Below are 72,089 nucleotides of genomic sequence, written 5' to 3' on the forward strand. Positions count from 1 at the left end.
TTTTTTGCCTTGAATTCTTGTCAGCTCTTGACAGAGATTGGTTGAAGCTTCTAGGGAAAGAAGTGTCCTGTATTGTGACTGGCCAAAGATCATCAGCCCAGCTTGGAAAATGTCTTTCAAACGCAGCAAGGTCTCTCCCACCCTCGATTCAGTCACTGTATGATGGTGGGAGAAATGCTAGTACAAAGCAAAATGCCAACCCTTGTATGGGGACTATAGCTATGGTGCCCTTACAATGACCTTAAGGGGATGCGTTAGTGCATCTGCCCTCTGATTGGGTTCACTCACTAGTTATACCTTTTCCTTCAGTGCGAATATCATAAGATCTTACATTTCTTCAATAACTACAATAAGTATTCATGCATTTTAAAACTTTCAGTTTTCTGATTAAGCTTTTACATAACCTAGTACTGAGTTTAATGCCTACATGAATTGTAACTTCCAATTTACTGAAATAAAATGCCTGTACTAAACCCCTATGGTGAAGCCAAATGGAAAGTTATTGGTCTTGAATGAATTAGCAAGTTTTGCTGGTCTCTTAATGAATTCTGGTGTTCTCAGATGGCCTCTTAATTACTACTAATGTTATCATGGGCTATATTTTGTCATTCATATGTGATATTCATGCCTGTGATCAGCCAGTTCACTTCCTAACATTATTTTATTCTTGCAGCTACCTGATCATTTTATTCAGCTTAAATGAGCCTCATGGAAAAAAAAGGGGTTAATGAAGACTTTACTGAACTCCTCCTGCTTGAAAAGTTGGTCTCTTGCTGAATAAATCTCTGTGGTGGCAGCAGACACAGAAACAGATGTTTGATTGAAAGTCAATAAAATATAGATTATAAAACAGTTGTTTATTTGTAAATACAATCTGGTTAGAACAGAAATTTCCTAACAGGAACCACAAAGATATGTGGCTTTGAAAGTGTCCCTAATGAGTGAAGGTAGGGTTTGGAAACTTCTGGTACTGTTACAGTACTGGCTAATGATGCAGTATTGTTAGTGAAGGTGAATGCGAGAAGCAAAAGCTTTGCGAATAAGTCTGGAAGTGTATGTAAGAAACAGAATCTAAAAGTGAATGTAGATAAAAAATAATGTTCTGAAAGTCACAGAACGTACAGTAAGCCTGGATGGTGACAAAATGGAGAATGTATGTGCACTCAGGTAGTGTAAAGCAGGGAAGAAAGTTTGATAGTTCACTGAAAACAGTGATATGGAAAACAGAAAATACTCTGCAATGATTTGTCCCTTGTGGAGAGAATAGAGAATAAGAGAATGACTCGAAGAGTGTGAGCAAGGAGGAGGTGGGAGAACAAGGATGAAGTGGGGAAATGGTGTGTGGACACACAGTATGAGAGAGAGAGGGTAATGAGTAGGAGGGAGGGTAGCCAAATGGCAAAAGACAGGACTACATTATGGTGACCTGTTTGTGCCAACTGCTTACAGGATTAAGGCACCTTGTTATAAGCAGACTGACAGACAGATAACTTATATTAGAAAGTTTTACAGATTTATGAATAAAGCAGGACTAGCAGGGGCGTGTGGAGGCAAAACACTGCAGCAAGGAGGTGCCACCTTAACCACTATCTGCAACTGAAAAGAAATAGGGCTGTGGCTACACAAGAACAGTAAGTGAGTTTCGTATCACTAACTCATATAGGCAGCCCCTCAAGTAGCAGGTTGGTGTGCATAAGAACACAAGAATGCATGAGTCCAAGTGAGAGGAGTTTACAGTTAACTTTATGTGCTTCAAACTGCACTGGCAATAACAAGCAATGGACAATGTGCAGCTTGTATCTGATATTTTATTCAAACCCTCTGCTTGTGATATGTCCCATACCAAACAAAATGGTCTCCTGTAACCAAGATTGCTGCTGGTATTTACTACACTGGGTGTTTACCATACAGCTACATATTACCAACTGATACCTGATGATCTAATGGATTAACATGCTTGAACTAGAAGGGTCCCATAGGGGCTTACATCAAAAGCGTGGTTACTGATCAAATAAAGCCACTCAGGGGCAACTGAGGTTGGTGACCATCGCTTTAAATGTACCGGTACAGACGTGTAGCCTAGCACATGGCCCTTGTGTTCCTGATGGGGCAAAAAAGGATTAGATTACAGACAGAATGAGCGACAATAAAACCCATATGTGAATGGGATATAAAACAAAGACCAAAGAGCAACATGTACTACGAGTAGCTAAACTGAGTCAGATGAATTAAGACAAAGTTCATAATGGATTGAAGGCAACAGTTACATCTATTAAACCAACCTATGCTATCATGAAATTGATAAATTAAATACATATACAGTACTGTGAATACCAAACTTTATTATCACCACTTCTGACAAATACGATGACAAAAATTTGCAATAAAAACATTGCTGACCTGTTTACCATGCAGCATAGGTACCAAATAATAATATTTAGGATGCATGAAATGATGATGATTCTTGGAGTGAAAGACCTTTAGTGAAACACTCACAGCTGTGTATAATCATACTGATTTAGAATTCAACTCATGGATATGTTTTTCTATTTTCTTTTTAAATTCTAGTTAATGCCAGACTGTTTTATGCAGTCTAAGTAGGTGACAACAGATAATTTTACTCAGTTTAAGACAAATTCCTTGGACCATGCTAGTACAACATGAGTGATTTCCACTACTGGGGGAAAAAAAGAAAAATACTGCCAGATCATGTACTGTACTTGGTATGACAAGAAAGACATTAAACTTGTGCAATAAAGTGGCAACCCAGAGATGGAGTGAGATGAAGTGGTACAGAGAACCAGATGAACAAACAGGGTATCTAAATTGCGACCCTATGATGGAATGAAAGGACAATATAGAGAACCACATGAACATCTGATGTAACAGCTTATACGTATCACATAACCACCTACCTAAACTGATCTATTTCCAACACATCAAATATGCACAACTTAATCACAACACTTTTTTTTATGATAACTTGATACTATCTTTGCTACCTCCTGAGGATTTTATTCAACTTGGGAAGCTGCAGCTATAAACAGAAATACCCTCCAAATCTGTGCCGATAGCCAGACTTGTGAGGTATAGCAAATATGTAACGAATCTTGTGGCACCTTATTGGTATAATTGAGAATGCTCTCTGGTCAGAGAAAAACATACACTGACTAGCCATGGTTTCAGTTTAAGAAGTGGCCAGAGGGTTTTCTTTCATCAAAGCACAGTCAACGAAGTAGGGTAGTCACCGAAAGCATAATCCAGACTTTGGTAGCCAAGCCTCAGGACCTCTGTAGCTCCTAAAGGAGTAATAGACGACTGGCTGTTTATACTGCTACCACATGCTTCTTCTCTTATGTGACTTCACTTTACTTTCAGATGAGGTCTGCAACTAAAGAAGTGTTATATTAATAAAGTAACTAAGATAGTACCGTACATGAAGCTCTTATTTTAAAAAATCTACTATCTTCTTCCCCAGCAGTATTAGCCCACTTCCAAGGGGGGTTGCTAGTACAGAACTTCTGCCTCCACTCCCGTCTACCTTTGCACCACTTGCTACTCCAGTCCCTTCACTCTCAATTCTTTCTTTAATGTATCTTTAATGTATGACAGAATAGATAGGCAAGGTATGTGGAAGGTATTAAGAATATATGGAGTGGAGGGGAAATTGTTGAGTGCTGTGAAGAGTATGTACGAGGGAGCTAGGGCTACGGTGCGAGTGGATGGTGAGCTGAGTGAGTTCTTTGATCTCAATGTGGGACTGAAACAGGGGTGTGTGATGTCTCCATGGCTGTTTAATATATATATGGATGGGGTTGTAAAGGAGGTGCAAGGTAGGGCAGTGGATGTGGGGGTGGCCCTAATGAATGAGGGTGAGATTTGGAAGCTTCCGGTGTTGCTGTTTGCTGATGATACAGTATTGTTGAGTGAAGATGAATGGGAGTTGCAAGGTTTGGTGAATGAATTTGGGACAGTGTGTAGGAGGAGGAAGCTGAAAGTTAATGTAAACAAAAGTAAAGTTATGGTGTTTGAGAGGAATGAAGCCACAGAGTGTGCAGTGAGGTTGGATGGTGAGGATATGGAGAATGTGAGTGCATTCAAGTACTTGGGTAGTGTGATGAGTAAGGATGGAACTTTGGGGGATGAAGTACGTGAAAGGGTACAGCAGGGAAGAAAGGTTGTTGGTACACTGAAAGCAGTGATGAGAAATAGGGAGGTGAGTATGGAAGTTAAGAAGTCACTGCATGATGGTATTGTGATCCCTACCCTGACGTATGGAAGCGAGGCATGGACCTTGCAAGAGGGGAACAAGTCAAGAGTGAGAGCAGTGGAAATGAGTTACTTGAGAGGAGCATGTGGAGTGACGTGGAGGGACAGGTTAACGAATGAAGAAGTGAAGGAACGTTGTGGTGTAGATGTGGATGTGGTTGAAAAGATTAGGAGAAATACACTGAGGTGGTTTGGACATGTGGAGAGAATGGAGAATGAAAGACTGACTAAGAGGGTGTATGTAGGTGAGGTGGAGGGAGGGAGAGGGAGGGGTAGACCGAGGATGAGGTGGAGGGATGGAGTTGAGAGATATATGAGGGAGGGGGGGGTGAGTTGGGGGGAGGGGAGTCAAATGGTGGGTGACAGAGTGACTTGGAGGCGTTTTGTCTGCGGCCACCCTTTGCGGGATTAGGGCGTCGGGCTATAGATAGATAGATAGATAGATCTTTTTATCTCATCTATGATTTGCCTCTTCTGCTGTCCAGTATCTTTATTTCCAACATATGACCATCCAAATTATCCTCTTCCCTTCTCTGAAAATGGCCAAAACATTTTAATCTACTTTTTTGTGCTTTCTCTGACATTTCAGAGACCTTCACAAAATTATTGAACACAGCGACTAAAAATCAACTCTGATGTCACTTATTTGGTGTCATGTGGTGCCAAGTCCCTATATCTGCAAGAACAAGGCAGAAAATGAGATACTCAGAACCAGACAAAAACGATACTCGTATCAAGCAACAGCATTCATATTACTTGATATCAATGACTGCTTGGTATATCACTTCCATCTTAAAGACTATATATCACTTCCTGACACAAAATACTTTTAGTCTGTTCTGAATCAGCCTCTTATCAACATAAAGTTAAACTTTGTCATTACACAACTTATTTACACAGAACACTACTTGGACATTTCACATCTCATACCTAAACCCCAAATCTCATTTTCCTATATTTTCTAATGAAATTTCAAAAACAAGGCACTACAATTTCTTACCTTGCATCTATTTCAGTGATAACAATATTTTTAAAATCATGATTCAAAATACTTTTAGAGTATGATATGGTAATCCTAATCTGTGCTCCATGACTAATAACCAAGCTACCTCCAGTCTTATTTAGTCCAGTTGTGGATAAAAGTTTGACTACTGTCCTACTACAACTACTTCACACATCAAGCATTAGTCACTTTCCTCCCTGATGTTATCACAGTGAATCATCTATGGGTAGAGAAACATACCAAGCCCTTCTCAGCTTAAGATTAGTAGCTGCCTAAGGAAAATTAGCTTACATGAACTTCTGCATCTCATCATATATCAACACAGGCTTAATGAAGATAGCTTCTAGAGTTTGCTGTTATTAACATAGACTTAAGGAAGATAGCTTTTACAGTCTGCTGTATCCTTTCTTTATTCTGGATTCTACCCAATCCTTTATAATAAGGGAAAACTGGATTAGGGTGCTGCTAGCAATAAGGGTAAATACCTACTATTTGCAACCTCACGCAAAGTGAAAATGCAGCAGACTTGTTCCAACCTCAGAACTACCAGTCTCTTACAAAGCCCTTCAGCAAGCAACTTCCTCCACACTCAAGCTTGCTGGAATACAGAGGGTAATGTAAAGGTATGCTTAATATCTAGAAAGTTTTGTTAGTGAACTGCATATACCGTATACTAAACACACGGCAATTTTAATATGATAACGAGCATGTATCAGTATTTCCATATAACTACCCTGCTCATGTGTAAATACTTTAACTAAAATCCTGCTCCACTAACTTCCTTGCACATTTGTAAATGTTTTAACTCTGGACCACTTTACCAACCCACTCAATCTGTCATATTTTTTTTTTAATTAGTCATGCTAACTTGTTAAATTTAATCAACACATGGGAAATTTTTGGCTAATGAAGGCACCGTTAAACTCTCCCTGCTTGAAAAATCTCTCAATCTGTGTAAAAAAAAAAAAAAAAAAAAAAAAAAAAGGTGAAAGGGTTAGTGTTTTTTTGCACGTACAATTTTTCCATGCCAAACATGATCCTCTACATGTACAGAGGGGAAAAAAATTACTAGAGAATTTCAGAAACATGTAGCAAGAGGAAGCCAAGGAGTGTGAAGGGTATGGAAGAGCATGTGTGTTTAATAAATTAAATTAAGGATCATGATACTACATGAATTTGCCTTTTATAACAACACTTGGTAAATATTTACAGTGAATAATCATGGTTCACCATTATTTCACAGCCAACTACAAGAGGAAAACAAGAGGTTCAAGAAATGGCTCCTATATGTGTTAATATGCTTAAAAGAGGGTTCGTAATATCTGCTGAAAAAAGGGAATGATGAAGAAAAAATGAGAGAATCTACAAAACAGATCAATATATGTCAGCACATACATTACCTTGAATGAAGACCAAGTGATGAGTTCTTAGCCTTGTGGGTCCCAGGCCTCGTAGAATGGGTGTTGTGTTGCATCTCCTTGCTGCTCAGCCTAACTTCTACCCTAATGCATTAGCTTAATATTATAGGACACTTTTGCATTTTTCCATTTGGCTGCAACAATCACTTTTTCAGGTGGAATGACAAGCTGAAGAAGTTTGTTATGCGACTTATGCGGGACTAGAAAAGCTTGTATGTGACTTACGTGGGATTATAGACTGCACACTGTTATCAAAGTGTGAAGTATGATGTAATGATAAGACGCCCATCTTCAACGAAAGTGGTGTAGTGGAGTGCCATAGCTGTCATCAGGTGGATTTTCAGATGCAGTTGGTACAGTAGGTATTTGTCAGAGTGAATGGAATGAGGGGCAGTCTTCAAAACTCATTGTCCCTGGTGTTTTTATCAAAGCAGGTATAATGAAATGGCTTATGAAGTGATAGATGCTAAGTATTAGTCCTCCATGACAAGTCTGAGACTGATTATGCTTACACTTCTAATAGGTTTCATAATCTTTGTCAGATGGAGGGGGCAGTGGAGCAATTACTTTCTGCCCAGAGGAGGGGTAGTGGAGCAATTACTTTCTGCCCAGAGGAGGGGTAGTGGAGCAATTACTTTCTGCCCAGAGGAGGGGTAGTGGAGCAATTACTTTCTGCCAGGGGGAGAAAGCATTTTTTAGTTCTGTACTATTAAGTTAAGCATTAACAAAAAACATAAAGACAACTTTGGTTTTCAATCTCCCATGGTTGACTGGAATTCTCTTGATAATTTAATTCAGTGGCCTCAGATCCAGTACGATAATTAGATAGGAGAACACTGCTGTACTGATTAATTTTGTACTGGACAATAAACCTTATAAGGTAAATTACTTAAATCAGACAAGCCTCTCATTTAAGGTACAGTACCCTCACGTCCAACACGGGAATTATGTCACACGGGTGTCATGTTGGACCAAAACCGACTGCCAGACACCATGTATCCCAAACGGGGTGGCCAAGGGCTTAGAGTTAATTGTTTTACAGGGAGGGGCACTAATCCTCCACCAACCCCACTTGACGTAGGGATGCCAACAGCATCTGGTGTTCCCAGGCGGTCACCCATCCAAGTACTAACCAGACCCAACGTTGCTTAACTTCGCTGATCGAACGGGAAGCGGTGTACTCAACGTGGTATGGCCGTGGGAAAAAATATTGTCAATATGCCTTGGAAAAGTGCCCCTAAAAAATTAACTCCAAAATATTTTGATCCTATGAATAATTTACTGACCTTTAAGGTGAGTGTTGGTGAGCTTGTTGGGAAGGACAGGTGTTTTCCAAGGCTGTAGGTAGTCCCACTAACTCCCTGGAGGAGGGTCTTTGGAGTCACTAGGCAGTAGTGGTTGCTCCTCCTCCTCAACTTCACTCATAAAGCCTTCAAAATCACCCACTGAAGCATTATCTTTGTCTGGGAAAGGTGCTCTTCCTGCCTGTTGTTCAGCTTCCTCTACCACTCTTCTCTCGTCCTGGTGACGCTGGAAAAACTTAGTGATGAGTGACTGACTACTCCGGTTGATGTGCTTCCTGTGCAGATCAGCATAATAACACACACAGTTCTCCACATTACTGAGCACTTCCTGATGACGAATTTTGTTGGGATCCTTGTTGACTGCTTCCTTCAGGATCTCGGCAGCGAGTTTTGATTAGTTGGCATTACTAGCACAGGCAAAGGGTACCGTGTTGGCCTAAGTATCACCACGCACAGGAAGAACTCCTCAGATTTCAGCCACTTCTGGGGGTTGGTTCCATGTTAACTGCGAGGCACCATGTTACAATAAAATGTTAATATTTTTCTGGTGACCGTGTTGGACCCAAAACAAATTGGGCAAACACGTGCTGGACGCGAGGGTACTGTATAAATATCCCTAAATGTTGTAAACAATGATGGGCAAACACACAAAATTGTATTTTGGCATGATGAATAGGGGGAGCAGGGGAATAAATTTATTGTCCAACATGCTATTATGGTGTTAGCATGCAAGCAAGCACAAGGAGACTGACGCTTATCAATGTCGCTTCACCTAGCCAATATATATTCTCTTTGTTTACTGACAATTTTGAATGTCCACTATACTAAAGGCAATTCATACTAAAGAAATGTGAGTTGGACACAAGGCCAATGTACAAAAAATGAGCATAGGGTAGTCTTCAACCATAAAATATCCTGGACTATGACTGCCTAGACTCAGATTCTAAAATCTCAAGGGAGGTAATATAGAATCAACCATTACTGTTATTGTGACAATTCTAAAAGTAACACCGGTGATACGTAACTTTCTCTGATATAGCAGATGATTTCCACAAATGACTGGCAAGCAACTAACATAAAAAAGATTATCACATCAGAACCATATTTCTGTAACTGTCAAATTATCATACTCAAAATTACAAACTGAAAATATCTAACCTTTCTACCCCCACACAGAAAGTGCACACACTCTCTCTGTTAAAAGCATCAATTTATAAATAAAAATTATGCAAACTTTTAGAAACATATTATTGAGGAATTCTTCAGATATATCACTTAATGGACTTCCTGAACTACTACTCTAATATGTAATATAGGTAAACACTGTTAAGACTGCACCCCATCCCATCAATTTAAAAAGTCAAGCCCCTTCTCTACTCTATACTTCCTCTTGGTGACAGCTCTGGGCCCTGATTTATAAACCAATTTATTACCAACTCTCTCATATACATTTTTTTACAAGGATGACAATGTTAAACCTTCCCAAGTGTTTCACTTTCTGCATAAACAAATCTTAGTTGTGAGAAAAGCTATTACCATTACTCCTACTGCAGAAAGAACAAGGTAAGAGTGGTGGAGAAACTTCCAAAGTCTCTCATTCCTCTTGAAAATCAAAAATTTTAGTTTTCTGAGAGTTAATTGCAAGTCGATTTGCAAGTCCAAGTTCTCAACTGCACTCACTCACTCTCTATAACCTTGGTGGAGCTGGGCATCTCATTATCCTAATCTCTCCACTATTGCTAATGCAAGGATCACCACTGGAAAAAAAAATTACAATAAAACCTCACTATAACGGACTAATTGGGGACCAAGCCATTCCGAAAAACGCGAAATTCTGATGAAGGCGACATCTGGACTTCCCCCTGCTAACCTGGACTTCAACCGATATACTGTATCAGACATTAGTCCGGATCACACTAACGGTTTTTAAACTGTTTTCACTACCACTGCAGTACAGTACTGTATTATACATTCACTAAAATAATCAAATGGTATAATATATATAATCATACTGTACTGTTCACTGATAAACACGTCTTTTATTTACCTTATTGTGGTGAACGTAGCTGAAGTAGTCAGGCAGTCTTGACTACTTCTGACTTTATTGGACTTTTTCCGATACATAAGAAATTAGTCCGGTAGTTCTTCGATTCCAATAATAGCGAATTCAAGTATATTGAAGTCCGTTATATCGAGGTTTTACTGTTGTGAATACTGTAATTTAATTGGAACATAATTTATGTTTGCATATTCTGCACTATAATTTAAGACTGCTTATATAAACAAAGCAATGTTAAAGATGTCCACAGCATACCCTTTCTCAAATCACATTTTCACTTGTTTTTCTAAATACACGTAGTATCACATTAATGTTCAGTAAAATTTGAAGTTAATAACCAAAGATGTATTTCTGACTGACATTCTTCGAGCTGGTGATTCACGAGATAACGAAGGTAATACCAGAGATGTATTTCAGACATTCTTCATGCTGATGATTCACGAGATAACTATCTTCAGGTGATTTGCACAAAGAGAATATCTGAAAAGAATGATAAAGATTACTTCTTCCTCTTTGATGACAGATTTCCATTGTCTATGAAGCTCATGGTATTGTTATTATGATTATTACTATTATTATTATTATTATTATTACCATTATGTAAATGTTATTGTAAATAAAGAGGGTACAAGGGACAGCAGTGATGTCGTATAATTTTCATGTAAATAATTATAAACCGCTTTTCAACAAAAAACGTACAAAAGGATTCTTTAACTTCCAGTTAAATAAAATATTAAGTTACGATAAAGCTTTCTGCAGGGCCCCTTCCAACATGCTCACAATAGTTTAGTTATTAAAGAGACGAGACAAAATTCAATTGTCTGTGGGAGCAACAATTTTTTTTTTCCCCCAATGCAGTTAGTGATAAAAAGGTTGTTTGATTATTATTCTGATATTAATCCCTTGAATCCAGCAATGTATTCTTTGTTATATTTCTATTACCTCCAAATGATTTCAATCAGTTTAGGAAAATCTTTTTGAACTAGAGGGATTAGACATAACTTTCAATGGCCCCTTAATTACAAAAGGTCTTCCTATGATGAAGAAAACCATCTGGAATTAGCAAAAATAAATCAATTGAATGCATTGCCAGATTCACAGGGTTAAACAGGTTATTATTAAATGACTCCATTGTCCCTTTGTAAACAACTGAAAATGAACAAAAAGAAAAAATTTAGGGCGGGTGTTCAGCTGATAGGGGCGTATATTACTGTGAGGGTGTCAACAGAATGGTGTTACCTCTGTGGCGCTCTCTCGGCTGCACCCATTAATTCTTCAGAAATCTTGAACCGGATATTGAACCGTGTGCTTCAAGACAACTTCCCTCCTTTTTCTTTTCTTCAAGACAACTTCCCTCCTTTTTCCTTCTTCAAGACAACTTCCCATCCTTCCCTTCTCTTGCATGTAACCCTCTCACTCTCACTCTCTCTCTCCCACTCGCCTTTTCTTTCTTCCGCCTGCTTCGCCCACTCGGTAAATTCGCAATCTTCGACTCTAGCTTGCAAACGATCCAGGCTCTGTTCAATCTTCACGAAAAACTTCCTTCTTCTCCCTACTGACCCCTGGGTGAACTTCTAATCTTCACTAATGATTCTCCCTCTCATCTTCCAATTTTCACCAATACTCCATTCTTCAAGCCTTTGGAATGACAAAGGGAAATATGCATTAAAGTCTATTTATTGGTTGCAGAACCACCATAACTCAACTCTCTCCTTCAGCGATTATAAATATAATATATAATTAGAGGAATATGTTGCCTGTCAGAAAGTTTATCCTAAACTACAGAGTATTAAAAACACTTCAAAATCCTGACTGTGCAAAACAAAATAAAATACAGAACTACTGTAAAATTACAATGAGTAACAAGCAATTTTGGGGGATGGCCAAAGCTAGACAACTTAAAAAAAAAAAAGTGGGAGGGAAGGGCAGTGCTGCAAGGAGAGAAAAGAGCACCGACCTCTTGTCCACAGATACTTGGAACCAAAGCATTAAATGCCACTTACAGCTTTGTTTAATGGCTTAGGTGTATCAGTTGACATCAAACACTATAATTATCTACAATACTATATGAAGATTGCTGTAAGTAAATATCTTAAATTACAAAGAGAAAAAAGGGACCCCAGTTAATGACTTCCTCATATTTCTACAACAGTGGACAACTTAAAAACGTGATCCTCACTACAGTCATGCTGATAAGATAGTCATGAGAATGGCACCATAAACATGACCAAACATTTAAATCCTATGTTCTAACTTGTCCTATAGTGCACCAGTGAGGTGCACACTGTCAATGCTAGGTCTGTTTAACCTCTTACATCCAGTAATATATTTCAGTTTATTCTTGCTACTTTCAGACAAGATTATTCAACTCCAGACTTCATGTACTGTGGGGACTAATGGTGGTTATATCTAATCCCATCAGTTCAGTACATCTCCCCAAAGCTTAATGAAGCTGTCTGGAAGCAGCATGAATAGAATTCAAAAATATATTATCAGATTAAACAGGTTAAGGGTTAAACCACATCCCTGTTACTATATTTTGATAGTAATGACCACTCAGTGGCACCTCATTTTCTCTCTCTAATAGCTTGAATACCTCTAGAATGAAAGCTTGAAAATTAGTAATCTGAGAATACAAGGTGCTACACACACACACACACACACATACTCAAAGAAAATATATATATATATATATATATATATATATATTTGAGGTCAAGGAGGTAAAAAGTTGTTGACTAATATCATTTTGCATGATGGCATATTTGTACATCTAACAGCTTTAAACCTTTAGTCCATGGATGTGCTTTGAAATTTATTCTAGCTATCAACGGACAATTTTATTAGACTTAGAAAGGATCTGTAGTACTAAAAAGGTTCACTGAGGATATATACAGTATGTCCATTCCAGGCCAAAGTCTTTCTGAAACTGAATAAAATGGTCTGGAGATAGTAAGAGTAAATAATACATCATCAAACAAAGGATTTAAACAACTTAAATCATTCTAGTGGCATCTTCCATATAACCAATCCCACTTTTTGAGATTATGCAATATCCTTCATACTTGAAAGTCTTGACTGAGTAAACAGTAAACACTACAGGATACATCTCCCTTTTTACAGTTACAACACCTGTCTAAACTATCAAACAATGCCATTTAAGTTGAGCAGTCCGAGAAAAAGCAATTATTACATCAAGTACAAACTCAAACTTAACATAAAGCCGAATGTTTATCCACTATTACTATAGCTACTTACTTAAATCTATGATAGAAAGGTTCAACCTTTTTACTCTGTTCCATTGCTGAACAGAGTCTAGGGGTTTTATTGTGTCTTTGGAGACTTTATAAAATCTATGCCTTAGCTATTTATTTTTCAAATTACACCCACACATACTCTGGTATGTTACTCATGTTGCTTTATTAGCCACAAAATTCAAAATAACATACAAAATAATACTATACTCAAGTGTTACATGCAAACCACTATGGAAGTATGTTACAAAATCTCCAAAGGCAGAATGCAAACCCAGATCATATACCAACCTCAGTGTGGGAGCTTACCTACCTGACCATGGATACATACATTATGGGTTATATTCGTGTGTGGGCAAAGGAAGCTTTCTTGAACATTTTCCTTCAATATTTATTTTGCAAATTACTGTGCACCTTTTGGGTCTCTTGCATGTTGCTGATAGCTCTAATATCAAATTTTTGCATAATTAACAATGAAAACATTACAAGTATTAACTTACTATGTGCAGAAATAAAATGGTAATATTACTAACTGATCACATGCAGAAACAAAATGGCAAGAAAGAGATGCCAAAAAGCCTCCAAGACCATGAGAATACACCCTGAGAGAGCTATTGTAACGACTGACTGAAATATGCCTTTAATAAACACCAACTGCATAACTGTCACTGCACCTGTTAATACTGTCAGCCTGGCATCTGACAATGTGTTCATTTAATCAATAAAATTCAAAACCTATTCAACAATTCACTCTGCCTGACTGATCATCCCTATACATACTAACAAAGAATCTAATTACCAGGATACATATGCTGTATTTAAGCATTTTATTTTTTTTTCAGTTATGAAGAATACTTATTATTCAACAGCCAAAAGTTTAAAACAAATGGTATATCATCATGGTATACATCTTGTCAAATTAACTACCTAAAATCAATTACGAAGAGAGAAGACTCAAAGTTAAATCAAATGGAATACATCTAATCAACTATTTAAAATCAGTTATGAAGAGAAAAGAGTCCCATACAAGCCTATCTAACCCTCCTGTATTAAGTGAGCAGGGAAGCTCAAGAAGTGGCTCATAAGTAGATGAACACAAGTCTAACTTTACTTCAACCTGCCAACCTGTCTCATTTCGTTGTTAAGTCACTGGATTTTCAGAGATGCCATTTTAAGTTTATTCTTGAAATCTCCTGATGATGTTATCCAGCTTAGGAGAGGCTTTCTGATGTGTATGGGTCACAATACAGCTGTAAACCCAATCAATTTAAGAGGCCTTTCCCAAGCAGAATAACCGTCTGCTACCAGCAGCAGTAAGAATAAACTAAAAAGGACCCAGAATCAGTGAGTTAATCCTGCCTACCTGTCTCCTTCCATTATGAACCCTGTCTACCTGGCTATTGCTTTAGGAGTGAGCAGGTACAGAGCTAATCCTATATACTGCTAATATTAATATTCACCAACACCTCAATACCGGCTGTAGCGACCTGAAAAAGGATAAAATTATGCACAATATACAAAATAACAAGTAACTCTACAGAAACATCAACTACAAATTAGACAGCATAATAAGAATGAACATCAATTACAAGCTAGGCACCATAATATAAATATATGCACTTATCAATTACTTTATAAACACACACACACTACCATTAACTGGTGTCAAATAATGTTCCATAAAAATAAAAAACAAAGCCATAGAACTTTTTCTGATATCAGAGTGCTGTGAATAAAGAATATCTGGACTTGGTAACTTATCAAGAATACTAAAACCATCCATCCCTTCAACCCAATAATATACTGTACTCTTTCACTCTGCTCTCCCCAGATTGTTTTAATTTGCTTAGAAAAGGCCTACAGTAGTAAACGGATTAATGAAAGCTATCTATAACCTCTAAGCTTTGCAAAACTCCTCAAAGCTTGATAAAACTGTCTAATAGCAACAAAAATAAAATGCATATATACAACTGAACTGAAGAGGTCATCCCATTTATTCAATTTTACTGTTCAGTTACACATAAAAACAATAACAAACTCACCGGGACGACTGAAAAAGTGTGAGTAATTGTACTACTTTCTCATATTTTTAAAAGTTTTCCATGTTCCCTTAACTTCATTCCTTCTCAGGTCTGTAACCCCACAGAAGAGCAATATATCTAATAATGAAGAAAACAATATACTGAAGATGGGAGGGAAAATGATATAACAAAATATTATCAAAAACATTCCCAAACAAATATTAACCAAAGGAAGGTTCCAAATTCAAAACTAAAAACTGCAAAAATGGTGCCGGAAAAGTAAATATAATATAAGGGCCAATGGAAATATTATCAGAAACAAATGATCAACCAGAAAAAAAAAAAAAAAAAAAAAAAAAAAAAATTAAGGACTGTGAACTAGGTTTACAAGAAATATTACATATACAATCAAGATTCACTAACAAATATATGATAACACACCTCCTACTCATAGCCTGACTTGCTACTGCTAGAGAGACAAGCAGTGTACAGTCAGCATCAAAAGTTCTGTTGCCTCTCTTGCTTCTCCATGAACTATGGAAATCAGTGTGGTATATTTGCAGCAACTGACACTGATTACATTGTTCTTTGACTAAACAGAATCATCAGTGTTAGGTGCTGCACATTCACCACACTGATTTTCAAAGTCCATGGAGAGAAGACAAGAGAGACAAGAATTCTGCAGTAATTGTACAATCTTCCCTTGTCTCTTGTTCTTTAAGAAAGAAGAGCCCAGATATTGTCTATGTACAGGTGAATGCAAAAGAAACAGAGACACTGCTTTAGTCTGGGCACACAAGAACTGGGTCATTTCTGATTCATGAGTTACAGTGAGGTGGGTGGGAAAGTAGTATCACCTTCCCCTCCCTTACCCCCACCTGGCGCAATACTAGTCCCCTACTCTCCCCACTGTAGCTCATTCACCAGAAATTACCAGTCTTGTGCATCTGGCCTAAGACAGTGTCTTTGTGAGATTTATCCCCATCTGTACCTTGTTTTGTTTGCATATGTAAATCTGTGTTACAAAAGGGAGTCAAAGTACATTGCTGAATCTGGGCCCAGAATGGTTAGGAAGGTGTACTGGAGGAGGAAGGAAAGAAAGGGTGGTTGTTACAAGAGAAGAGCTATGAGAATGTACGACTAAATCTGATGGAAGGAAAAGATGGTATTTCTTTTTGCTTCATGCTTTCTCTTTCCATGTATTCTAGGTCCCTAACTCATTCCATCCTTATATTGGGAAAAGAATGACAATGATGACGACAATGATGATGGCAATTGCAAAGCTGTACTGTGTTTTTAACTAATCTGGTCTAATGCAAATGAGAATACAAGCAAGTAAAACACGAAATAATTTAAGTCCTAACTGAACCTTCCAAATTAAGGTGAAATTACACACGAGATGTGACACAATAAACTAATCACCTTCAACCAGTTACTAATATCTATTTATTTATTTACTGCAAGACACCTTAACCCTGGAGGGGTGGCTGGAAACCCACTGCATCCAAGTCACCCTGTCTAAACTCATCAACTTACCAAGCTAAAAATCTGTACACATACTGTAGGACAGAGGTCGGCAACCTTTTGAACATGGTGTGCCAATTTATAATTAATGCCAATTTTTTGCCACTTTGCGTGTCAGGTAAGATTTTTTAACACTGTAGCGACAGTGTTAATTGATTTAGTAAGGAAGGATGTGCCCACCTCTCTCTCTCTCTCTTTGCATTTTCAATATTTTCTTTGTTACACTGCATCACGTTGAGTGCCATCGTATAGCACTTCATGTGCCAAGTCTGGTACGCGTGCCTAGGGTTGCCAACCCCTGCTGTAGGATCTCACCACTAACGTCTAACTGGTGCCAGAAAAACGCCGTTATTACCAAAAATGTTATTGGCGTGACATTCAAGTACATGTATGAAGGGTTTATTGGTGCCACCACTTCTGGACTTTTACCCATTTTTCCCACCTGAAGCCCTCCTATCACTACTTTTGTTTTACCTGAAATAATAAGATTTGTTATTGTCATGAGTAATATAAAACTCAGCTGAAAAGAGTTAATAAGGTGTCTGGTGTAATGATTTTTCTTTATCCTTGACTGAGTATGCACGCTTCTTGTGGCTTTGTCTTTTACCTTTGAGTTCTTTTTTGGTAGTCACTTTAGAAGTTCCCGGGCATTTTGGCAACTGATCATTTCTTCCACTCCCACCCCTAGTCCTCACAGGTACAGCGGAGGCAATTATTGACCACCACCACTTGCAACCATTGATTATAGTAATGAAAATAACACATGCAGCACTGCACAATACAGCTGTACTCTCCTGAGCGTGGTAAACTTGTGACACATGTGACTGTGTGTGAGCATTTGGGCAAGTTTGAGCAAGGGGGCAACTATGTCATCAAGATGGGAGCCAACAAACGTTATCCATGAGGCCCTCGGACATTTCCCACGAAATAACCGTTATTCAAGTGAATCCAAATGTTATTATACAAACTGGGTATCTATTCTAATTTAGTGTTATAGAGGAAAAGGTTATTGTCAAAGTCGTTATTGGTGAGATCCGACTGTACTAGCACTGTATCAAACTGCATGATTATTGGTGTGGAAGGGAATGTCAGAAAATGTATTTATGTACCTGGGAAAATAAAATACAGTACATGATGAAAAAGCAAGGAGATGGACAGCTACAAACAGATAACAGAAAATGCAACAAAGAGAAGTGTAGCAAATTAAAAAACTAGAAAGCACTCAGAAAGTGCATACCACCACCAATGCCACTGCCATTAAAAAGGATTCGGATCCAGATCCGCTCCAAATTTAATCAATTCTTTCATGGTCATTGGCTCACCTTTCCAAAAAAATTTCACTTAAATTCACAGATAACTTTTGGAGATACTGTGCAGGATACTCCAGATCCATCCCAAAATTTAACCATTTCTTCCTTGGCCCATGGCCCACCATTCCACAAAATTTCATCAAAATCCATTTATAACTTTTCTAGTAAAGTTGCTAACAGACAGTCAAACAAACAACCAACACAGGCAAAAACATAAACTCCTTGGTGGAGGTAATAAATAAAAGAAGCAGATAACTGAAAACTGTAAAACTGAGAAAGTGCAGCAAAACAAAATAAAAGTGAAAAACAAAAGTCAGTTAAGAACCTTGCTTACTGTATCTCCTTGAATGTTTTGGGGGGCCTGTGTGTGAAAGCTGCTTTGAGTGGCTCCCTTCATCCACTAAAAGAAAACACTGAAATTACCACCCAACCCAGAATGTACCATCATTATTATCATCATCATCACCACCATCATCCCAACCTCTTTTCCCACCCAAAGATGGGGTAAGAGTGTTCAACAGTACATAAGTATATATATATATATATATATATATATATGTATATATATATATATACAGGTGTAAGGTGTATAGATATATACACATGAGATTACAGGCAGTCCTCATGGTAAGTCAAAAGTGTTGCAAATTGCATAACTTGTTTCCACACAAACGGTAGTGAACAGTGGGAGCAACCTGCAAATCAGCCATATACAGTACTGTAAAATAGGTAGAAATGTAACTTTAATAAGTACTCACGCCAGAATACTGAAAAAGCTGACTTATGGCAAGAACCTGCTGATACAATTGTAATATACAAAATAAACTGGTAAGGATCAGGCTTGAATGGTTCTCAAACTCATGAGGATACAACAAAGTTCTAAGTGCCTGAAGTACTTACGTGGTGAATAAGAGCGTGAGCGAGAGCGGTAGGAACGTCTGGAAGGTGGGCTGCTGCGGTGGTAAGGGGATGGTGAGCGTCGCCTGCTGCCATAGCCACCACTGCCACTGCCACCACTACTGCCACTGTACCGCCCTCCACCACCGCCACCACCACCACCACCACCACTGCCACCACCACTGCGGCGCCCATAACTCGAGCTGTGGGGTAACAATGTGGTTCCAAGACGTTAATGTCCAGGATGTTATAGGTACTTATTACTCTTTACAATGATCCAGATTTCCAATTGCTGGATAAAATAATATGGCATTAAGCAGATGAAATTACTTAAGTATCAAAATATTTGAGAAGCAAGACACCAAAATCAGCCAAATTTCTGACAATTTATAGACAGGCCTGTTGGGTCAACAACATTCTTCACTGGTTACAAACATTTACATTTATCAAGGACAGTGAGTAATTTACCAGGTGCAAAAAACAAATTCAGTACACCATGAAACCACTAACGGTATCTGATACTTTTCTGAAATGGACAGATACTTTAACAGTTACAACCTTATCCCTCATCCCAGTGCTGGAAAGTGACCACACTTTCTTTTAAAATTTTCAATGCTTTCGAACCACTACTATAGCTTACCATACCTTACTCTCAGCACTTAAAAAACATGGTATGATGTAAAAACTGAGGACACTTGACTATACAATAATCAACTAGCAGTAAAACCTGGGGAAGACAAATGTGACAAATAAAAATTATGTACTGAAAATTATTTCTGGAAAATTAAGCCTAGTTTGGCTTTGTTTTCCTTTCTTCTGCAAACAATGCAACAAAATGACATCAACTCACTATGTGGGTCTGCCCATGTAAATGCCAGGCGTGGGTGTATGGGCACGCTCAGTGATGGAAAAGTCAACTCGGATGCGTCTACCATCAATTTCCATCCCTGTGCACTGATCTTTAGCTTCTGTAGCATCATCCACGTTTTCAAAGTACACAAAGGCAAATCCACGAGATCGACCAGTCTGAGGAATGATAATTTTGAGACTGAGCTAATATCATCATCATCATCATCATCCGGACCTCCTTTCCCAACCTAGGGCAGTGGGAGGAGTATCAACATCCAGACAGCCCAAGTTTGCCTAATTCAATGGGCCATGCTTCCATTTACTCATCATTCAAGCCCATAGAATCCTGGCTCTATCGGATACACCAGAAACATTCACCACATTGTATAGCTTCACATCAATGTATCCAATAGAGTCAATCCGGACGCTGCCACGTTAAAAAGGGGTGCGAAATCCTTGATCATGCACACTTCTCACAACATTCATCCGGCAAGCTCGATCTCTTGTCAGTCCCCTCAAGCCTCACCGACTTCCAAACCTCCCTTCCTCACAAACTCATCCACCGTATCCCTCCACCTTCTCCTTGGCATACCTCATCTCCTCCCTCCTTCAAATTCACTCAGATATACCTTTTTCACCACCCTATTGTTATTATTCCCTCAACATGACCATACCATCTCAGTACACCCTCTTCGATTCTGGTTTCCACAGACTTCCTCACTCCGCACCTTTCACAACTCACATTATTTTGTATCCTATCCACTCTCTGTGGTACTCCACATACATTCCTCACCAGTCCCATCTCCACTGCTCTCACTCTTGACTTTTCGTTTTCATACCACACCATAGTCTCACATCCTTATGTTAAAGATGGCACTAACACTTCTTCATGTAAGCCTCATGCTACTGCAACACTCAAGCCTCTGTTTCTTATCAAGGCCTTCATAGCACCACCTACTTTCTTTGCTTGTGTCACTACTTTCCACTTCTTTTGCACTTTTTCCTCTCTTTTCTATCACTGTACCCTGGTATCTGAACTCTCTCACCAATTCCAGTCTCTCTCCATTCACTGTAACATCACAATGGGAAGTACCTTCTCTCTGGATTACCATCACCTTACTCTTTTCTATATTTACTTTCAAGGCACAATGCTCACAGACATCAGCAAAACTCTGCACTGGTCTACCGAGTTCTTGTCTGATATTTGCAAGCAGTACTGCATCATCAGCATACACCAAATTTGAGATATTCCATCCAACACCATTCGTTACAAACACCATCCCTCTCTCCATTACTCACGTTTTTACTTCTCTCATCAACCCATCCATATATATTCTGAACAACTCATCACCCCATCCATATATAGATATATTGAACAACTATGGGGACATCACACAACCCGAACTGCATCTCTCTGGAATTCGCTTCACCAGAGTTGTTTCCCTCCAAATTTCAACCCACAGCTGTTCAAGTCTAACTGTTACAGATATTTTATGAACGGAAGACGCCAGTAATCTGGTGTATGGATTGTTTTTTTTTACTCATTTGTTCTTCCTTCCTCCATAAAAAAAAAAAAAAAAGCTTACACTGATTGTGAACCATTCACTTAGATGTCCATTTACCCTCACATATGCCTCACTACCATCATAAAAACTCTTGATCGTGAACCATTCACTTAGATGTCCATTTACCCCAACACATGCCTCACTACCATCATAAAAACTCTTGACAGCACTTAGCAGCTAATCTACACCGTACATCCGCAAAACCTTCCACAATCCTTCTCTGTCTACTTTGTCGTATGCTTTTTCCAGATCCATAAATGCCATACACACCTTGCAGTCCTTCTCACAAGCCTTCTCCACTATCTGTCTCACTGCAAATATTTGATCCATACATCCTCTGCCACTCCTAAAGCCACCATGTTCATCACTCACTAGGACTTCTGAAATCTCTCTTACTTTTCTCTATTATAATTCTTCCACATAACTTCCCTACGACACTCAATAAATGTATGCCAGATAATTCTTGCACTCACTTCACTGACCTTTATTTTTGTACAGGGGTACAATCACAGCCTTTTTCCACTCTACTGGCACAGTTCCACTCATCCATGCCTTCTTACGTATCTCCAATAAGCACTTCATTCAGCTCTCTCCACTACACTTAATCTCTGCATACACCTCAACCCCAGCTGCATTCCCATTTTTTTGCCACTTCACAGTGTTCTTCACCTGTGTGAGTGTCATGTTTCCTGGCACTGCATACCTTCTCTATACACCCCCCAAATCAATCATGTTAACAGTCACTTTACTCTCTTCATTCCCATACATCAGACTTTCAAAATATTCTTTCCATCTGGTCCTTACTTCATCCTCATGGGTTAATAATCTACCACTTACATCCTTTACACTTTTACATTGCTTTCTGCTGCCACTTCTACATTTCTGTACCTCTTTCCAAAATAGTTAAATATAATCAAATTAATTATAAAATCAAACAAAATACCCAAAAAAAAAAAAAAAATCAGAAGACTTCTATCTATCTATTGCCAGACCCCTCAATCCCATCTGGGGTGGCCACAAACCCATATATGCAATTTTTTTTCCTGGACTTTTCTTAAATGTGGGCACAGTTCTTCCCACTGGAGCATTTCACAGTACTGTACTGTGACACTATGCTATGTATCAATACATCTACCATTGCCCCCCAAGGAGCACAGGGGCTCAAGGCTAGGCTACGTAGCCCCGACATCTAAGGAGCAAGTGACCAGCTAGCATTCTGATAGCTATCATCTACCGAGTTCTAGATCTCCAAATACAATGAAGCAAGCCAAATAATTTCTAAGCTTCAAAAAGGTATAAAGTATTAACAGATTTATTCTTAGGCCGATTTACCCATATCCAGCAATTCCTGAGTTTGCACCAAGTTCTGAAACACACTGTAGCTATGTATAAACTGGGCACATGTGTAATGCTATACATGCATATACATAAATATGTACACAAGCTGATGGTCATGTTTGTGAGGTGGTGGCAGGATTCCAGAGGTTTCAATGCTGTGCTGTCCAATTCAGTGAGTATTCTGTTGAGTTTTCCCATAATAATACCGGTAATTATTTTTGTCAACAAATCCAACCTCATCCCATTTTTGTGTGGGGGGATGGGAGGTTCAATATGATAATGGTGATGAATGATTATTATAAGCTCAGACATGACCTACAATGAACAAATTATAATCTTAACATACCTTAGCATCCAGCACTACTTGAACTTTGTTGATGGGACCATATTTGTTGAAAATATGGTGCAGCTGTGGAAGAAGAAAAAAAATATGCAGTTAAGTATCTGTCTTATGTAAAGGGTTACTTACTATATCTGAGAGCAGTCATTAAGTTAATTTTTAAAAATCATCAGACAGAAAAGCTATGAAGCAGCTACTGGTAAGAGGCATCCCCAGGCAAAATCATTTGTCCAAAAGATCTACACCATGTCCCTGAGGTTAGGGACCAGTGCTGTATGCTATATCTATCTACTACCGAACTCTGGTTCAAAAAATCCCTGAAGTTTATTATAAATGAATAAAATGGATACGTTTATGTGAAGCTATGGAAAGTAATGAATGTTTTGGTGTATCCGATAGAGCCAGGATTCCGGGGGCTTGAATGATGAGTGAATGGAAGTGTGGCCTACTGGATACGGCAAATTTGGGCTGTCTGGACATTGCTACTCCTCACCCTAGTACAGGTCTGGATGATGATGATGATGATGATGATGACTAAAAGTTGTAAATATGAAACACATAAAGTACATCACTTGATTCAAGGTATCAGGTTAGATCTCTGTCATTCAAAATTTTATACAATGAGCCAGACTGCCACCTACCTGTCGTTCAGTGGTGTACAGACTAAGACCAAAGACACCCAGGCAGGTGCTTGGGTTGGGATCCTCACGGCTGCCGTGGTGGCGTCGTCGGCCTGACATAGGAGACCTTGAGCGGGACCGGGACCTGGGGTTTAGAGACATCACGCCACATGATAAATGCCCCTAAGCTAATATTCTGACTGTCTGGAGGTTCTTTTTGTTATTAAAATACTGTAACTACAATAAATCCTGTGAGGATCTCTCAAAACCTTTTTTTTTTTTTTGTCCGACTCTGGGCATAGGCTTCGCAGCCTGCTCTCAAGGCCCAGTAGTCCTCCTACATACCAAGCACCTCTACATATCACAAGAGGTATCTTCTAAAACAAAAAACTACATAAGCATGTATGGTTAAATGCTAACTGCTTGACTGAAATAGAATAAATGTCTGGTAACTGCAGGAATAAACTAAAAATGTTATCATCTAGATTCAATATAAAACTGCCTGGTAACAGCAAGAATGATCTAAAAAGGACATAACCCATACTCAAATGGTAAAATCCACCCTCCCATGTCATCACCCCCATAGCTACCTTCCCCGACGTCCCTTGGAATATGATGGTGACGGTGAGCGTGAGTAGTGTCGGCGGGAGGAGGAGTTGGAGGTATACTTGTCATAGCTTTTGTAACGATCCTCTCGGTACCTGGGAGAGGATGACCGTCGCGAGGAGCGCTTGTAGTCACGCCGCTCTGTTGACCGGGATCTGAAAACAGGAAGGTTTGCTATGCCACCGAGTCTGGGGATGGACTTTCTGGACCAGGATGGTAATAGCAAGATACAAGGTGTGTTCAGAAATTATCCAACCTTAGGCTCTAAAATAATAAATAGCTAAACTGTTGAGCTACGACACTAATCCCCCTCAATGTGGGCCCCTTCTGACCTGACACGTAGCCTATCTTTCTTTCCACTGGTGAAACATTTTTAAAAGTCGTTTATTGGTATCTCCTGCAGGTGCTTCGTCGCATTCGTCATGATCACTTCTCTCATCTCAAATCAGGAACCCTTCAGCAGAGTTTTGAGTTTGGGGAATAACCAAATGTAGCACGGAGCCATGTCTGGTGAGTAGGGAGCCTGCCGGCCCTGAAAGATGTTGTGCCTGGCCAAAAATGTCTGAATCTGTCAAGAAGAATGGGCAGGGGCATTGTCATGGTGCAGCTTCCAACTTGCCACTTTCCAAAGGTCTGGTCTCTTCCAAAGAAATGCATCTCAAAGATGAAGGATAATGTCAAGGTAGTAATGTTTGTTGACAGTCTAACCTTCTGTGTGTATTCATGATGCACATCACCACGGTGCTGGGTAGCTGAAAAAGACTGTCAAAATGCATTTCACTTTGCTGTGGACCTGTCCTGCTTTTTTTTGGCCAAGGTGATCCTGCAAGCTTCCACTGGGATGACTGTGCTTTGGTTTCTGGGTGGTATGGTACCATACACCCAAGTCTCGTCTCATCTGTGATAACAGTTTTTAGAAAGTTGGGATTGCAATTTGCACCCTCCAGCATGTCTTGAGCAACATTCATCTGAGAGAAAAGATCATGACAAATGCGATGAAGCACCTGCAGGAGATACCGAAAAATGATACCAAAAAATGTTTCAGGCAGTGGAAAGAAAGCTGGGGAATGTGTGTCAAGTCAGTTGGGGCCTACTTTGAAGGGGATTAGTGTGTATCTCTCTCTCTCTCTCTCTCTCTCTCTCTTTTTTTTTTTTTTTTTTTTTTTTTTTTTTAAGCCTACGGTCGGATACTTTCTGAACAGACCTCACAGCTATAGTAAACCCTCTGTATGACAGTCTAAATGAGGGGGGAAATGTGTCACATGAAATCTAAAAGGTCTATAATACTGATGTTTGACAATCATTTTAAATCTAAGAATTCAGGTTTGTTCTACATGGTACCAACCCTAGTTCATTTGATACATTATGGTACTGTATGACTCAATGCTGTAAATCATTACCAGAAATTTTCAAAATCAATCATAAACTGCAGTACAAGAGAGCAGATTAGTGATGGAAGTGCTTACACAATGTCAGGCAATGCTAGACTGATGTCAGTTATTTACATTTGTACTTGACAAACTGGTATATTAATGCTTTTCTTTCCTTTACAGGTGGCTTTACATTGAGTGACAAGCCTAATGGTTTCCTGTAAGCCAACAAACCGTTTACATCGTTGGGTGGTAACAATATAACCAAACCATATGTGGTCCCTAAGTGTCAACAAGTGGGTTGGTGGAGGGTTAGTGCCCCTCCCCGTAAAACAAATAACTCAACGGTAAATGGCCACCCCTTACAGGATTATGGCATCTGGCAATAGACAAACTGGTATATAAGATACATAGCTGGTCTGATCACAATTCTTTAATGCTGAAATGGCAGAAAAAGGTTTGTTATAACAAGGGTTTGTTGTAAAGTCAAAGGTGCATTACTGGGTTGAACAGGTTAACACTGCAATAATGCGTTTATATGTATATATATACCAGTATAGAGAGAGAGAGAGAGAGAGAGAGAGTAAAATCTCGATATAATGGACTTCAATAGACTGCAATTTGCTTTTATAGGAATCGAGGAGCTACCGGACTAAATTCCTATATATCGGAAAAAGTCCGATAAAGCCAGAAGCGGTCTGGACTGCCTGACCACTTAAGTTATGTTCACCACAAAGAGATAAATAAGACATGGTTATCAGTGTACAGTACAGTATTATTCTATATATTATACCATTTTATTCATGTAATGAAGTTATAACACAGTACAGTAACGGCAATCAAACAGTTAAAAACTGTTCGTGCCACCCAGACTAATGTCTTATGTATCGGAAAGTGTCCAGTTTATCAGGGAGAAGTCCGGATGTCGTTTTTATCAGAATTTCACATTTTTCGGAATGGCTTGGGCCCCAATTAGTCCATTACAGTGAGGTCTTATTGTAATATATATATATATATATTACTCTGGCTTGGACTAAAACTGCTTTCTCTCCATTTGGAAGGCTCAGTTGTAACAACAGATTAACCCTAGAATATGTAATTATTATTATTATTATTATTATTATTATTATTTTTTTTTATGTGTCCGACTCTGGGCAAAGGCTCAGGGCCTATTTCTTGGGGGCAGTTGCCTATCCCAAGGCCCAGTAGTCCTCCTACACCTCCACATGTCACCACTTCGGCGCTAACACCCACCGTCCATATTGAATACATGCTAGGGCTGTCTCATACAGGACTGGTGTATTGGTATTAGCGGGGGTACTTTTACGACATGTCGGCGGGTCATCTGGTAGATCAGGAAAGTCTGCTTTTAGGAAATTCAAATCCTTAAGCTGTTCCCTGCCCCAGCCGAGATTCGATCTTGGGTCCATTAGGACTGCAAGCCGCCTCTCTACCGATTCAGCCACAGCTTCCCCCAAACGAACAAGTAGCTATATGGAAAGAAGGCAGTAGACATAATATTCTGCTATCATGCTGTTATAAACACAAGAAAAAAAAAAAGGAGGAGGGAGAAGCTATGGTGAAACTCAGAGAAATATAGTATGAAATGTACCTTGAGCGCGAAAAAGATGGGTCTCTGGAGCGCTCATGCAGTGGTGATGTCCCATTGACACTGTGGCGTGGAGATTCACTCATTGTGTATCTTCTGCTGAGTAAACACAAATACAGTACACCAACAATAAGTACAAGAGGAGATCTCTTGGGGATAGGAAAGATGGCTTAAATTACACATTCCTTACATGTCATAAAAAAGGAACAGAAAGATTTCATAATAAAGTTCTTGGACTTGACTAAGTTATTCTTATCTCAACAGAAAAATCACCTTACATACAATAGGTCTAAGTATACTGTATATATACTTATACCATAAATACTTACTGGTATATATTACTGTACAGACTATTATATATATATATATATATATATATACTGTACTCTCATGCTCTGTTAGAAACTGATCATCAAAATTACTGCACTCACATTAAAATACCATTCCTTATAAAAAGAAGTGGTAAACATATGCTATACCAGTACTTTTAACAGCAGAAGCACTTTACCAAATCAGTTCTTCTAGATGGGCTTTAGTTTTACTGGTTATTTTTGGGGTGGTTAATGAACGTTTTACATGAAATTTCGGTAAATATTTACAAGTGGACAATACACCCCCCAGGTAGTGCAATATATTTTTCTGGCAGTTTTGATGCGATTCAAATGTTTCTGACCTTCATTTTTGTTGGAAATGCCCCTCACCGAACACAATAAAACTAACCAAACCAAACCCAACATACCTAACCTATCTTAGGGGAGTAATAATCAATTTCCGAATGGGGTAATGGGGGTTATTTGTGATCCTTAGGGACTATACTATATGATAATGGTGCTAAAATTCCAAAACTGCATATTGTCCACTTGAAAAATAATACCGGAATCTCCTTCGCTGTTTTTCTTGCCATGTTCCTTCTGCTGAATCAACGGTGGACATTTCCAACATACGTCCCAGTCACCCTTCAGTACCACTTCCTAACTTTACATTTAAACCTAACCTACCTCAACAGAGATTTAAGTAAGTTTTATTGTCCGCCATTACAAACATCAGTGAGGAAGGAGAAACATGCTGATAACAAGGGAAAAAAAAGAAACTCAGAAAACAACTGTTTGTCACCATGAAAATAGAAAAAAAAAAAAATGGAGTAGCAACAATTGAACTGGTAAGGTGCTTCTGCTGCTTAGTGAAACATACATTTATCAAAGACGTAATGACAAATTTGCAGTTTCGGACAGTCTGGGTTTCACACGTATTTTCTACCCTCACTCAAACGAAGTAAAACCTACGCTAACTACCTAAACAATCCACACAGCGGGCCATATAACTGTCTGAAACTGCAGCGACATCGTAAGTACACAAAACTCAATAAACAACGGAAAATACAACATTAATGAGCTATTACGAAACAAACATGAAGTTGGCCGTTTTGCTCAAGGACTGGCATAACCTATCAACTGATATATTGCAAAATTATACTAGACACTGCTCTACAAACATTCATTACGCTTCATCTTACATGTCTGGGTGGTAAACAAGTTGATAAATCACTGAGAGGCCCCCCAAAACAACGAAGTATGGTAATATAAATTTACGTGCGACTACACAGGACTTTGTTGTCGATTATGGCGCAGACGCCAACACCTTCCTGCCGCTGAAGTTTTAATAATCCTTCTACTTACCCATTATGAAGGAAAAATATATGAAAAATAATTCATGTGCATTTATTTAACTCAAGAGCTGTTGACGAAATAACAGACTACGGACTATACTGTACATTACCGCACTTAAATGCTAGAGTTTATCCCAGAATATAGCGTTGTCGCATTACTGTTCTAAACATCCCGCAAACCCTGAAAATTGTATATTGGAAAATGAGTAAAGAAAATTATCAAAATGTCGGTAAATAGGTTAAAATGTGCCTGTCAATACATTTATTTGCATTTTAAATCGATATCCATGCAAACTTTCTACCCGCATACATACGCTCCAAATGTAAATTCTTTGCTGATGACATGAAGATTTACCTTAAGTTGCGCCAAAACACCTGTTCCACATTAGCTGCAGACATAAGTACATGCCAGAAGGACATTGATATGGTCTACAATGTCGCTGAGTCCTGGGGTTTACGTTTTAATCTTGACAAGTGTACTGTTCTGCGATGTCAGAGAGGTCCAGTAGACTGGAATTCTATTGGCGCACTTCAGTACTATCACATGAACAACACCAGGCTCTCCGTAGAAACTACACACAAAGACCTAGGTATCTTGGTTGACAGTTCACTAAAATTTCATTCGCACATAAGAAATACGGTAAAAAAGGCAGCAGGCCTGTCAAATAATTTACTTAGGTCCACCCTCTGTCGAGACCGAGATTTTATGTTGACTTTATACAAATCTCACATCAGACCCATCACGGAGTTTGGCTCCACTGTATGGAACACAGGCTACCACGGAGATCAGAGGCTCCTGGAGTCTGTACAGCGCAGATGGACTAAGCAAATCAATGGCCTGTCTGAACTCAGCTATGCTGACCGTCTGAAAAACCTGGGCCTGTATTCTGTAAAAGGGAGACTGATCAGAGCTGACCTCATTAAATGCTGGAAAATCTTCCATCGCCAGTCCCCAATTGCACCGCCTGAGCTCTTTTCTCTTCCTTCATTAACTCACACCAGGGGCCATAGATTCAAGGTGGCCAAGTCCCGCACTTCAGTTGAGTGTAGACGCAGGTTTTTCAGCATCAGATGTATAGACCTCTGGAACTCTCTTTCAGATGATGCTGTTAGTGCTGACTCAGTTGCATCATTTAAAAAGTCCCTCCACTCACAACTAGGTCACATCCTGTTCGACTATATAGAATAACTACGACTCTTAATTCGAAGTCCTTCAAGTAGTGCAACTACCGTGCATATGGCACAAAACTCAGCCTCTAATCACTAGTCTATTCTGATGATGATGTATATAGGAAACGAGGCTGGCGTGCCAGCAGGTATGGGCTGCCCTACTTCTTGTAATGCAGATTCCTACCGAGCCATACTGTTAATTGTAGTAGGGTAGCCAACCAGGTGAGTAAACCAGGTGAGAGTTGGCGATCTAGCGAAACACTTCCGCTAACTTGTTTGTCGCTCGAGTCCTGATTAAAAACAAAATGACCGGATTTCTGATAATTAGGTGTGTATGAACCTGAATGTTGATAAAATTAATATTCTCCAAATAAAAGTGCCGATTCGGTTAATGAATGCCGATTTGGTAATTCGTCGCACCGCAGAAATGATCTTTACAGTAGCTATCACTGCAGTGCATCGAGAGCTGCATAATCTGATCGTGATTTCTACAGAAGTTGACATTGTCAGTCTACGCAGAGCTTGCAGCCACTACCATGAGTGCCATCAGGACTAGCAAAGCTGCTCTACGTACAGAAATAAAGGCGATGCTAAACAGCCTGAGCTCAGAAGAAAAGGCTAGGCAGTCCAAGCTCGTACGATTGGAAATTATTTGTTCGAATTTGCAATATCGAGCCTTTTAAGTCATTGTTCACTAATATTACCTTCTCCAGTCATTCAACTGTCACACTTCACAATCACATTTTACCCCCATTTGATGTATAGATCGAAGGCAAGCTGTTGGTAACCGACCCTAGTAACAGTGTGCCCAGTGTCCTTGAGAACAGAAACTGACCAGTCCACTAATGGAATCCTGTTTTAACTGGAAAGCAACTTAAGGGCACAAAATTTTAATTCATAATCGACAAAAAAGACAGAGATATTCGTTGGCTGAAAATTACTTATAAAACTTTTTTTTTTCTTAGTACAGGGTAGTTGCATTGTTATTATATATCTCTTAACTTTTAAGGGAGGGTGACTACTGTACTTCCTTTGTGGAATTACACGTTTGAAAGCCACCAATCACCCCATGGGGACTGAACCAGTGGAAGAATGTTGCACTGATGAGAATTTCAAAACACTAAACAGTCCTACATCAGTGTGAAGAGATGAAATAGGAACACTAAACAGTCCTACATCAGTGTGAAGAGATGAAATAGCTTTTTTCCTCGACTACCACTTTGTATATGAAATGTGAGCTTCCCATCCTCAGGTAAAGGAGCGACTACTGCAGCACGAGGTGTACCAGAAGAGCCAGCGGTTGTCAATATTCCTGAGCATGCCAGATGAGGTGCACACAGAACCCATCCTCCGCCATGCTCTGGAGGCAGGCAAGGCATGTTTTATACCAAGGTCAGTTGATAATGTCGATTCATTTATCATCATCGGTGTCATCGCCATAGTCACTGTCATCATCATCATAAATGTGCCATCTCTCCATTTTTAATGCAGAGCTGTAACATTAGATTAATTCCAGAATATGATGTACTATAGGTCATGAAGCAATGCAGTGGAAAGGATGTAGACACAGTATTGTCATAGTCTGCCTTTCAACTTTGGGAAATAGGTTGCAGTATGATAAAATCTCCACTTAGTTGAGGTGAACAAACTATAAAATTCCTCTACAGGTATTATAGCAAGTCTTCAGACATGGATATGGTTCGGCTATCCTCATGGGAGGAGTATGAGGCCCTGCCTGCGACACGTTGGGGCATCAAGCAGCCACCACTGAGCCAGGAGTGTGAGACAGCCCTGGCTACCGGTGGACTCGACCTGATCCTTGTCCCAGGCCTGGCGTTTACCAAGGAAGGGCACAGGTGGGGCTGAGGGTGGGGTGGTGGGTGTTTGTGAGGGACTGATAGTAGTTAGAGGGTGGTGGTTTATTAAGGCTCTGCACGTAAAAAACTCCTGGGTCAGCATTGGACATCATCCATCATCTGGTCTTCTATTGCGCTGCACAGGAGAATTGGGATCCAGGGCTATACAACTTAGTCTAGCTGTTTATTGAGTCAAAGACCTTAACAAAGTGAAAGGGAGAGGGGGGAAAGGTAATTGGGAGAGTGAAGAGGGTGTCTGGGTTGGGATGGGTGGAGTTTGGGAGGAAGGGGTCATAATAAAGGACTGCTGTCGAATCAGGATTAGGCTGCAAGGGGAAGAGTGGTATGGAATCAGGGACTTTAGGGGTCAAATTTATGAGATCACCTAAGCTTAAATAATAATGCTTGGATATACTGTGCCACGTGTACTTGTCTTCACTTGTAGAGCTATCAAGCTCTTTACAATCACATTAGAGAGAATATCAAGCTGACAGACTATGAAAAATGGAGGGAGCAATGATGAAAGTTAACTTAAGGATTATTCATTGAATTAAATGTTAGGTTCTTTTATAAATACAATCAGATATCTAGCAAAACTCACAGGTATTGTTACAGAGGGAGGTTGTTATGAAACCTATGCCATGTAGAATATGACCTTTATAGAGATGTTTGTCCCCAGGCTTGGTCGAGGTCGTGGCTATTACGACCGGTTCTTGGCCAAGTGCCGAGCAGCCCAACAGGCACCTCCACACACTCTGGCCCTCACCTTCACACAGCAAGTCCTTCCCAGTGTGCCCACTGATGACACTGACATGCTTGTTGATGTGGTTATTACTGCTTAGCCCCTTCGAACCTTCCTGTCAAATTCCTTCCAGCCTTCCCTTCTAACCCTTCCAAGCTTTCCCATTTAATCCCTTCAAGCCTTCCTGTCAACCCCTCTCCAAGCCTTTTCATCTAACCCCCTTCAAGCCATCCCATCTACAAGCAGTTCTTTTTGAAACTCAGGGATTTTGTCCAGATTATCATAACTTTTTCCATATGGTTGGTACTGTGAGTTTTGGGAACTGTAAAATCAGCTGATCCAGTAGGCAGTGTTTTGATAATTTAGTGTGGACTTAATAGCAAAAAACAAGTTTCAGGAGATACAACTTATTACTAGGTCTCATAGAAATTTATTAATTCTATAACCCAATTAAGAAAATTCTCTCTTAAGCTGAAGAGAATTGTCAGGAGATGGCAAGAATAAAATGAAAAGGATGTCTCAATTCCCAGTTGGTTAAATGACCAGTTGATGGAAGAGGCTGGGGTGGGGTGGAGTGAAAGAGAGGTAACAGCCAATCTCATTTTACTCCCTTTGAAGGGAGGTTTCTGTAGTCCAGTACTGCATATCTAGACCATGGAACCCAGGAAGGTGCTTTTCATTTTATTCCTGCCATCTCCTGACAGTTCTGTTCATTTAAGGATTTTTTTTTTTCTTTCTTTCTTTTTTTACCATAAGGTTAGTTAATCATGGAGATGTACACCTTCCTAATCATCAGTTCATGTTTTTTTTTTTTTTTTCTTACCATTCCACATACTACTTCTTGAAAGATGGCTAAGAGAAACACATAAATCATCCTATATTTTTAATAAAAATAAAATAATACATATCACATTTTAGAGAGAGTGAGACAGTAGGGGAAAGACAGGGTGTAGAAGGGAGGGCATGACATGGCGACAGCCCTCTGATGGTTCACCTCACGACTGACAACACTGATAATAAAACACTACCACAGTCATAATATGTTTCCTTCTTCAAGAACAACTATGAAACTTTGTGTATATGATGATAATTTCAAAGTGAAAGGATATTTGATCCACTCTACCGAAACCATTGATCTACCATGGCATGTTCTGTTCCTGTTTCTGAATCCTAGCCACCTCTTTTAAATTACCTGTAATTGGAAAATCAATTGGAATAATGATCAAGGTGATAAAATTTTGCTACATTATCATCAGAATTCTGTCCCAGTTTTTCATACCGTACTTATATGAGGCAGGTAAGGTTCAGAAACAAGAAAGTAATTTAATAAATTAAAAGCTATTAACATTGTTTTGTTACAAGCTGCGTAAAAACCAATATTACACTCAGAAGAGCTTTGGTTCTTCTCAACTCATGTTTCTTGATAAAAATGAATTTCACTCCCACCACTTTTGACATTTTCAGTCATTTTCTCATTACTCCATATGCACAGAAAACTTTTGACAATTAAGCCACCCTGATTAAAATATCAGCCTTAGCTTACAGTAACTAATACACTGAAACTGAAGCAAAATCTGATATTAGGGGGACTTTAAATAGCTAGGATATAATACTATAAGCTCTGCCGGCAAAAGCAATACCATATATGACATTAGCTCGAATTTACTTGGATGAATTGTTCCTGGTGATACAGTGGTGACTGTGATGAGTGCATAAGTGTGCGAACTAGGGTAAGGTTGAGCTAGAGACAGTAATTGTTATAGCAATTCCCTCGCTCCTCCTCGTCACCATTTTCACTACTGTATATCTTACCATTAATACTGTACACAATAAATTTATGGGCCTTTACTGACCAACCATGTTCTGTCCTTTCTTTAAATGCAGTAAATTAACCAGACAGAACATTAGCTGCTCAACTAAATTAAACAAAGTTAAAATATGACATACATTGAGAAAAAAAATCTTTAAAATGTGTGCAATAAAGTATGATAACAGGTTTTACATGGAAGTCTTACATTATCTGAGAGTACAGTATCGCACTTCACTAAATTACATGTTAACTTTGAATTGAAGGTGAGGCAGGTGAAGGGGAATGAATGAGGGAGCAGTGGATAAGGAGTTACCATTGGGCACCACCCAACTTCACCTACAGCCCATTCCAAATTACAGTATAATTAAACTCTGCCATGACTGACACCCTTCTACACTTGTCCACACTTCCTCAATCTAATTCCATCATCTGTAACTATAATAAATTTGCAATGGAGTATCATTACAGATGGTGGAGTCAGTGTGATGGAGTAAGGGGCAGGTGTGGAAGTGTGATGTTGCAGCCAAAATTAATTTACCGTACTCGAATGGACTACAGTATAATATATTGCAACCCATCTAACTAACCTCATAGCTTGGAAGTAAGGTGAATTTCAGGTCAGGTAAGGTCAGATGGTGCCACATTAATAACAGCCATTGATAGGTGCTGTACATAACACAGTGGACAACCTTGCTGTCATATAATACATCATACACGGAGAGAAACACTAAATTACATAACATTCTAGTATTGTACATGCTTGCCAGATCTAAACTGGTTTTTAAAAATTTTATTTCTTCTGATGTCTGGGTTCCTAGACTGGCAGAATGTGTGAATCACGAAACAATTTAATCAGAAGCTCTATAATCAAGCAAAATCAGTAAAACAAATCTCTATTAATGTACTGTATAACATACACATAAAAACAGGTAGTTCATAAAAGTGGAGAAGAACTTGATACCTTTCATTAAATGAATAATAAGCTTAAAAGAAAATGGCATTAACAAATCTACTATAAACTAGTGTACCTAACATTTCAGTACCATAACTACTGTTCAATTGGCCTTCAGTTGATCCTGCATGCACTGAATAACTGTGATATTGACCTTAACTACATATAACAGATGGCTGGCGAAGCCCAAAGACCAGACAGGACGGAACAAGCTAAATCATCATCAATGGACAGTCCAGGTTAATCATATCAAATTCAATAACAATTAAGTAAAAGGTACATACTTTTTTAATACTGTATACCGGATAAACTTTTTATGGATTTCCTACATCAAATAAGCACACACCGCAGGTAAATGCATGAGAACTAAGATGGCACACAAATAATATCAGCCACAATCACAGAAGTACAAAAAGAATGAAATACTTTAGGCTACTGATATTTTTGTCAGGCTAATCAGAATCATTCTCACGCTGAGTGTAAGATATTTCTGGTGCTAAGTTTCATACTCAGAATTGAGTACTGAAATTACCAATACATAATTTAACCCAATAAATCATGACCCAAACTGGACTGCCTCCTCAGAACAACATGCAAAACAAAGTATAGAATGTTTACCCCCTTCAATCTGATTGTTTTTTCTTTTTAATTCAAGCTACCACCAGACAATTTTATTAAATTTTGGGAGGACCTCTAGCTGTAGATGGGAAGGCTATATTTATCCCTTCCAGTCTGAAAAGTTCTAGGATGAATAAAAACAGTCTGGATGCAGAACAATAAACTTGGAAATATATGAACTAATTTGATGAGGTTAACTCAGGAAATGCTATTGCAAGATGAACTTCACGATAAGTAAACCGCCATTTGGAAAATACACCTTACACAAAGCAGATACAAAAATACAAATATTTTTACACAGGAAAAATATTCAGTGTTTTCCCCTGACAGCAGAGTAATGAATAAGCTAGGCCTGTACTCTATGCATGGTGTGCTTCATAACAGTTTGCTGTCTGCACTGAAACTCCAACTACACCACAACTAATCTGAGTTAACATCTGATATATACATTACAGTATGTTTTGAGTATTTCACAGTGTATTCAGTAGATATCTGAACTGTAATCCCAATTAGCATTTAGCATCTATTATAATAACTCCAAAGAACTGGCAGTTTTCAATACCTTTTTGGAGTGCTTTAATATACTGAACATCCATGATCATCTTCCAGCACTGTGACCAGTAACTTTTACATTTTATGCGAGGCTCCAAAATTTATGACAAATGCAAATCTTCTGGTCGTCAACTTATTTTCATTTACTTGATACTCAAGAGCATAGTGTAACTTTTTAATATGCTACCCATATTTAACTTTCAGTTCTAAAATTGTTTTCAGGCTTATATATTACACTTTTTTGTCTTGGACAAGAGACTTACTAATGTTAATAAATTTAAACTTGGCAGTCTAACCTAATAATTTTTTAAAGCATTTCTCGTTTTTATCTTCATGGATTGTTCTTAACAGAGGGAATTATTTTGTACAATTTTTTTTTATTAAAATACTTCATGTAATTTAATCAATTAACTTCTATCATTTATCAACTGACATTTACTCTCCATCAAATCATGCATGTATGTTCATATATCAAACAAATTTTAACCACTTCACTCTATTCCCGTCTGATCAACTGTTGAAGCCCAGCTTGTTGGAGTCATGTGCTGCCACCTTGGGAAAAGCTCGAAATGCAAAGGCACACTGGACCTTGCACACGTGGTCATTGAGGATAGATTCTCGACTGAATGTCTGGGCCAAATGGAAGCAGTTGTCGATCTTCAGGCTCTGGCAGACAGGCTATGAAAGAAACAGAAAAATTGTTATATATATACAGTAGCCCTCTTTACATGCCCCCCACCCCCCATTGTTTTTCTGCTCTTAAGTCCAAAGTAAATTACAGAAAAATTGTTTCATGCCACTCCCCCTTAATTTATAGCATTGTACCAGTCATATGGATAGAAGTGTATGATGTTTGAAAAACATAGCATTATAAAAGGAATGAAGCCATGACAGTAAGGATGGTGATGACGATGATGATAATGATGATGATGCCTTCTCCTACCATACCCTTTGAAAGATGGATGAGTGGCATAAAGTGAAAATAAGATGATAATGGGATCTCTGCTGTTCATCATTCCATTCCTCCATGGTGCACCCACGGTGGCTTCAACTCACCCCCTCCTTGGTGCAGGTACACATAACGCAGGGAGAGATGCGCTGAGCTGCTCCAATGTCAATGTTGGTCGGTCCCACACCACAGGACACTCGCTCCTTCCACAGTTCAAGGTTGATGGCAGGCAGGTCACGGCATGACACACGAGGGTTCCTGTTGGCACGAATTACAAATCACTGTGATTCTTGTTCTTGTCATTAAGGTGGCCCCTGGCCCAATTGCACATGAACCTGGTGGACAGCAGGAAACCACTTCAGCTGAATCCTCCCACTGATCTGATGAGGTTATGTCAATTGATTGTTTGTGTTATGATAAGGAGGTGCATGAGTTACTGAGGTGTTGATGAAATAAACCATTATGTCAATTTACTGTAATGCTATATATAAGTGGTACAGCTGATGCGGTTAAGAATGTATAAAACTTGAACAAAGACTTAGTAGATGTATGGTTCATATCACTGGGAACTCTGTTGATATCTTCAGTTTTTGTGCTATTCCCATTTCTGAATCCTGTGCACTGAAACACACATAACAGGAAACTTGGTTAGTATGCAGATGCTTGACACATGTAATCAAATAGAATGATAAAGATGAGAAGTAGATAAGGATGGTCAGCCTGAGGTGGTAAGGAGGCATAGTGACATATTCCCCTCACCTTAGGAAGCTTTATAGCATCTCTCTTCCTTAATTTATTTTAAGAGTTACAGCTTATTATTATCTATTTTGTTATTATCCATCCATCCATCATCCAATCCTACATTGCCCCATGAGGAGCGTAGGAGACCGGGGCTAAGCAGTTGGTCTCAACATTTACGATGAGAGTGACCAGCCTCACTCATCCCTGAGTGACATTACATGAGCAATCAACCCCAACCACCCCTTGGATATAAACCTTCATCGGCTCAATCCGACTGGAATGCAATAATTACCCAATAAACCACCAGGTGCCAAAATTTGGTTATATGGTTACCACCCAGCATAGTAAATGGTTTCCTGGTGTACAGGAAACCATTTGGCTTGTCACTCAGTGTAGAGTCACCCACAGGCAGAAGGAAGAGGAAAGAATGAAGGAAAGAAAGACAGAAGAGGGAGTGTAGAGTTACCCGTAGGCAGAAGGATAAGGAAAGAATGAAGGAAAGGAAGACAGAAGAGGATGGAGAAGAGGAAAATATCTTTTTCATATCTTAACAAACTGCATTAATAACATACAAGAGAATACCACCCAGCCATATGCAGAGATATACTGTACTGTACTAGCAAGGAAGATGTGCTAGAAAGTGTCCTAGGTCGACTAGAATTCAGTCCATAGAGTGGCAGGAGGGAGGATGGTCAATAGTGGCAGGTGGGAATAAGCAGAAAACAGCTGCAATGTGGAAAAATTGGAGGTATTTTTGTCATAAATCATCTCACATAAACTCTCAGGGGCTGGTATTGTCTGGCAAGAGGTAAGATATATTCTGTACAAAACATTTACCAAATATGTTTCTGGCTCTTTCTTATAACTGACAGAAATATGGATCAATTATCACAATAACAAGCATTTTAAAATAATTACTGTTAGCAAAGACATTAAATAAAAAACAATAAAAAGAGTAATCAACTCACAGGAAGGGGTCAGGGAGATCAAAGGAAGATTGCTGTGCTGATTCCAGACTGTCACAGTTGTCACAGAGAAGCCGAGCCAGTGTCATCTTGCGTATCTCTGTCAACTGTGGGTCTGTGAAGCGCACCAGAGGGTCAGCATTCTCATACCAGAAGCGATCACAACGGCGCAAATTACGGAACTGGATACCCAAAATGCAACCAAATGTAGGTCCAACTAAGCCTCCATGTAGAGGAGTCTCCACAAGGCCTCCAGTAAACAGGTCAATATCATCAACATGAGCATATGTTCGCTTCAGTCTCTCAATGACTGGCTGAGTGATTTCCCTGTGCAGGTCATCAAATGTGCGTGCACGAGTGAGGTTACACAGGGCTCTGTATTCATTGTATGGCTGCAACCCGTGATCACGACCTCTTTGGATATTCAACGCTGCAAGATCCAATCCAGAAAATGGTGTCCGTTTGTCTTCAAAGAGGTGGTTGGTTACTTCATCAGTCAAGAATTGATCAAGAGTCTCCATGGATACAGTGGTGAGACCTCTGACAATTTCATCAATCATGCCAGCCTCATACAGCAGATCTGGATTGAAGAAATGTTCACTCAGCTTGACTGGCTGGCCACGTTTGGCAAAAACACTGTCCATTCTCTCGAAAGACGGCTTGAGCAGTGAGTGGCCAAAACGGAAAGCAATGCCGCACTCATTGAGGACGGTGGGATTGCAGTATGGGTCATAACCTGTGGGAAGAACACAATAATATGAAGTTTTAATTAGTCTTTGCATAGATAATAATGATGACATCTTAGTAACATGAAGTTTTAATTAGGCTTTACATAGATGATAAGAGGCTATCATCAATTGCAGTTGTATCATAACTGAGCTACACCTATCACAATCATAGTACTGTACAGAGGTTCTCCTGAAAACCTAGTTTGCCCGATTCATAAGGTGATGAAGAGATACTTTCACATGATGGTGCTGATATAGCTTGGCATCTCCACTGCCTGAATTTTCAAATATGCCTAAACTCCCTCCCTAACCCTTAGAAAAAGGATGGTGGACTGCTGGAGGCGGACTTCAGCCAGCAGTCCACCAGGTTCACATCCACAAGAGCCTGAGGTTGCAACAACAACAGATTTATAAACTAACTTTTATCCCACTAAAAAACTCTTTTGAAGTTCAAGCTGATGAAACATCTTCCAGTTTATTCATGTCACACCTAGACCATTTTATTAAGTTTACAACTTTTCAAAAGAGTGGGGCTACACACTGCATCCAATGACTTACTCTCCTAGAGGCTGTCCTATGCTGGGAGAGAGAGAAAAAAAAAAATCATCTGGTGGCAGCAAAAAAGGCAAAAGAGGAGGAAGACATCATAAGGCACTTACCTGCAGTGTTCATCACCATAATTTGGGCCTTAAGCCCACTATCCTAAGATACATGGCCACTGCATCATTCATTTTACCACAGTTAACTACAATAAGTGCCACCATCAGTACTTACTTACCTACTAACCTACACAGGTTTTGTGGACACAAAAAACGATGTTCTTTGGCTGAACTGGTTAACCCATCTTCTGCCACTAACTCACCCTCATAATAACCCTCCCGAAGAAGATTCAGCCCGTAGAGGTTAATGGCATTCCACCCTAACACCCTGGGTAGCCATTCATGATAGGTGATGTGCTGGTTCACCGCAGTCACGATTCTTCGACCGTTCTGGAAAAGCTGCTCATCTGTCCAGTGTGGGTTGAGGCGTTTGAGTTCCCGTGCTACTCGGTTATGTTCACGCATCATCAAGGTGTGCAGGACTGCTAATCCAGGCTGTTCTGATGCTCGAGTGTCACCTGAAGGGGTAAGGTAGATTAGGGTGAGGGAAGGATGTATGCCATATGAAGAAAAATTATGAATGACAGTGATATATACAAGAGATGTAACAGTTGTGGGAAAGGGTGGTATAAATAAAGATATGCTTGGTGCGGGAGATTTATGGATGACAATGAAAGATAAAAATGTGATAGTTAAGGGAGAGGATTCATGCTTTACCTCCTGTGAAGCACTGGCCACGTTCAGACTGACACTCATGGTTCTCCGCGTCAGTAGGCAGAAGCTGCTTACCACGGAATGGGTTTGGTGTCCCCTTCAACTGACCATCCTAAAGATTACAAAGCATAAAGTTACATTCCAACCCAAACTAAAATACAGTTCACATTGTAAGTTAGGAATGTATTCCAAAATCTCTGTAGTGTAAATTAGGGAAGTGGGCAAATAAAATTTCATAAGTGACAGTGGAACTGTCCCCTTTCTGTAAATTACTGTGGATATAACAAGAAAAAAAAAGTACAAACAAAGGACAACTAATGACTTTTTATATCATAACAATGATAATTTCATTTCAAACTGGAACAAGAAAAGAGCAAAAATCCATGTCTTCAATGAAAACTGAAATTGTCAACTTGATCTACATAATACAAAACTGGATAGTACTGCAATGTCCAAAACTTTACAGTATGTTCTCTCTACATCATTACCTTCCTAGCCTCATTTGCTACCATACCTTAATTTTTCACATTCTCATATATATAGTATCCACCCAACTTCTTGGCTTACCATACCATTTTCCACCTTCAGACTCACTCACCTATACCCATTTCAAAATCCCATCTAACCACCTAAACATAAACTCTTTCACCATATTCTCAACAAATTCTAACAATCAAACCTACCATAGGTGTATAAAGCAGTCATCACATGCTGTTTGCTATCACCAATGCAGTCTTATTACTGTTTTACAACTGCTCTAATACTGTGGCCATTTAATTTTATTTTAATGACCTATCAACCCATTTGGTGACAAAATAATAGGATATTATCATAGACTATTCTCTGGCCTTCTTTATCCACTTCCGAATAATACATTAGGATCTTTCCACACTTGATGTAGTGCTGCTTTGGGTGTCTGCCCTTTCCTCTCTTTCATCATTCCTCTGCTGTTTTTCCTTCCTTCATTCTTTCCTCTTTCTTCTGCCCACAGGTGACTTTACACTCCTTCTTCTATCTCTCTTCGTTTCATTTTTTCCTCTTCCTTCTGCCTATGGGTGACTCTACAATGACAAGCCAAATGGCTTCCTGTACACTAGGAAACCATTTACTACACTGGGTGGTAACCATATAACCAAATTATGGCACCTGGTAGTTTAGTGGGTAATTAAGATGCTCCAGTTGGATTAAGCCTGTGTAGGTTTATATCCAAGGGGTGGTTGGGGTTCACTGCTCATTTAATTTCACTCGAGGATGAGTGAGGCTGGTCAATCTCATCTTAAACGTCAGGACCAAACTGCCTAGTCCTGGGTTTCTATGCTCCTCTATGGGGCAACATAGGATTGGATGATGGATGGATGGATGGATGTCTTATCATGCAAGTAAACAATACTACCATTATCTCTTCCAAAATGGCCACACAGAGTAGCCACAAGAAATTATAAAGTAAGCAAAGAACTGGTTGCTTGCCTTACCTTCAAGGATCGCAGTGAACGCTGTTCACATTTGTCTGACCCATATGTATGTGATGCATCAACAAAGGCTGTCACCTGGTTCATCTGCTCTCGGTAACCTGACACAGAAATTAAAACACGGTACAGTTAGAATGTCTCAGTCAAAGTGACAGCTGTGCAAAGGTTGGATCCCCAAGAGGTTACTGAAGGCTTACCAGTCACTTAATGCCAATAGGAGAAGTAGACTGGTTATTTGCCATTTAATGTACTGGGTTACAAAAGTCTAGCCTTGGGACATTACATCTCAATATGGGCAATACAGGATTGACTTTTTTTAGTTCCACTTAAATGTTTGTGCATAAACCCAGTACAGGCAAATGCTTACAGAGGAAAAAAAGTCAGCCATTCCCATATTACCCCCTTTGAGGTGAAAGGGCACAAGGCTAGGCTACCACAGTCCAGTGCAATTAAGGACGATGATCATCCTTCTTTGTATTACATGACCAAAAAGCATACAATCACTGTATATACAGCAAGGGCATCATTCCATCAGGGTTGTTGCTGGGCTCAAAGGTGAATCAGAATGGCTGCAATAAGCATCCATCTGAGCATCAACAAATACAGTAATCTCTCTATTATCTAGAAATCCAGTACCCGGACACTGTGATCTGGCTGTTCCAAATCATTATTCATACAGTTTTTCTCATTTCCAGACAAATTGCTTGCGTCTGTTTCAAAATTATGGTCACATGAAAAATTTCTCACCAGAAGGGTGAGTATAGCCTGGTGGTGCTGCTGTGTCAGGCCGGTTTATTTACCCTACATCCGCTAGGCATCCCCATTGCTTGCTCTCAGTTCATGCGCATTGCTTGTGTAGTGAGCAGCTCTTCCCGGACTGCTGTTTTGGTGGCAAATGTGGTAGCTTTCGTGGTTGTTCCCTACCTGCTTCAGGCCTTCCTATTCCTTGCATGTCTCTTCCCAAGGTGTGTGTGATGATGGCCACTTCACCAGCAAAAAGGAAATGGGTAGTGCTGACACTTTAGAAGTTGGAGATCCTGGGTAAGACTGATGCAGGATGGTCGAATCGCAAGTGTTAGCATTGATTTTATTCTTGCTTACTGTACTGTACCATGGTTTTAATCTATTTTACCATGATTTTACTCCATTTTACCATTATGTATGGCCACTGCATTTTTCTTGTGCAGCCATTTTTTTCATTTTTTTTCATGTCACTGCAGGGAATGGCCCTGCAGTGGTGACTGCTAGTCTGTGGCTGATGGGTCTGCTTGACCATGGTAATTACTTGGCTGTGGTTTATAGGTATGCTTGACCAGACAAAGTAGTATTAACCAACAGGAACAAATGTTGAACGATGTACTGCAGCGGCCTTTTACACTGGCTTTCGAAGTTAGGTTATGTACAAATGGGAACCAGGGGAGAAATCCACTGTCTGGACAGAGCCACTACCTGGATATGGCTTTGGCTCTATTATGTTGGATAATTGAGGGATTACTTATTACAATAAATGACATTCTACAAAGTATACAATCATCACTCACCCCGGAAACATTCTGCCACAAGTACTTTTAAGCTTCAACTCTATCATGTTCAAGCTGGAAACATTCAGCCATAAGTACTTAAGAGTCAAAGTTCAAGTTCAAACACAAACATTTTTACAAACTCATTGGACATTTCAGATTACTTTTTTTCTCAACAATTTCCTGCAACTGTTGGGAAACTTAGGTGGTTTTGGCACCTAAGTTAGTTCCAGTCGAATGAAATCTTCAGCTGTACCAAGGCCTACCTTCGTGTGGGGATTCCTTAAGAGGAAGAAACATACTATTTTTATGTACGTATGTCATACAGTGCTGTAAAAGAAATCAAATGACTATACAGTTTTAAAGTACTGTGGCATTAGGTGCGGTCATTTCTAGAGATCTATATACTCGTAGTCTTACATCCATTAATATCACAAAATATATCAAATTAAATGACAAGTTTCCTCTTTTCTCTTTAGTGGCACTGAATTTCTAGAAGCTGAATATAATTGTCACATGAAGGCATAACATACAACATTCTTTATTTGTGGCCAAAAAGGTAGGTGTAATTATTTATTATATTTGGTGTATCAGGTTTCTCAAGCATAGTGAAACTCTGATGTTAGAATGAATAAAATGCTAAATCCATACTTTGGATCCAAGTGGGTTAAGAATCCCCATACTTTTACTAATATAAATTTTTTTTCTCTTTAATACCTATAGGTAAAGGACATATCAAATAATATCTAACTGCTATTACTGTGACCTACCTAGAGTAAGCTGGCCTGGCATGGACCGTGTGAGGGGGATGCAGAAGGGCTGTCCAGATGAGATGTTGACGGGAGGGAAGAAGGGGTCATTGGAGGGGATGGTGATGGGGAAGCATTCTGGGTGAACTGTCTGGGGGGAATCGCACCGCCGGCAGTCCAAGATGGAGTCCTGGAATCCTGCAAAAGGCACATTCATTTGCTGTACAGTTATAAAATTATGACTGGCAATACTTTACTGTTGGATAGGACTGGCTAAATGTAACAAATCTTGTAAAAACTATACTATCATTACCTTGACTCTCTGCACCTAAAGTTGGGGTCTATTTCTTACTGAGGGAAAAACAAACAAACAAAAAAAAAGCAAGTACGATCCTTAGCTGGGAAAAGGAAAATATAAAAGTATGAAAATTATGAACAAAGCTCACTGAAATGGGCCTTTCAAGCATTATATGTTACATTAATGCACTGGATGATAATTTAACAGTATTTCACTTGATCATGCACTGGTTTAGCTGCTTTATCACCTGTGACCCACATTTTACCCCACTGAACATTCTATGAATTATGCAGTCTTCAGGAAGGAAAATATTACTGTATTTAATTTGGCAGTGCCAGCTCTAGGTTCTGGGAGGCCCTGTGGAAGATAATGCTTGGGAGCCCCTTTACTTGACTAACCTTCACCAGGCTTCCCTTACTGTGCTCAATCCCTCATCCACAAATCTGATCTTCCATAAAATCATCCTCATCCCATTCATGCAGACACCTAGTGACATTCTCACTATACATAACGTCACAGCTACACCCAAAGAGTCTGCCCATACTCCAGCCTGTTAGTTCTTCTTAGTCTTACTAGTCAAAGACATTAAGAGCAATCCTGGACTACACACATACACTTGTCCTTCATATGAAACACATATCACACTGACACTGATCAATTCTCTGTTAACAGCATAAACACAAACACTACAGGATTATTTGCTAAATTCCAACATTTCATCTGTTTTATGGAGGTTGTCATACCTCAGAAAAATGCAAAATTGGCCTTCCCATACACCCTTTCCCCTAAATCAATTAGTATGGTTTTATGCTGTGATTACCATAGCACATATGCATTAATCCACTACATGTTACTACCTTTGTTGACAGGTGTGAAGGTAATGTCATGATCAATAAACTGTCCCCACTGCATGACCATGAGTGTATAGCGAACATGTGGGGCTGAGACATCGTTGTGCATGTTGGTGGAGATGAGGCGGGGTGATGGCAAAGGACCACGGTCAGTGACAGAGTTGACGCGGGGCTTTGAAAGACCTGCATAAATTCAAAGAGAGGCAAGGGTCAGTCAAAAGCAAATGTGCATGATTTTGTACATTAATACAGGATACAATACAAATCTATCACCATAATTATGCTGCATTAGTTAATTAATGGAACACAAATATCTCTTTTTAACTCTCTATCTCACCCCTTAAAAAATATATTTATATACAATATGTATGGTGTAGATTGTAAGCTGGTAGGTGCTGTTAAGAGTTTTTATGAAGGTAGTGGAGCATGTGTAAGGGTAAATGGGCATCTAAGTGAATGGTTCACGATCAATGTGGGTATGTGACAAGGTTGTGTCATGTCCCTATGGGTGTTCAATATAATTTATATAAGGATAGGGTGATGAAAGAAGTAAAAACATGCGTAATGGGAGAGGGATGGCGTTGCTAATGAATGGTGATGGATGGAGTATCTCAAATTTGATGTATGATGATGATGCAGTACTATTTGCAAATACTGAATGAGAGCTTGGTGGACTTGTGCAGAGTTCTGTAGATGTCTGTGAGTGTTGTGCCTTAACAGCTGATGTAGAAAACAGTAGTGATGGTTACTGAGAGAGAAGGTGACTCCCAGTGTGATTTTACAATGAATGGAGAGAGACTGGAATTGGTGAGAGAATACAAATACCAAGGTACAGTGACAGACAAGAGAGGAAAATGTGGAAAAGAAGTGGAAAGTAGAGTGACACAAGGAAGGAAAGAGCTGGTGCAATGAAGGCCTTGATAAGAAACAGAGGCTTGAGTGTTGCAGCTGCGTGAGGCTTACATGAAGGAGTGTTAGCACCAACTTTAACACATGGGTGTGGGACTATGGTGTGGCATGAAAATGAAAAGTCAAGAGTGACAGCAGTGGAGATGGGACTGTTGAGGAATGTATGTGGAGTACAGAGAGTGGACTGGATACGGAATAATGTGATTCATAAAAGACACGGAGTGAGGAAGTCTGTGGACACCACAATCGAAGAGAGTGTACTGAGATGGTATGGTCATGTGGAGAGAATGAATGACAACAGAGTGGTGAAAAAGGTATATCTGAGTGAATCTGAAGCAGAGAGGAGGCGAGGTAGGTCAAGAAGGTGGAGAGATATGGTGGGTGAGTATGTAAGGAAGAGAGGTATGGAAGTTCGTGAGGCTAAGGGATCGACAAAAGATCGAGCTGGCTGCATGAATTCTGTGCAGAGATGTGCATGACCAGGGATTTGGCACCCCTTTTTAATGTGACAGCATTTGGACTGATTCGATCAGATAGGCATATGTGAATAGGAAGTACTTGGTGAAACTGTTTGGCCTATCAGATGAAGCCAAGATTCCATGGACTTGAATGACCAGGGATTTGGCACCCTTTTTTAATGTGACAGCATTCGGACTGATTCGATTGGATAGGTATATGTGAAGTGGGAGTACGTGGTGAAACTGTTTAGCCTATCAGATGGAGCCAAGATTCTATGGAACTGAATGATGAGTGAATGGAAGTGTGGCCTATTGGACTGGGCAAACTTTGGCTGTCTGAAAGCTGCTACTCCTCACCCAGCCCTAGGGTAGGAAAGGAGGTCTGGATGATGATGACAATCCAATGGTGCCCCAAGAGGAGCGTAGGAGCCCGGGGCTAGGCAAGTTGGTCCTGATATTTAAGATTAGAGTGACCAGCCTCACTCATCCCTGAATGACATTACATGAGCAATAAACCCCAGCCATCCCTTGGATCTAAACCTACACAGGCTCAATCTGATTGGAGCACCTTAATTACTCACTGAACCACCAGGTGCCATATTTTGGCTATATGGTTACCATCCAGCAGAGTAAATGGTTTCCTGGTATACAGGAAACCATTTGGCTTCTCACTCAGTGTAGTCACCCATAGGCAGATGGAAGGGGAAAGAATGAAAGAAAGAAAGACAGAAGGGGGAGTGTAAAGTCACCCATAGGCAGAAGGATGAGGAGAGAATGAAGGAAAGAAAGAGAGAAGATGATGGAAGGAAGAGAGGAAAGGGCAGACACCCATGAGCTGCACTACATCAAGTGAGTGGATGGTGAGTGCCCCCATGATGATTTAAAAAAAAAAAAATCTGTAATCATCATCACCATTATCATTGTCATCCTGACCCTCAGTCCCATCTAAAAATGGGATGAGGTGGCATACAGAAACAAGGAAAGAGAATGTAGGAAACAAAGAGAACTATCAACAACATGACCAGTAAAATCAGTCACACAACCTGGCTTAAACTCACAAGCCTCATCATCAGCACAAATTGTATTTTATTTTCTATTTACAGATGCACTTCAAAAGTACCTGCCAGACTCATTTCTGTTGACTCTCAACTTAAAAAATGAGTGCCAAAACCTTTGTTATGTGCTTCTTGGTACATACTGTACTTCATTCAACCAACTCAATCCTCTGCCAATTCCTTAGCTTCATAATTTTTCCCACCTCTCTTCTACACACACCCACCTATCACATCCATCCACTCTACTCCTACAGTAGTCTACCACATAAACACTCATATATCCACTTTATTATGCCTGCTGCATCTATTTCCTCCACATGACCACAACTTTCATGTACACTCTCTTCTACACTTTTATCAACATATATTGTTCCGATCAAAATCAAATGTCACTGTGCTTTGTTTTATGAAATCCCCATATTGAGGTTGCCAAACATACCTAGTTATTCTACACACTCTAAACACACTTACCATCATCATATGCAGGTCTAAGCAGCCTGGTGTTGGCCCTGAAGGACTTTCCAAAGGCAGGGAAGTTAAGATTATTGCACCACCCCGTGGCAGTGCGGAACCTGGATGTATGATCACATGGCAGTGTCTGGTCATCACACTCAAACACACTGGGGATCTCCATGATGTCACTGACATCAATGTTGGGGAGGACTTCCATGAGGTCAAGGATATTGTTCGGGGAGCCAGACTCGATATCCTTGAGCTGTCTGTTGACGGTGCGGGTTTTACGTTGACCTGGTTGTCTGTGTGTGATACCCGGCCAGCCAGAGGTGGTGATCCAGATCAGTTAATGTGCTTGGTTAACAATAACAGGGAGGATAGGCTGTAGAAATTGTGGAAAGAGAACCAAAAGCAAAACAAGACATCAGGAAAAACCACATCATGTGAAGAGAAAGTGTAAGCAGCATGAGAAATCTGCAGAACTATAGAGATTTGGTATTGAGCAAATGGACAGAACAGCCAAGATCAGTTGCAGCACAGCAAAAGCATTAAGAAGAGAAGAGGAAAACTTTGAGACAGAAAAAAAAAAAGGCATACATGAAGACAGTACAGTCTGTCAGAAAGGCAGCCAGAAATCTGGGAACTGAAGAGATAAGAAGTGGTACTGAAAGCAAGCAACAAAATGATAACAAAACAAAAAAACAACAAATGAAAAAATTATAACTTGCAAAACTGTCGGCTGCAGTCTCTTGTGCAAAGCTGGCTAATGAATGCAGCAGTGACAATGAGATGGGATGCAAGGTACTTAAGATGTATTCACACATTCATGAAATAAACAGTCACTCTGGGCATCTTTTATACACAACTTAATGTTACCATTAATATCCAACTTAATATTACCATTAATACATAGCTTACGACAAGGTGTTTGAAAAGTAATGCAACCCTATGGGCATACTGCATTTATTACAACAAATGTTGGAAATGTCCACCATTTTGCATTTTGCACAAATGTACACAACGAAGCATGTTTGTTAACACCCTCTGCAATGTTGTGGTCAATAACTTGTCCACACAGCGTTGAATGCTGGCCTGCAGCTGTTGAGCTGTGTTGGGATGACCTGATTATGTGGCATCCTTGAGATATCCCCAAAGGAAGAAGTCTGGGTATCATGAGGGTATAAACAAACATGATTCATTATGTACATTTGTGTGAAATGCAAAATGGTGGACATTTCCAACATTTGTTATAATAAATGCAATGTCCCCATGGGCCGTGTTACTTTCTGAACACCCTACATTATCATTAATAATTCTGTATTACATATGTACAATTCTGCAATTTATGTAATAAGAAAGCATAAACTACTGTACTACATTAATATTAACAATTACTAAACTTATGGGATGATGGCCAAATCTTAAAACAGAATTAAAAATATCCTGCACCCAAACTCATTACAAGGCAACAAAGCTCACTCATAATGATACTGCACATGAAAGCACTGCACTGTGTCCTATCTGGAAATGAAGGCTCACTGCATATGCTAATAGACATGACAGAAATAAAAACTATACACTTTAAATACAAACTATGTACAGATTTTAACATAATTCATAAGACTGGCTAATTAGCAGTACAGCCACAAGGCTCACTTGCGAGGTTAGTGAGACTCATTCAAGCATACACCTTACAACATGCAAACACCAATGTGAAGTTTTATGTCAGTGTCATTCTTCCTAGCCCCGGGTTTTTACGTTCCTCACACGACAACACAGTAATGGATGGTGGTGGTGGTGATGATGATGATGATGATGATGATGATGATGTCACTATTCAAAACCAAGTTGTTGCTGCTGTGGGTCCAGGTTCATCTGGATGTGAACCTGGTGAACTGCAGAGCTATCCTGCATCATCTCCCTTTTGGGGGACTGGGAGGGAGCTGAGGGACATTTATACCGGTACTATCACATGATGGAATCCCTCTCCAGCACCCTCAAAAACATAGAGATAATAAACAAGGAACCACTAAATTAAAATATACCTGTATTTAGTTCTACCAGCACCACCTGTAGTATATCACTTAAAAGGTTTATACTGTACAATACTGTAGAATTTACTGTACAACTGATCACTAAAGAAAGAATTATCCAGTCATTTCTTTTGTCCACTGTCCCTGTCCAACTGTTGATATCCAGTGAATCATCAACTGTCCATTTCTTGTGCTTTAATATGTAGAACTAAATGGCAAAAGTCAGATCATAAGTCAGATGTCACACATTTTAGTAAACACACTACGAATTTGTTAAGAGAGAAAAGATCTTATTTAAGTGAGGATCACATTAATAATCCAAGACAGCACTATGAGGGGAGATGTTATGTCCTTTGTAAATGATGGCAGAAAGGGGTAAACATATAAAAGCGCTTACAAAAAGTGCATCATGGGTTACTATATCACACCAAAGCACCTTCTAAAATACACACATGGACAGCCTGTTAATGATCACTAAGGTAAGCTGGGTTAGGTTATGTACAACAATCGGATCTTTATTGGCTGGCATGGGTACCAACACAAGTAGGGTATGTGTACACACACAAACACACATGTATATACAAAACAGTAAAAATTTCTTAGACACCACTGTAAAAATTTTGCTTAGATGTGCATTTACCTGACAGAATCTGAAGGAATGGAAGTTTTGTTCTATGTAACAGACAATATCACAGCAATAAGTCTTGTACTATTTTCAATACGGATGGTTTACAATGCAAATTAATTCCACAGGTAGTTTAATACAAAGATGTGCAAACCATTTCATATGGTTACTTTTGTGACTGGATTCTTCATGTCAAGTACACTCTGTCTTACCGACATACAGTATTTCAGAAAAAATGCTTGACTACAGTACTGTACTGCAATAAATACACACCTGAATGCAAATTAATCCACATGTGTCTAAGGTATTTTAGCCACATTTAGACAATGAACAGAGGGACATGCACAAACAGACAAATGCTTCACATCTAGCATAATGGGTGGACCCAGCGGTGTTGCCCATGTTAACTGCACAACATCCATGGCTCACTGGGAAAAGCATATTTTATGAATACAAAATATATCTTTCCCAGGTTATGATGTATATTTAATTCTTGTTTTGTTTTATTATGCGTACTTCTCCCACAATAATAAGATACCGTAGAATATAATTTTTAACTGACAAATTACAGGTTTAACGTTCATGTTCACAGCCTGTAATTCTCAGGTCAAGAGAGAGAGAGAGAGCATACTACAATATCAAATGTTATTTAGCTGGCTAAGAGAAAGGGGTGCTGAGCATCCAATACCCTGGAAAATTGTATGGGCAACACCTCAGATATACTCCTGGATCCTCTTCTGGAAATGGTAATTTCACAGATACACAAGAAGCACCAATCTATAAACTGCTTTTATTGGTGATTCTTGGTCTTTTTTTTACATTTAATTCACCTTGTCTCCTTTTCACATTGTGAAAGCTGACTAAACTAATTCCCATTAGAATGACAACACAGACGTACAGTAACTCCAGACAGCCAGCATTATGATGTTCTTGAGTTTCATCCTTGTGTCAGAGAATATAATAAAATTAAAGAAAATTCACATCTATGTAATAATACAATTTAAAGAAATGAACATCTACTCTGGATAATCAGACGAACTGTTGAAACAATAGTAAACTATAAATACAAATAAATTCCTTAAGCACTTTGTACCAGTCTGAACATCTTATTCTGGATATTGCAGGATAATTTAATTCACTTGAGAAACCCCACCAACAATCAAAGAGTTAAAATAAAACAAATGTAGACAATTAGACAAGATATAAATCCCTGTGATGTGCTCTGAACATTCCACAAAAATGCACAATGGCATTTCCAAATTTTATGACCCACTGACAAGGAGTGAAACTGGAGCATTTGATTCTGGCTAACTGAATACAAAACATGAAGAGCACAAGACGCAACAGATAGGGGTGTACAGCCACACAGAACAACACTGCAACAAAACATAAGAGGCTTGGCATATCAGATTATCAACACAAATTGAAAGAACACATAATCAATGCTAAGTTTTTGATGTGAAGTAAGACTCCTCTATTTTGCTCTTCTATTGTGTTCCAGCATTCCATTATTTTTTATCTCATTCAGCAAAATCATATATTAAAACCTGGGTGAATTATTAAGTTAAGCCTACACAAATACTGGGAAAAGTACTTTAAAAATATATGTATTTGAGGGTCATACAAGGGTAAATTAGGAAAAGCAATACAGGCACCAGTAGTTCGAAATCTGCAATATTTTATCTTATATGAAAAATAGCTCAGATATTCTATCTGTTCCAATACCACAGCACAGTTGTGAGGCAAAAGTTTCTTTTCACTCTTTACCTTTCCTCTGTGGCTGATGGAAAGTTAAAGTCAGAGATTCACATCAAGGACTTGTTGCAGGTATTCCAAAGCATTTCCATACTGCATTAGTGACAGTGTAATCACAAACTGTTCCTCTTGCAGCATTACAAAGCTCTGAGCTGCAGTGCTACAATAAATTTCTACAATAAGTCTTGGTGCTGAGGAGGGATGCCATCACATGGTGGCACCAATATAACTGGATGATGGAGCTGCCTTGTTATACAAACATCCCTTAATCATGTTCCTATCCTCCAAAAGGATGGTGGGCTGTAGAAGATGGACAAATTCATTCTGCTGTCCACCTGCTTTACATTTTCGATGTACTTACAGCTACAACAGGTCTTCATTTGGTGTGAATCCCTGGTTATGATTTCCAGCTATTCAGGACTTGGGGTGGAGAGTGAGCAGGAACTATGCACAATTACTCTGCAGTCCCCAATTAGGCATGAGGAAAAGAAGTCTTACTGTACACAGACAAATACTTGCATTTATTCAAGAAGAGTCATGACTTGGTTGTGGGTCTCTATACTGTACAGTCAAACTAGCACAAACACAATGGATGGTAATGGATAACATGAGAAAAGTTATGCATGTGATGATTACTTATTTGTGATGCAGACACACACAACTGAATGTCCAGGTGATCTGAAAAGCATTTGAATTGGTGGAAGATTTTAAGAATCTTAGTGCCATGATAGACAAGAGTGGTAGAAGTGCAAAGAAAAATATTGAAAACTGTGGTTCAAGGGAAAAGTGGCTGGTACTATGAAGTCCTTGACAGGTAATGCAACAAACACCAAGATCCATTGATACAGATACATTTATCCATCCATCCATCATCTAATCATACATTGCCCCATGAGAAGCGCAGGATCCCGGGGCTAGGCAGTTGGTCCCGACATTTAAGATGACAGTGACCAGCTTCACTCATCCCTGAGTGGCATTACATGAGCAATCAACCCCTTGGATATAAGCCTTCACCAGCTCAATCCGACTGGAGTGCAATAATTACCCATTAAACCACCAGGTGCCAAAATTTGGCTATATGGTTACCACCCAGCGTAGTAAATAGTTTCCTGGTGTACAGGCAACCATTTGGCTTGTCACTTGTATAGAGTCACCCACAGGCAGAAGGAAGAGGAAAGAATGAAGGAAAGACAGAAGAGGGAGTGTAAAGTTACCCGTAGGCAGAAGGAAAAGGAAAGAATGAAGGAAAGGAAGACAGAAGAGGATGGAAGGAAAGAAGGACGGAGGAGAGGAAAGGGCAGACACCTGACAGCAGAACTACATAGAGTGAGTGGATGGTGAGCGCTCCCACCTGCCACTATATTCTATATTAACCCTTTCAATCCAACGACATACTTTTTACTTCATTCATGCTATTTTCAGACAATTTTATTCAGCTTGTGGAAGAGTTTTGAATGGGAGAGGTTAGACACCACCTTCAATAACACCTTCAGCTATGAGAGGTCTTCTTCACTGGCATCATTTCTGATGCCTTGCTCTCCCTTGGGAACCATCTTCAATAGGGGATGGCCTTGAAAGAACCATCTCCAGACCACTTTATCCTTACATACTTTTCCCACTCTCTCAAACACTCTTCTTCTTCCATTTCTCTCATCAATGAGGGGTCTTTCTTGATTTTATGAAATCATCCAGGGAGTGTGAGAATTAATAAAAATAATGTCCCTGAACTGAAGTGGTTAAATATACTGTACTGTACCTCTATTTCTGTTCTGCATACAGTTAGCTAAGTGTAATCCACACCCATGTGCAGTCAAATGTATCTGCGACATTCTAAGACAAAAATACTGTACAGGTGGATAACTTGGATATTTTTCATTCTTGGTAATAAGAAAGACTTCTAATACATATATCATAGTCATCTATGCAAAATATACCTTATTTACAACAACAATACACTAACATGCCACTAAACATTATAACCACACTATGTATGCATTAGTTAGATAAAATAAAATGTCTTCAATCTATCCATCACAAATAAACTATTAATTTCTCTCCACTAACTGAGAATATCTACCCAATTACAAGACTCACCCGCTGAAGTAGTTGTTTACGAAGCGAGCTGAAGCAAACTGGAGGATGAAGGATGAATTAGAGATTTCGATGGCCTGCTGCTTAGGCTTGCCAAAGGCATATGCAGAACCAAGTGGACCCTTGGGATCGGCTACCAGCTCTGGGGAGGACCTGGTGCTTTAGTAATGAATCCATTATTATGGAGCTACACTCAGTCCTAGAAACTGTCCTGATAACAGTGGGGCCACAAGGAATACACCTACCTGCTACTGCCATGATACAGCAGTAAAGAAAACAAGGCTACAGAATAGGAAAACCATTCTGAGGCCCACCTGCTTCTGGTCACTGAACTTTTTCCTTGGCCAATGTCACCATTTTTCTCTTTACCTCAACCCAAAAGTACTTTAAACACACAGATGTTACAGCAATGTACTGTACACACACACACACACATACACACACACACACACATGGCATATACCATACCATACACAACACACATAACATACAGTACAAACAACAGCTACACAACATATATACAGTATGTACACACAACACACACAATACTCACAAAAACTTCACATACAAAACATGCGCAAACACACACAATATACACATGGGACCCACTGACACATGACTAGTGTGACATCACACTCAGCATGAGCTGTGATACAACTGCTCCTGAGCATGTCACACACAGAAGTGGCATGTTCTTATTCACCATGCTATTTAAAAACAGCTCTTCAGTCTGACACTACTCAAGGCCCCAGGGAAATCATCGTATCATTATCATCCTGGCCTTTTTGTTACCAACAGATAATAATATAAAAAACTAAATATGCATAACTACAATATGGCAACATATTACATTTAATTGCTGGTTTTAATGGATATCTGTCTTCACTCTTGATCTTTCAATTTAAAATGCTTACAGTTAATACACTGATAATGAATATATCATATTATTTAAAGTGTGAGAGTGCAAAATGTTAAATACTATATAATGGTGTGGTACACTATAAACACATATGTATGAACATAACTACTGTACTGTAATGATGAAGAGAAAGCAGAAGCTTGAGTTGTGGCAGGTCATACCAACACACACTGACTTCAAACTAAGAGAAACATCCAAGATACATATCCATTGTGAGAAAGGAAAAGAAAGGGCATTACTGTATACAGGAGTTTTAAAAAAAATGATGGATATAAGCAAATAAACAAAAAATACATGACTATAAGCATCATATAATACTTGAGTACATTACCAAACAAGCAGGTGTGGGGCAGGAGGCAAGTGTGTAGGCAACAAAGAGGCAGGTGTGAGGAAAATGTGGTTCACTTGTGGGTACCTTCACAGTAATAAAACTATTACACCTCTAGCATTTTATGCATACTACAAACATGGTAAACTACACCTACAGTTTTTTTATGATGGAAGTAATGTGGCCTTGAGTATTGTGTTAATTTTTTAAAAAGAAGTATGAATCTCCAAAAAAGAGATACAGAAACAGATTTAAGACAAAAATCAAACCCCATGCATAAATATATGGAGGCTGAAAAATATAAGAGGTGTAAACATTTTCTGGCATGAAATTATAGGTGAAAAAAAAGGGGGGGAGGTATTGTAATAAAAGACTACCTGTTACTGTAAAAAAAAAAAAAAAAAAAAAAAAAAAAAAAGCAAATCATTCCTGTCATACACTAGCAGCTGTATTCTAGGTTGTACTGTAGGATCTGTAATGTCCTAATCTTAGTGATTCATTATGCCTATTTCACCTTAACATTATCGTGTGACCCTGAGGTCACGCTCTATTACCTTGATTCAGGTCTTTTCGGTCTGCCTCTTGCAACCCTGCCCTTGACATTCACATTTCTCCTTTTCTGCATCCAACTGTCATCCTCCACCCTCCCTACATACCCAAACCATCTTAATCTACCCCTCCACATCACAACACCAATACATTCCAGGCCCATCCTTCCTCTTAACTCTTTAATAATAAACCTTGCTCCCCCAGGCCTCACATTCAAGGACACACTACACATCCATCTAATCACTGTCATTTCTGTACATCTGAGCCTACAATTATCCTCTTCCTTTACTGCCCACGTTTCACTACCGCACAGCATTACATGCCTAACACGTGCTTCATACAAAGATCCCACAGCATTGAGGGAGAGTCGTCTTAATGTCGGGAGTGGCAACAGCTCCCTGAACTTCCTCCAGCCACCCCTTATCCTAGCCAGAGAGCTAGTTCCAGTCCCACCTCCAGCACATAACATGTTCCCCAAATAATAAAACTCTTTCATACAGTTAAGTGTCCTACCAGCAAGATCAGTCCTTTTATGTCTGACAATCTTTACGACGGGTACGTAGCACCCTTCTGGCAACAAACTCTCATCCCTTTTCTGTCCAACTCTCTAATGCAAGAGTTGACTGTTGCTCCCAGTCCTTCATTTGTGCAACAGGTCAACTCTGGAACTGTCTCCCTCTGTCTGTATTTCCTACTTCCTATGATCTCCTTTCAAGCACAGTGCGTCCAGGCATCTCAAAATGAATGGATCTTGAATTTGGCTCTCTTTTGGATTGTTTTTGTTTTTTTCTTGGAAGGAATGGTTTGCGGGCTCAGGGGCCGTTGGTTCCTTCTTTCTTGCATTTAAAAAAAAAAAAAAATGCTCTCTCTGACGCACCGCACACATGGAATCGGCATTATTTTGCAGTCTAAGTTTTCATCACTGACATACAGGATGATACTGATGTGTACTTTGCAGAAAACATCACTATTGTCATATCTTACAAAATCTCCAAAGTCACTATGAATACAACCCAAAGAGCAAGGCTAAGAACCAGTGATGGAGGTGGGTTAAGTCTTAAGAGCAGATCAGGTAAACTCCTTGCATTCAATGATACATTCTTCATTTTATTCTTGCAACATCTAAGCAATACTGTTATCCCTGGAAAACCCATCTGCAGTGACATAGTCAGAAAGTGTCCAATAACTCCTTCACAACCTGATTTTTCTCCCTAAACTGAATAAAATCACCTGAATGTTGCAAGAATAAACTACAAATTACATCACCAGACTTATGACATTTCAAAGAACCAAAAATTCAGACTAAAAACTTTAATAGATCAGTTCAAATAAACATTGAAAAAAAAATCAACTGTAAATTTTAAGCAAAACAATAAAAGTATCCATCCACCCATTATCATGGTATGAAAAAAAAGAAAAAAAGAAAGGTAAAAAAGAGATAATCTTGTAAAGTCACATTAACAACTGTGTGCACTGTCGGGTCAAAAACATCCTGGTTCACAGGAAAGTGGATCGGTTTGGACAAAACAACAAGGTAAAAGTCAGATGAAATATAGTGCTACTCAGAGATCAGATCAAATATAGTGAGCTGCAGAGGTCATATCATGTACAGCATAGTAAGTTTCGGAGGTCAGAGCAAGTGCAGTGAGTTGCAGTAGTCAGATCAAGCATAGTGCACTACAGGGGTCAGATTAGGTGAGATGCAATAAATATTAGGGCAATCTGAGTTAAGTCAGGTCAAGTCATGAGTCTACTCACGTTTTTGCCAGAGCTGCTTCTCGTGTGAGCGCATGAAGCTCCATGCACGCACGCCCACTGAGAAACAGTCATGAAGCAGCTCCTCGGCCTCCCTGACCACCCGAGGGCTGAGTGTCAGGTCACGGCGGTCCATTAGGGCATGCATCAGCTCAGAGGTCAGGGGTTGCCGTTCATTCGACACTTGACGAGTCTTACGAGTCTTGGGGAGGTCGAAGTATTGTACAGTCTGACGGTCTGGGGTCTGACCTCTTGCTAGAACACACACGCAGCATGCTGTTAGTGCTCCTTACAGCAACACACACTCAACTCAACCAACCAGTACTCACTCATTACAATGCATCTTTAGTAGTACTGTACTCAGTCATTCAAAATGCATGCACACACACTCATACAAATCTGTTACCCATCACATTCATCTACAACTTGGTACACAAATCTGATATGCTAACACACATTCTTTTCCAAATTACAGAAGTTTCAGTTAATACAACCCACAATGGCTACAGTGAGGAGGGATTGGAAGAAGTTCAGGGAACTATTGCCTCTCCTGACACTGAGAGGGCTCTCCCTCCTTGTTACGGGATCTTTGTATGCGGCATGTGTGAGGAAAGTAATGCTGCATGATAGTGAGACCTGGGCAGTAAAGGAAGAGGATATTCACAGGCTCAAACATACTGTACAGAAATGGCAATGATTCGGTGGATGTGCAGCACATCCTTGATTGCAGGGCCTGGGGGGGGGGGGCTAGGTTTTCAATGGAAGAGTTGAGATAGGATAGGACCGGAGTGTATTGGTGTTGTGATGAGGAGAGGTAGACTGAGATGGTTTGTGCATGTGGAGAAGATGGAAGATGATAACTGGGTGCAGAAAGTGAGAAGTGTTAATGTTGGGGGTAGGGTAGTGAGAGGCAGACTGAAAAAGACCTGGGACAAGGTCATTGTGTGTGACCTCAGGGCTAAGGGACCAAATAGGGAAGCTGCCAGAGATCGTGCAGCATGTAAAGCCACCATTAGGTGACCAAGACCAACACATGCATGCATACTGAAGTCTTCAAAAACAAAAACAAAAACAAAACGAACTACTGGCTTGGCCATCAAGTGATTCACACACCACAACTCCACAACACAATCACTTCATGTACCTAACTGAAAAACAAAGAAAATCCTTCAACCAAACCTTTACAAAACACCACTGGAATATCTGCAGTCCTCATGGTTCACAAAAATGTGAGCCAAGAGCCACAACAACATCATTTTATGGTCTGATTGCCAGACAGCATTACCACAAACAAAAACACCATACTACATGTGTCTTGAACAAAAGTAGGAAAAAAAACACCTCTTTCCCCTCATTTATAAATAATACAATGTTTTCCATAACAGGCACTAGTCAGAACATGATATTCACAAACAATATGAGCAAAAATATGATAAGCACAGACTAAATAAAAAAAATGCCCTTCTGTTGTTCATATACACATGTAAACATACAACCATACCTACACACACACACACACACACACACACATCTTAAAACAGCATTCACTGTCAAACAATATTTCAAACACTCACAGACATACAATACTGTATACTCTAGCTATGCAAACTATACTACAGTAATCTTACATGCAAACTACTTAATAATCTTTTAGTATGCACATAACTACAAGTATGATTATTATCCTAACAAACTCAACACTTTACTAAATATTATGCTAAATTTCGGTTGTCTACTTCAAATGAGCGACATGACTGAGAAAGAAGGCAAGATGGAAGATGGTGCTTGACAAAGAAGAAGGGAGAGGGAAGAATAATAAAAAAGACAAAGTTTAGTGCATGAACCATACCGGTACCATCCAATGGTGTGTGTGTGTGTGTGTGTGTGTGTGTGTGTGTGTGAACAGATTTAATAGGTTGTTCTCTATACTTAAGTGATCCTCCCACGTGTTACACAAATCACATGTCACTATGCTCGTACTAATACTCACTGTCTGTACTGAAAAATGCCAAAGCTGTTTCATTCAAGACTGGTGTAATGTATTAGCAGGGATGTTTTTATGACATATTATCAGTAAAGACCGCTTTACTGAAATTCAGTTACTACAACTTTTCCATGCCCAAGTCCGGGGTCAAACTTGCCCCCTTTTACACAGCAGACCACCCCTGTGCCCACCTGACCCCACCAAAGTTGGAGTATTATATATACAGTGATCTATCCATCCATCCATCCATCATCCAATCCTACATTGCCCCACGATGAATGTAGGAGCCCGGGGCTAGGGAATTGGTCTCAACATTTAAGATGAGAGTGACCAGCCTCACTCATCCCTGAGTGGCATTACATGAGCAATCAACCCCAACCACCCCTTGGATATAAACCTTCAGCGGCTCAATCCGACTGGAGCGCAATAATTACCCACTAAACCACCAGGTGCCAAAATTTGGCTATATGGTTACCACCCAGCTACTGTATGTATATTTGATTGGGATGCTGGGCAAGAAACACATTCACAACATCAGTATAAGAATGTCTATGCATCACCTGTTGTAACTAACCATAAGTTTAGAATTCCTATGCCATTCACTTCTTGCAAATCTATGTATATTTTTTGGTAATGGACTGTTGGCCATACTGCCAACATCCATAGATTATAAAGTATCAGACACAAGAGCTTTCCCCCTCTCACTATGATGACATTGTTTTAATTTTAATTAGGGTATCACCAAACAGGTTTATGGAATAATTTTGTTCAACTCTGGTACTGAAGGTGTTGACTAAACCATTCATTTTTAAAAGTCTTCCAATAGATAAACAAAACCAAATGAAGAGAGCCAGAATAAAACTCTATAAATGATGTCATCAAGCTGATGGAGTAACATTTTATCAACATACTAATTAGTTATTACTTTGAACTTCATATTAGTCTTCATGACAAAGCTGTACATAAGTTCTGGTATTTGTTAAATTTCAGTCAGGACAGTTCTGGTTCTCTGTTCCTGTTAACAACAGATGATGATACTCAAATGAAAGTACCCAGGCCTGAAAGCATTAATGCTTTCGCCATTAAACCTCTAATGGAAGGGACAATTCTAATATTCTACTCTCTCTGATGCCAGTTGATTTTATTCAATTGGGACTGAGTTACAGGAGCAAGAGTTAAAAAAAAAAAATCTTTGGTTACTGCCACAACTATGCCTCCTGCCCTTTTTTAATAACCTTTGATGCCATACAAAATTAAGATGAATTGTAAACAACTAGACTACGTCTCTGTACGATATTCGTTACTCATATATAATTTATGATGCTTAAAAAAAAAAAAAAAAAAAAAAAAAAAAATCCATATTATCCCCTCTGAGGTATAAGGGCCCACAGATGGATGACTGGTGACCAGTACTGTACATGTAAGGGTGCATGACCAGACTGATCTCCTTAGTGGCATTACAACAAAACCTTACAAACTATTTTCTAAGCATACGACAAACACTCACGGGCTTCCCACAGGTTCCATTCAGAATCTCTCATGTTTCCGATGTCTCGCTTGGCACGTTCAATGCTCTCCTGCAGCATTTTATCAGGGATGATGAAGTTGGGTGATGCTGTCTTCCACTTGATAAGGTCCACTTGTTTGATGTTCTCACCTTGGCACGACATCTTGGCATTGCTGTAAGGTCATGTGAAGTTATGGCTAAAATGTGGTTAATTTGTGTTTATTTTTTCATTAATCTGAGGTGAAGTAGTTAAAGTTAAGTGGTTACTGTTTGGTTAATTTGAGGTACATTTTAGGTGAATTCTGAGATGATGTGTGGAGTTAACTGTTTCAGCAAGGTGGCATGTTTGTAAATTTATTCTTTCTGTCTGCAAATGATTTAACTCAATTTAACCCCTAAAGACCACATTTTTCTGAATCTACAGTCGAGTTGTCTAATCTGTGGCAGTGTGGTTCTGGACCACTGCCATGCTTTAGAAATTCAGTGGTTAGTTAGTAGTAGCAGGCAGTCCCCAGAAACCATGCTTGTGGCCACTCTCGCAGCAGGTGATGCAGGAGTAAACAATGGAGGGAAGTAGTGTGTGTACTTACCGTCAGCGAAGGGTTATCACTGGCTTCTCATTGCGTGTCATGCTTGCCTGTGAATGGCTGATGGTCGCAGTTTGCGGAACAGACATGCGCCATGGAAATCTCAACAGAAATGTATCACTTTGGCGCCGAAAGTCCCGCGCTTCAAGCATATAACCGTGGTTTTTGCTATTTTCGGTTCTGAGCAGGAACCATGCCATGGGTTGGAAAACCATGGCTTGCAAACACGCGTTTTATGTGACCTGACTGTATGCTCCACCTCTGCCACAATTCAGGGTTGTCTTTTCAACTTTTACCAGGGTAAAATTTTTTCTTACAGATTTCGAGAGCCTGAATTTACACACATGAAAATGCTAATCTCAATGCCCTAGGCCTAATGGTTACTGCAAGACCAACCGTTTTGTTTCGTTTCATTTTTAAAGGCTCCAACATGCTTGCATGCGTCGGCCTTGGTCACCTAATGGTGGCTCTCCATGCTGCACGATCCATTGCAGCCTCCCTGTTCAGTCCCCTAACCCTGAGGTCACACTTAATGACCTCGTCCCATGTCTTTCTCGGTCTATCCCTCATAACCCCATCTCCAATATTAACACTTCTCACCTTCCTCACCCAATTATCATCCCTCATCCTCTCCACATGTCCAAACCATCTCAATCTACCTCTCCTCATCACAACACCAATACACTCTAGTCCCATCCTACCTCTCAACTCTTCCATCGTGAACCCTGCCCCCCCAGACCTTAGCCACAGGAACGCACTACACATCCACCTAATCATTGTCATTTCTGTACGTCTGAGCAGGCGAATATCTTTCTCTTTCACTGCCCAGGTCTCACTACCATACAGCATTACACTACTAACACATGCTGCATACAAAGACCCCTTAGCACGTACGGAGAGTCCTCTCAATGTCAGGAGAGGCAAGAGCTCCCTGAACTTCTTCCAACCACTTCTCACCCTAGCCACAGAGCTAGCTCCAGCCCCACCTCCAGCACACAATATGTCTCCCAAATAACAAAACTCTTCCACACACTCAAGAGATTCACAAGCAAGTTCAATTCTTTCACGTCTGACAATCTCCACCTGCTCTCTCTGACAAGCCGTACACATAAAATCAGCATTATCTCGCAGTCTAAATCTGATACCACTACATCTCTTATGCACCCATTTATCACAAACACCGCGCAAGATGGAATTACTTCCCACGCCCTTGTGGCAAATTGCACATGGCCACTCTCCCTCGTCTTTGACAGTACCGCCATCAACACTAGATATCATCACTTTTGTTTTATCTGCATTTACCCTTAAACCCTTGTGCCCCATACCATCTCTCCACTTCCTAAACCTTTCCTCCGCCTCCCTTTCGTTCTCTGCAATCAACACCAAATCATCAGCATACAACAACTCCCACAGGAGTCCGTTTCTAAAGTCACGTGAAAGGGCTTGAAGTACCATGATAAACAATATGGAACTCAAAACTGACCCCTGATGCACACCAACATTCACGGAAAACCCATCACTCAAATTTCCATTCACTCTCACCCACATACATAGCCATAACCACCCTAACCAGCCTCTCCTCCAAGCCAAGCTTTCTCATTGCCCACTTCACCACCTCTCTAGGGACCCTGTCAAAGGCCTTTTCCAAATCAACAAAAACAAAATAAAGATCCCTTCTCCTACCAATATATTTTTCCTGAAGCTGTCTAACAATGAATATGGCATCAATGGTCCCCTTACCTGGCATAAACCCAAACTGCATCTCATCAATATTCACTCTTTCTCTAATCATATCTTCTAAAACTCTCTCCATTACCTTCATTATCTGATCTAAAAGCTTTACACCTCTATAATTTCCTCTTTCTAGGGCATCACCCTTCCCTTTATACACATTTACAATTACACTCTTCAGCCAATCATCTGGGACAACACACTCATAAATAATCCTATTTATCAGGTCATTGACTAACTTCACCCCTATATCGCCTGAGGCCTTCAACATTTCGGCAGTCAACCCAGACACACCATCAAAGATTTAAAAAGTCCTCCCTGATGGTAAGAGAGAAAATGAAAAATTCGGCAAAAACCTAATTTGCGCTACAGAACCTTTCCAAAATCAATGAAATCAATATAAAATAATTTTCTATTGATGAAACTAGGTGTAGGGTCAGGATGAAAAAAAAAAAGTAAAAAAGTTTTTTCGAACATGAAAAATTCACCAAAAAAGTAATTTTTGCTACAGAGTCTTACCAAAATCAATGTAAAATATGTTTCTACTGACGAAACTAGGTGCAGGACTCAGGTTAAAAAAAAAAAAAAAAATGGTGAGAGCAGACAGACATAGGTTGATTGTGGAAGGGAAGTTACTGTGTTATATTCAGGACAAAGGATAGGGAGGGAGGAAGGTGGAGGTAGGGTGGGGGTCTCTGGTGGGTGTGAAAGGAGATGAGACACCCCCCCAATGCGGGGGAGGTGGTGTGGGGGGTATTATGGCAGGAGGAAACACACACAATGCTATCACAGTATGGAAATCGATGTGTCATTCATTCATTCATTGCCAGACGCCATGTATCCCAAACGGGGTGGCCAACGGCTTAGTTCGATATAAAAAAGGGGTGAGCGGGCATGGAACACCCCTCCATTGGATGCAGATGTGGTATTGGTGAGTAGTTTGGGTGGGAGGAGACAGAGCAGACTGTATCCAATCAGCCAGAGGGAGGTGGAGAAGTGGCTGGGGGGGGGGGTCCCTCATCAGACCTGGTGAGGGGGTGGGATCTTCCTTCCCACCACCTCATCCCCTAGTTCTGATTGGGTAAGAACCATTCATGTCATAAAAGGGGCTGGCTTAGTGCCTAGCAGTTTTTGACAGACCTTCTACAATCATCAGTCATAGGACTCTATGTGGAAAACCTGCAAACTGGTGATCGTCAGTCATAGTACTTTCGGGGTCAAGGGAGATTTTTTGGTAACTGTTGAGGTTATTACTGCATTCATTATTCCCTTCCCTACGTAAAATCCCCCAAACGAAAGAAAAATCCCCTGGAGGTACCAAGAAATAACAAATATATGACATCCTCAACATACCAGGGTTAACTTGGCACAACTGAATCCATTTGCATGGCATCACTGTGACAGAAGTGTTCTAACTACTGTATTAAACTGCTATGTTTTTTCATAAATGTCATATCCTGAATAATATCTGTGATTATTTCTTGTTCCAGGTGAGATGACTGCAGATAATTATAAAAATGTTTCCAGCTTACAGAAATGAGTCTCCCTCAAGCATGACTTTGGGCTGGATGTACTGGAGATTATCCGTGTTGTCGCAGATGATACGTGCCAGGCTTGTCTTGCGCAGCTCATACAGTTGTTCTGGAAGGCACACATGGATCTATAATATAATATTTTTTTTAACTATAATGCAACAGTATGTTGCACTGGGTTATGGCATGTACCAGTTTATGTCTTGGAGTCATCATCAACATCATCAGCCATCCTGTCCCTTATTCCCATCTAAAAATGAGGTGAGGGTCTGCATTACCGTTTTATACAGTACTGTATATATATGAATGAGACCTAATTGACACCTGCATACCAAGATAAAAAAAAATCACCACTGTCATTTGTACTGGTAAATATTAAAATAACTACAGTAGCTATACAAAGCCTTCACATGGATGAAAATATAATGTAGAAAACTCATTCCAGTATACAGTTGTTGTACCCTAGGATTATCTAAATAAGAACTCAGTGGGTGGTAGGCTGATGGTATCCTTTTCCTGCAGTTCACTATCACCCTTTTAGGGGATGGGGAAGGAGTTGAAGGGCATTTGGGTTACATCAGTACCACTACTATATGTGATGACATCCATCTTTGGCAATAACTGGTTTACCATTTGCATGCATATATGGACAGGGTTATGAGAGGTCAAAACTAAAGTTGTGGAAAAGTGCTGAATGGTGGAATATATTTCAAGTCTGATGCATGAAGAAGATGCTGTCCTGAAAGTTTACCTTGAACATCTGTGCTGTCTGATCAGGAATTCTGTGAATGTTTGTGAACAATGTGGTTTGATATAAAGCAAAGAAAATAGTACAGTTGTGGCTGTTGTGAAAGAAAGCAAGTCAGTGTGATAAGGTGGTGAATGATGATAGATCTGATCTGATGAATAAGCTTGGGTACAGTACTTCAGTGCAGTGACACAACAGTGAGGCATATGTGAAAAGGAACTGGAGAGTAAATGAGTTCAATAAAGTACGGTTATTCATGTTTTGAAAACCTTGATGTGGGCATCATCCAGCCCTCTATCAGAAGAGGCTGGATGACTTTGTCGCTGATGCCTGTCCAGGATGCAACACAACATCCCATACTATTAAGCACATTATGGAATAAGGCACTACACACAATTGCTTGGACCAACAACACAACATAGGCTCCTTGAGAGCTCAGAGGGAAAGCCCAGTCTCGGCCATGCCTTCCTTAGGGACTCAGGGCTGTTCGACCAGACTGCCTAAGGAACAACTACGACTACTACAAAGACCTATGTATAGAGGCTGCTGGAGAATTCCATGGGGTTAATGCTTGCATTAATGTATGTGTGTGTGAGACTTTGGTATGGCATGGGTGTGGAGAATCTAGAGCAATAGTACTGGAAGTGGCACTGTTAAGGAAAATGTGTGGACTGCACAGAGTGGAAAGTACATGAAACACAAAGTGATGTGATGTGAGACACAGAGTACTGTATGAAATTATTGTAAAGTCTGCGCATGGCTGAGTTTGAAGGTGAAAAGAGAGATTACAGCCTAAGAAGACGGCAGGCAGATAAGGGAAATAAGCTGAGAAGGCAAGGTGTGGAAGCTGAGGAAGCTACAAACTGGCTTGGGATTAAATGAAGTTTGCACTACGAAATACACGACAAGGGTTTTGCATCTCTCTTTAACTTGGAGGGTCATGTATCACTCCGTCTCACTGGTGTATATGAACAGTGTCTAAATAGCAAAATACAATACCAACATAAGCTTGAATGATGTGTTAATAGTTCTGTGGTCTAATTTCACTAGTTAATGCTACCTGACAATCCCCAACTTTTGTGTGTTTTTTCTGTTTCTGGATCTTACTGCACTCTGTCTATAAAATGGAAATTAGGGTGGTGATGACAATGATGATGATGATGATGATGATAATGCAATACTAACCATGCATGACAATATAATCAATACCTTTAGTAAAGGATGAAGGAGGTATGTCATTTTCATACCAGTAGCGGTCACCACGTCTGAGGTAATGGAACTGGCGACCAATAAGACACCCAAATGTGGGGCCAACCAGCGCACCTCGGTTGGGTTTCTCTGCCAACCCTCCCGTAAACAGATCAATATCATCAACATCCCTGGAGAGGTATGGAAATAATTTTTGTATGGAGTATACAAATTACTGGCACTGAAAGTAATATGCATAACCATTAAATCTCTAATACTGCATACTCGTACAATTATTTTGATACTGTACTTGCATATTGATACACCAAAAGTATCCTTAAATGTTTTATTGCTAAAGCTATTATACAACTGTCATGATACCTGCATCTTGATACACCAAAGGCATCCCTAAATTTTTGGATTGCTTAGGCTATTAAACAATTATCATGATACTTGCAAGCATCCTTAAAATTTTGATTGTTATGGCCGGTGGCCAACTTTTTTTTTTTTTTTTTTTTTTAAGTTACTGTACAGTATACCCTCACTATTAGTAGGGAAGTATACTTGCATATGGAAAGTATTATACCTAAAGGCAATCTATTTCCTGAAATACAACATCTGCAAACTTATGTACTAGAGTACTGGGGAAAGGGAGGACTAGAACCTTGAAATTCATGTGGGCTGAGCTTTACCATAAGCCTCAAGTGTGTGCAAAATTGTACAGCATGTTCAAAAATGTCCTAATGACTGAGATACAGTGTCCACATATTCTTATGCACCAGAGGGTACCAAGAATCTTGAAAATCAATAGGCAAGGCCTTTGCCATTGGCTTTTTGTGTATATGAGGCTGTAAAACCAAATATGGCCCAGTTACTGTAGTATGGTGTACAGATATTAATGCTGTTGTTACTGCTCAGGCCCAAGGCTTAGCTGGATGTAAACCCAGTGGGGTGCACGTTAAAGATGTCCTTTCCCTGCAACCCATCATCCTTTTAAGGGTGAAGAAGGGAGCTAAAGGATGACTGTAAAACTAGCTGCCAGGTTATATCAGTGCAGCCATGTGAAGGAGCCCCTCACTAGCATTGTTCATAAGCTGTAGCAGACAGCAGTGGAACCAGCAGTAGACCACTACCAGTACAGTATCATAGGATCCCTTCATTCACTGGAGGATACAGAATCTTCAAGGACTCCTTCAGTCAAAGAATGTCCCATTTTTTAATTGTAACTTGTCAAACAATATTATTCTGTTTAGAAGGGACTCCTTGAACTGAAAAGTCTGAGTATTAAGAATAAAGGCCAAAACAGAGGAAGTGCTAGGAGTTTGAACCAATTTTTAAATGCAAAGGAAAGACATGGTGACAAACATTACTGTACCAACTCAGAAAATATATATATCTATATATATATATATATATATATATATATATATATATATATATATATATATATATACCGGTGTAGCGTTATGATCTGTCCCCCTGTCCGCCCCCTACGGCGCATGCGCGGGGGTTGCCAGAGGCCGCCACAAATATGCCATTTGTCCTTTGATCTCTGTAGGGGTAACATGATCGGAGCCTCTCGCCCTTTGTTTACAAACGGCAAATGGTCATTCCGGCTTCTCTTATCATTCGTCTCAAAGCTTTCTTGGGTAGTTTCCGCCCCTAAATTAAATTAGGTTAGGCGGAAAGCGGTAAAAATTCGAATTTCTAAGGTATGAATGAGTTAGGTTGGATAAACATAGATATAATTAATCATCTGGGGACGAGTTATCTAATCTGTTAGGAGTGAGGATTGCCTTAGCTTTGTATCTTTACAGGAATGAGTCAAGCTCATACTGTCCCGTGTATTAAACCATTTTTATCATACATATCCTTGAAATTATAAATAGTTTTGGCACACACTACCTCATTCTGTTGTGCATTCCACTGATCAATTGTCCTATTAGGGAAACTGAATTTCCTTACATCTTTATCACCTCTCTTTTTATGCTGTATTTTGCAATGTTCTCTTGCTGATGCTTCACACATATGATATATATTCATTTATGTCTATTTTCTGTTCCCCTGATATGCATTTATATAGCATAATCATGTCTCCTCCTCCTCTCCTGCAGCGTTGGTAAATTCAGTCTTTCCAGTCTTTCTCAGTAACTTAAATCCCTTAAGCTTGGTACCCATCTTGTAGCGGCCCGTTGTACATTTTCAATCTTATCTGTGTTTTTTGAGATGAGGATTCCAGACTACTGTGATGCATACTCCAGAGTTGGTCTGATGAATACCTTCCTCAGCATATCTTCATTTATATATGTGAATGCTATTCTCATATTAGCAAGCAATGTATACATGTTTCGTACCTTCTCACTGATGTGATCATCAGGAGATAGTCTGTTACTGATAATTACTCCTAGGTCCTTCTCCTTTTCTGATATGTGTAGGGTTGATCTTCCTAACTTATAATACCAATCTGGTCTTTTCTCACTTTTACCAAATTTTATTACATGACACTTATCCACATTAAATTCCATTTGCCATTTATTGCTCCATTCATGAAGCTTGTTCAATTCCTCTTGCAGCTCTTTGCAAGAATCTATGTTGGTAATTTTCCTTTGAATTTTTGCATCATCTGCAAACATATTTAGATAGCTTCCGTTTCCATTATTACTATCTATGCCATTTATATATACTAAAAACATAATATACTAAAAACATAACTGAGCCCTGTGGAACTCCGCTGGTCACTTCCCTCCATGATGAGTAATTTCCTCTTAATATTGTTCTCATTTCCCTTTTCCTGAGAAAATCCTGCATCCAACAGTGGAGATTGCCTTGGATACCTCCTTGATGGTACAGCTTCCATAAAAGTCTTTGGTGCGGTACTCTGTCAAATGCTTTCTTAAAATCTAAATAGATACTTTCCACCCATCCTTCTCTTTTCTGTAATGTTTCTCTAACTTCGTCATAATTGCTTAGAAGATTAGTAACACGTGATTTTGCCTTCCTAAAACCGAACTGCCTCTCTTTTATCATACCATGTTCTAGATGTTTTACCCAAACTTCCCTTATCATCTTTTCTAGTATCTTACAACACTGATCAGTGATACTGGTCTGTAGCTGAGTAGTTCTCATTGTGTTAAATTTGACTAGTGTACAGGTATTTGTAGACCTCACAGGTGGTTAAGAGGGATGAGTAAAGGACTCATGAATGGAATGGAATGAAATGGAATGGAATAATAATAATAAAAAAAAAAAAAAAAAGCGAGCACCAAGCCACTCAATGACTAAGTTTCCCCCTGGGGAGGGGGGGGGATAGAATACCTCCTCAGTATCCCTGCTTGTCGTAAAAACCGTCTAAAAGGGGCACTTTAATCTTCATCCTTCCTCTTTTCCCGCTCTACTTCTTGTACTTTATCTGTCCCACCTCTCTGCCTTATATTTTCACTTTAATACCCACCCAACTCCTATTGTAGTGCCATATAGTCATTGAGTGGCTTGGTGCTCGCTTTCCTTTCTTTTCTTTTCTTTTTTTTCTTTTCTTTTCTTTTTTAATAATCCATTCCATTCAATGACTAAGTTATAT

General features: G+C 39.6%; 3 protein-coding genes and 1 non-coding gene across 4 annotated transcripts in view; 1 reads left to right on the forward strand and 3 right to left on the reverse strand.

Moving 5' to 3' along the window:
- Positions 1-7,774: 7,774 nt before the first annotated feature.
- Positions 7,775-7,893, reverse strand: LOC145410492 (5S ribosomal RNA). Its single transcript, XR_013899282.1, has one exon. It is a non-coding gene; the product is annotated as a 5S ribosomal RNA (ribosomal RNA).
- A 6,450-nt stretch (positions 7,894-14,343) lies between these two features.
- On the reverse strand, positions 14,344-28,973 carry LOC145410434 (transformer-2 protein homolog beta-like). Its single transcript, XM_080280585.1, has 9 exons — positions 28,870-28,973; positions 27,360-27,452; positions 24,362-24,532; positions 23,793-23,916; positions 23,158-23,220; positions 19,910-20,085; positions 19,063-19,262; positions 18,497-18,562; positions 14,344-14,794 (listed from the first exon to the last, which is right to left on the reverse strand). Exons 2-9 carry the CDS (start codon positions 27,440-27,442, stop codon positions 14,775-14,777), a joined length of 903 nt encoding a protein of 300 aa, XP_080136711.1. The 5' UTR covers positions 27,443-27,452; positions 28,870-28,973; the 3' UTR covers positions 14,344-14,774.
- A 1,671-nt stretch (positions 28,974-30,644) lies between these two features.
- Mthfs (methenyltetrahydrofolate synthetase) lies at positions 30,645-32,938 on the forward strand. The gene is made up of 4 exons (XM_080280523.1): positions 30,645-30,827; positions 31,445-31,584; positions 31,860-32,048; positions 32,728-32,938. Exons 1-4 carry the CDS (start codon positions 30,729-30,731, stop codon positions 32,888-32,890), a joined length of 591 nt encoding a protein of 196 aa, XP_080136649.1. The 5' UTR covers positions 30,645-30,728; the 3' UTR covers positions 32,891-32,938.
- A 4,207-nt stretch (positions 32,939-37,145) lies between these two features.
- The window catches only part of LOC145410396 (uncharacterized), an 83,191-nt gene continuing 48,247 nt past the window's right edge, over positions 37,146-72,089 (reverse strand). Inside the window, exons 14-27 of the mRNA XM_080280549.1 lie at positions 68,534-68,703; positions 66,577-66,685; positions 62,727-62,899; positions 59,239-59,490; positions 55,688-55,826; positions 49,199-49,482; positions 46,312-46,488; positions 45,178-45,354; positions 42,891-42,988; positions 41,422-41,530; positions 40,968-41,222; positions 39,381-40,113; positions 37,779-37,929; positions 37,146-37,400 (exon numbers count right to left, since the gene is read on the reverse strand). Of these exons, the coding sequence (XP_080136675.1) occupies positions 37,233-37,400; positions 37,779-37,929; positions 39,381-40,113; positions 40,968-41,222; positions 41,422-41,530; positions 42,891-42,988; positions 45,178-45,354; positions 46,312-46,488; positions 49,199-49,482; positions 55,688-55,826; positions 59,239-59,490; positions 62,727-62,899; positions 66,577-66,685; positions 68,534-68,703 (2,995 nt within the window). The 3' untranslated portion in view covers positions 37,146-37,232. The remainder of the gene's footprint in view (positions 37,401-37,778; positions 37,930-39,380; positions 40,114-40,967; positions 41,223-41,421; positions 41,531-42,890; positions 42,989-45,177; positions 45,355-46,311; positions 46,489-49,198; positions 49,483-55,687; positions 55,827-59,238; positions 59,491-62,726; positions 62,900-66,576; positions 66,686-68,533; positions 68,704-72,089) is intronic.

The sequence above is a fragment of the Coenobita brevimanus genome, chromosome 85 (genome assembly GCF_032717465.1).
Source record: "Coenobita brevimanus isolate Jiangsu-jjx chromosome 85, ASM3271746v2, whole genome shotgun sequence".
Taxonomy (NCBI): Eukaryota; Metazoa; Arthropoda; class Malacostraca; order Decapoda; family Coenobitidae; genus Coenobita; species Coenobita brevimanus.

What these genes read in the sequence shown, in the direction of transcription:
- LOC145410434 (XM_080280585.1), bottom strand. Translation starts at nt 27,442, where the DNA reads ATGAGTGAATCTCCACGCCACAGTGTCAATGGGACATCACCACTGCAT. An exon ending in CCATCTTTTTCGCGCTCAAG is followed by an intron (nt 24,533 to 27,359) that starts GTACATTTCATA and finishes TCCTGTTTTCAG; the next exon opens with ATCCCGGTCAACAGAGCGGC. An exon ending in AAAACATTCAAGGAGATACA is followed by an intron (nt 14,795 to 18,496) that starts GTAAGCAAGGTT and finishes ATCCTTTTTCAG; the next exon opens with GTCGCTACAGCCGGTATTGA.
- Mthfs (XM_080280523.1), top strand. Translation starts at nt 30,729, where the DNA reads ATGAGTGCCATCAGGACTAGCAAAGCTGCTCTACGTACAGAAATAAAG. An exon ending in AGGCTAGGCAGTCCAAGCTC is followed by an intron (nt 30,828 to 31,444) that starts GTACGATTGGAA and finishes TCCCATCCTCAG; the next exon opens with GTAAAGGAGCGACTACTGCA. An exon ending in TTTACCAAGGAAGGGCACAG is followed by an intron (nt 32,049 to 32,727) that starts GTGGGGCTGAGG and finishes GTTTGTCCCCAG; the next exon opens with GCTTGGTCGAGGTCGTGGCT.